General features: G+C 30.6%; 5 protein-coding genes across 5 annotated transcripts; 4 read left to right on the top strand and 1 right to left on the bottom strand.

The window, feature by feature from the left end:
- The first annotated feature begins 640 nt into the window (after positions 1–640).
- On the top strand, positions 641–17,750 carry LOC125075897 (putative fatty acyl-CoA reductase CG5065). Its single transcript, XM_047687744.1, has 8 exons — positions 641–703; positions 14,179–14,378; positions 14,529–14,837; positions 15,515–15,710; positions 15,882–16,080; positions 16,186–16,425; positions 16,829–17,086; positions 17,548–17,750. Exons 2-8 carry the CDS (start codon positions 14,181–14,183, stop codon positions 17,708–17,710), a joined length of 1,563 nt encoding a protein of 520 aa, XP_047543700.1. The 5' UTR covers positions 641–703; positions 14,179–14,180; the 3' UTR covers positions 17,711–17,750.
- A 1,331-nt stretch (positions 17,751–19,081) lies between these two features.
- Positions 19,082–21,342, bottom strand: LOC125075898 (triosephosphate isomerase). The gene is made up of 6 exons (XM_047687745.1): positions 21,186–21,342; positions 20,938–21,062; positions 20,309–20,420; positions 20,120–20,229; positions 19,744–19,950; positions 19,082–19,365 (listed from the first exon to the last, which is right to left on the bottom strand). Exons 2-6 carry the CDS (start codon positions 21,046–21,048, stop codon positions 19,159–19,161), a joined length of 747 nt encoding a protein of 248 aa, XP_047543701.1. The 5' UTR covers positions 21,049–21,062; positions 21,186–21,342; the 3' UTR covers positions 19,082–19,158.
- Positions 21,343–21,962: 620 nt separating this feature from the next.
- LOC125076005 (geminin-like) lies at positions 21,963–25,210 on the top strand. Its single transcript, XM_047687925.1, has 5 exons — positions 21,963–22,023; positions 22,102–22,214; positions 23,374–23,505; positions 23,586–23,712; positions 24,647–25,210. Exons 2-5 carry the CDS (start codon positions 22,102–22,104, stop codon positions 24,713–24,715), a joined length of 441 nt encoding a protein of 146 aa, XP_047543881.1. The 5' UTR covers positions 21,963–22,023; the 3' UTR covers positions 24,716–25,210.
- A 1,396-nt stretch (positions 25,211–26,606) lies between these two features.
- On the top strand, positions 26,607–38,226 carry LOC125075981 (protein disulfide-isomerase A5). The gene is made up of 12 exons (XM_047687889.1): positions 26,607–26,816; positions 26,995–27,236; positions 27,318–27,525; positions 28,635–28,763; positions 29,126–29,226; positions 29,613–29,761; positions 31,594–31,724; positions 32,364–32,525; positions 34,524–34,665; positions 35,294–35,496; positions 35,669–35,843; positions 36,017–38,226. The coding sequence occupies exons 1-12, from the start codon at positions 26,793–26,795 to the stop codon at positions 36,274–36,276; spliced, it is 1,926 nt and encodes a 641-aa protein (XP_047543845.1). The 5' UTR covers positions 26,607–26,792; the 3' UTR covers positions 36,277–38,226.
- A 15,768-nt stretch (positions 38,227–53,994) lies between these two features.
- On the top strand, positions 53,995–56,375 carry LOC125076296 (glycine-rich cell wall structural protein-like). The gene is made up of 3 exons (XM_047688393.1): positions 53,995–54,012; positions 54,541–54,599; positions 55,001–56,375. Exons 1-3 carry the CDS (start codon positions 53,995–53,997, stop codon positions 56,373–56,375), a joined length of 1,452 nt encoding a protein of 483 aa, XP_047544349.1.
- Positions 56,376–60,948: the final 4,573 nt, after the last annotated feature.

Here is a 60,948-nt window from a genome sequence, read left to right as displayed (position 1 = left end):
TTGTTGAAAGACCTTAGGCTACAATATATTCTCCTAAGTTATAAACAGAAATGTTATTTTATGTAGTTATAAATAAATTGCAGAACTGATCATTGAACTTGGCACCCATTTAGATCGCACTCCCTTTCTCGTTGAAGTCAACAACCAAGGCCTATATCTTAATATTGAACTTGGCTGTCATTTCACATTTATGTTTTGATGGGATTCATTATACAGTATTCTTTTTTATTCTGTATTAATAAAATTATTATTAAAGTAATAAAAGTACCTAGTATTCATTTTAATATAAACAGTCGGTTCTCAAAATTTCGTTCTGTCATAGCTGACAGCTATGACACAACAACGAAATCCGAGCCTTTCGCCACGAATTTTAATTTTCTATATCGGGCTCCAATAGTGATAGCTAACTGATTTCGAGTCGAGGGATAGTAAGAGAAGATTTCATTTTACTTTATGTAATTTGATTCTATAATATAACATGATAATATTTTATATATCCGGTTCCTGTACGAATTCATAGAAAAAAATTCAAAACCAAAATTATATTTAATTCAAAAAAATGTATATAAAACGTATAAAACTACGTAACGTAGTCTACACTATTATAAGTTTCATCCGACGTCGCAAGCGCCAGTGCGTTCTCGGTGTGCGTGAGAGGCTCTCGTGGAGGTCGTGATTAGTACGGACAACGTTGTTACTACAAGTGAGTTTTACAATATTTTGAAAAATGTAAAACAATTTATTGATTACAATGGGCTCAAGAAATATATATATTTATAATATTTTTTTATGTTACAATTATTATGCGTTTAGCAAAAAATGTATTCGTTTTAATTTGATGTATGTTAATGAGCTAAATCCAGTTTGTTATTATTCTTGCTTAAGTTATCGGACGTGTAACATTATAAGCAAATCTGTCACATATCTAGTTATAATATTAAAAATTATTTATAATAGTATATTTAAACTAATTCTTGTGATATAATCGATTTAAAAAATAACATACTTAATGTACTGACATTATTAAGAATTATTATCATTATTAATTTTTAGTACTTATTAATTTAAAAATAATAACTTACTATATCTACCTATATAATATTTTTTTTATATATATATATTTATGTGTATAGGATATATATAAACCGTATCGTAATGCTTACAATTTAACGTAAATTTTTTCTGTAGATTATTATCTATTACTACTTTAAAAATATTAAAATTTCATATGTTTTATTAAAAAGTAAATAATAAATAAATACCGTAGAACAACCTTCACAATCGAACTTAAGTTAACCGTTGAAATTATTCGACAGTTTACAATCTCGCGAAATAGATAATTACGGTATTACTGCATGTTTTATTTTAAACAAATAACATTGAAATTACATTTCTGTATTTCGTCAAATAAAGTATCGATTGCCAACACATTCCTTCCCCAGGAATCTAAATTAGTTCAGCGGTTAAAATGTTAGTATAGATTATGCCTTTTAGTGTAAATACACTTATCGTTAATGTATTGATTTTTTCTCGCTATGATTCTTAACAAATAGGAGATAAGTGCTTTTAAAAATTACAATACATTTGGGCTTTGTGCAAAATCGACTGGGTCCGCACCGACCTCATCGCACCCATCAAATATTCTATCACCAAACAGCAAAAGTATTGTTAATAGGAATCGCGGACTTTAAGTATTAGTCCAATTTTAAGATTTGCCTTTTACTGATCTCCATTCAAGTCTTTTTTACGATACTCTTTTCGAAGATATCAAAGTCTCAGTTACCATTCGACTTCGATGAAGAAATCGTCGTTGGTAAGGCCAATGAAAACTTGCAGTCATCTATCATAAATAATAAAATACGTAATAACATTAAAATAACCACAATCCAAATTATAGAAAAGACTCGACATAAATTGACGATTGACTGATGTTCATAGACAAGAACATAATTTTTTTATTTTTTTTTATTTTGTCGTAAATTTTAGAATCAATTGCTCTGGAGCCTTGAAGTATATAATTAAATAAACACTTACCTATTAGTCAACAAGACTTCAGCCGACACAGAAAGCGTATTTAAATTGAATGCAATCATTTATCGTTACTCTTAATGCTAAAGGTCTTATGTAAACATTAATTTCAATTTAAAACTGTATAAGTCGTATGTCACTGACTTATATTTGAATTTAAAGCTTTAATAATTACCTTATACATTATTGGTCATGATAACATTAAAGCATGTTTTTCCCATACGACCTTTTGCATTAGAAGTGGCGCAATGTACTAAAGCTATGCTATGAACGCGTTGTGTCATTTTTAATTCCAACATCAGATTGATCAGTTAGATTAAAAACTATGGGCTCTGTGATTGTAACAATTAAACAACGACGCGACAATTTTTTTAAAAACTAAAATAACGTACCTGGTCGTATCATTTTTTGTTGGTAAAACGGACTGGTAAACCTCATTAGGCGTATTGAATTTCTAATTCGAACTAGGAATTTCATTGTCAAATTGTAAAGAATTAAAAATTAAATTAATTCCATCCTGCATGGTGTTTACAAAAAATACCTATAAAAAGAATACTAATACTTAGATAAACTACGCCAGTAACTTTATCGTCGTTGTTGCGTAAAATCTTTTAAAATTAATGGATATATATTTTTTTACAAAATAGTACACATTGTTTTTTCTCATAAGAATATAAACGGACATAAATAAATACCTTAAATAAATTGTGAGTACTTTAGTCTAAAAACAATTACGGTATAGTCAGTTGAGTGAAGGACTATACTAAGTACCAATACAAACCTGTTTGTTTATTTTTATAATTTTTTCCCCTTTTTTTTCATCTAAACCGCTCTTCCGATTCAGATGAAATTTGATGAGGAGATTGTTTGAGTCCCGAGAAAGGACATAAGCTACTTTTATAATTATTCAAGGAGTTAAAATGGGGGGAAGGATCTGTGTACAATACGTAGGTAAAGTTTATCATCTTACACGTAAATAAACACGCTGATTCAGATAGTATTTGATATTCTTCCTGGCAACATTTTTAACAGTTAATTAATCAACAGGATATATATTTTTAATGAACAATAATGTCTATGCTACACACACACACACAGATTTATATAATTCAATTGTTGGTAAATAACAGATGTTGATTCTATCCGTCGTTATTATTTATGGTGAAACATTTATTTATAAGTATTATTTTTATTTCGTATTTGTATACAGTTGGGGTATTGATGTAAATAATTCTTATGTATACAATTCCGGATTAATGTTTTTAACACTAGAGGACAATTATAAATCAGTTATGTATAATGTAGGTCAAAAATCAAATATTAAAAAAAAATATGCCACAAGAGTATCCGAATTTGCATTCTCGAACTGCCTTAATCGAAACGAAATATAATAATCATAATTAATATAAATAAGTCATTAATCTTGCCTTTTTTAAATTACGAAAACTATGAGTAGGTAAGAAGCGAATGTTCTTTAACTTTTAACATTTCCCATGTAAACCCTAGACCGAAATATTATATAATATTTTTTCACAATCGTGTTGTGGGCAGAAGTTCCGGTTGCACACAGATTTTAATTATTTAACGTTAAAAATTAAACTAATTACAATAATTCAATAGTTTAATTTTTTAACGTACCAATTTTAAAGCTTAGCGAAATATATAATTTAGAGCGATTAAATAATTACGTAAAATATCACAAGCTAATACTCCATTTTTAATGCCATATAATTATTATTTATCTAAGTCATGTTTGTAACTTAATGCCGCCTAGACATATTGACATTTCATCGACGAATTTACGTCGCAAATGGTTTTTTTCTTAGTCAATAGCTCAATTAGAACTTTAACCTATATTAAATGTTGTATATTGTTTGTTATTTGTAATTGATTTTATTGTTTTTGCAATGCGAAGGTTTGTGTGTATATGTTTTTTAATAGACTTTGAAAAACTTTTTTATCGATGACAGTCTTGTGAGATATTAAGTATAACCATATTTTTAGAGTATAATAAATATCATTCTTTTTTTACTTTAAGTTTGTATGTAGGCAAATTCCTGAAGTCAGTTTTCTGTGGTTACATTTAGTTTTTTTCTTAATGGCATCTAATGTTATACAGGATTATTGTTAACTCGACGTATTCCCGTTAGGCGGTAGTAGGGGTTCCTATTAGCGATGATTTTAAATCCCCATTTGCATGATGCAAAAGTGAGCCATTATTGAGTTATCGCGTTTTTTAGCTTTTTTCAAAATAAGTCAAAATTGCAACTTCAAAAATTTATTTAAAAAAAATCGATTTTTAATCAATTTTTTTTCTGATATATAAAAACGATTAAACACTGGTTATTTATCAATATTAAATAACAAACAATATCAATAAAATGCAAGACATTTTTAAATTAGGACGGAGAACTATTTCAATATTTTTTTATTTTTTTCTAAAAAATGTCTTAAGAACAAAAAAAATCGTTATGAAAGCTGTCCTGCAATTATTTTAAAACATTAGCGTTTTGCGTTGCGTTTGTCCCTGGGTTCCGGGATTTTACAATTTTTATGTTTTACGGCACTCCACTTTACCCCCTGCGACCGCGACGCCTAGTAGACGTCGTACACGCATAGTTTAGGTTTTAGAGGCTACCCGACGTCATTTTGACGTTACGTCACCTTTAGTGTTATGTTTTAGTTGTGAGCCTTAGTCGGACAATTTCATTCAAAATGAATCCAAATAATCACGATTATGAGCGGCGAGTGACTGAAGTTTTGGCACAAACTGATAATGATATCAGCGACCAAGAGGATCGCGATTTGGATCAAAATTATGCATTAGAATCCGACCATGACACTTCAAGTGAGATAGCCGTGTCTGAGGATGAAGAACGAGATCCAGAGATTGTTACCGACTCCGACGATGAACCTTTGATCAATATAGGAACAACAATTTTTTTATTACAACAAATCAAAGCGTGATTGTACTGATGAAGAAAACTTCGGGAATATTTTGTTCTCTGAAGATATTTTACAGATAGTTGTTTAACACACTAATAGAAAATTACAAGAAATGAGGCACATTATTGAAGCGCACGTAGCGCTCGTAGGATGCCTTCTTTTGACTGCTATTTTCAAAAGCAATAAAGAAGATACTGCATCTTTGTTTGCCACAAATGGCAAAGGCAGGGAATTATTTCGATGCATTTTTTCGCAAAAACGTTTTGATGATCCTAGTAATACTAGAGAAGAAAAAAAGAGAAATGATCCGGCTACACGTATATCCGAGTTGTATATGATATTTTCATATCGAACTGCCAAAGATACTGTAATCCTGGTTCTTATATATGTATAGAAGAAACCGGGCAAATGTGGCGTGAAGCTCATGTGCATGACCGACGCTTTAACCGCTTTTAATATTGAAATATCTCGATTATACGAATTAAAAAATATTTCTTTTTAATGATCAATAATTGTGAATAGGTTTCGATCGTCTGCCGTAGACACCTGTACGAAATTTTTAACATAGATACTTTCATGAACATCACATGAAATAAGGAAATTGAGGAAATATCTAACTTGACTCAAGTGTACAGCGAGTATAATACTGGAAACGGTTTAACGTGAAGTTACAAGAGTAATCTATTTATGTTTCTTTCTCGAATATCTCTGTTTGCATCTCAGGCGAAAAGATACTGAAATTATAGCAATTTTATCGAAATTTATAATCTCTTATAGAAGTTGAGCATTTTTTTTATTTATGTATGTATGTATGTAATATTGAACACTACATCATACCATATTTATCTTATCTTGTTATTATCATTATAGTATTTAAGCGAAATCATTGCGGGTTGTTAATCAGTGTAGATTAAAAGATATGTTGTAGTCTGCTTGACCTCTTTGCTGTAAACCACAAATTTCCCCAGTTGATATCCCATCATAATTTGGATGATATATTAATGATTCGTTTGACAAATAATCCTCAATATGACAACCGATTTTTTATTTAGCGGCTATTGAAGAGCTTTGTCGTCATCAATAAAAATAAATTTTATTTGTACAAAAATATGATTGAATACAAATTCACATATTTTTTCCTCAAATCTTCAATAATGGCTAAGGACAAAATACGACCCGTTACAGAGAATAGTAAAAAGCAATATATGAACATTTTATTACATCGTTTTCATAGCGAAGGGTGTGTGAGCTAAAACAAATGGAGTTAATCTCTATACAATAATGGCATTGACAAAGTCGTCTACCGAAGATCCGTCACATATTACACAATGGTCAAGCAAAGTCCGACAATTAAAATCGAGTTTATCTTATAACGTAACTTAGAAAAATAAAATAAACCGATTAAAATGCTTAATAAAAATTTAAAATATAACAATTAGATTCCTAATCAGCTCTGTGTAACCGTTAACCATAAGCACTACTTTCATATGAAATATTTAAATAAATTTCAGAACGATTTATTATAAACAGTAATAAAATTTAACAATAATAATAGCGTTTAAAGCTTGCGAGAATGAATATTCATCCAACTGAAATCTAGGATATTGTACAAAATGAGCCTGTTATATACTGAATCATTAACCCTTCAAACTGTAACACGGTAACACTACATATAAATATTCCATGATAATGTATGCATGCGTCAAAATAGAATATATCGAATTTCCCAGCCTCACATTTGCCTTTACAGCGCACAAATCTTTTAAAATCCCTGCAAACATCAAACATAATTTACCACTAGTCATAATTATTAATTATATATCATTATTGTTATACGCTAATGAATATTCATTATTATCTAATTATTTTTCATTTGCTGCACTTTAGCGCAAACACAATAAAATCAAGTTAGCGTTGCAAATAGCTATGTATTTTATTTCAGACGTTATACGTTTATTTATGTTGTTTTTATGATATTTCATTTTTAGTGTTACTACTAACAATCGCTATAACTTTTAAAGATGATATAGAAACATTTTAGCATATTTAATTTTATTTATTCACAACATGAAGTGTTTGCAACATTGTTCGTAGGGATGTATGTACAAACTTTTCCTTCGTAGGTACTTCCATCTTCTATTCTACTTGTCGACTAGGGTTGCCAGATGTTCGATATATCCGGGAATACCCCGATATTTTATAGTCCTAGAGTTCATTACATACCAGTCGATCATGAACTGATAAAATTGGCAAAATATATATATTGGCAATATTGTTTACGAAAACAATATTGTCCACCGATGAAACAATCATGATTATAACTCAGTATAAATATTTAACTCCAATCTTTACAGTATTTATCTAATATTATATAGATGAATTGTTTTACTAACTCCACATAAAAAAAAAACTTGGAAAAATATTTTAAGAAAGACAGATTTTCAGTTGCCAAGTTCATATATGTATCTTCATTCAGTACACTTTATGAAACACTATCATAAATTTATCTTTTAAACTAAATTTACATTTTTTAAGAATAGGTAATTATGATTCATAGAGCGTTTTAGCAGGTTTTTGAAATATTTTCAAGTAAAATGGTGTACGTTATTATTATACAAGTGGACTTTGTTCATTAACTATTTAGTTTATTTTTGTATTATTTATTTTCTTTTATCAAATTTAAAGATTTAATCTAATGAAACAAAATCACCGACGTAATAAAGCTAGGTATTGAATAGATATCTAATTATTATCTTTAGGTATTCCCTGAATTAATATTCGGATTTTGTAAATAAGTTATTTGCTGGACCTCGCTGAGAAATTTATATATTGAATTTAAACGCCTTTTAGCAGCGCAAACTTTGCAAGTCATCACGTAGTCAAGTGCTTACGAAACATTTCAAGGTGCATTAAACTCAATCCATCGTGAGTGGTTCGGGGCAAAACAAAACTACATAGGTACTAACTGCTGCAACTTTTCGTATTCTAAAAAGACAAAATTACGTGGTTGACCGCAGTCTCTATTTAAAACTCAGAATCTGCTAGTACACTGCTGAACTTATATTAACCGCTTAACTTCTATTTCCCCAGCTGATATTTTGGTAGACTGGACATATATAAAATCAATATAGACACAAATAAATCCGTATCTTAATACTGAATACCAAAGCCATATGTGACAAATAAATTAAATAAATAAAACAAAATTGTTACTGAGTCTAATACAGACGGACACTGACACACACATTTATTGTCAATGGGTACATTAAATGTAATTAGAATAAAAATAAGTAAATTTTACGTTAAGGCGTTGATATATGTTAAATAGCAAAAGTTCAATGACGTTAATTCTTTAGTCTCGGTAATTATTATGAGAAAAAAAAAAATTAAAAATATACATATGTTAAGCCAAACGTGACATGTTATGTAGGTTAACGTATATTTTTTATGTCATTTTAATAATTACAAAAAAATTAAAAACACTAGAAGTAATAGAAATAAATATGTATGCAAATTACCTCTGTAGTTTCCTTATTTTTATATTTTTTTTTTCCTAAACTGTCTATCATAGGTTTTTACTAAGGAGGTGGTTTACTACCTTCGGTTTTTTTTGCAAACTATATTTTGTAATATTTTTCGCGATTCTCATTGTAGCCTAATAAAGCAGTGCGGGACGAGACGTTGACCCATGACTTTCCATACTTTATTCCAACCATAACAGGAAAAAGCCATCATTTGAAAGCAAATTGACGCGATCTCATTGGTTGAGAGCTTGATTTATCTATGATATTCACTATGCATATGCGAAAAAATGGCGTTTTGAACCTCGACGAAACTGTTATCGGAATTTTGGAAGTAAAATTAAAGTGAATATAAGTAGTTAATTGTAATAGTGTTGTATTATAAATACAGATTACTGATTATTTAGTAAATCGAATGGAATACGTAAATCTAAGGTTTGTTTTTCTTTTTCCCTACTTCCATTAGAATAGGATATGGATAGGTATTTTATATGAATTAGTTACGTAACATTTTACACTACAAATCAATTATAGCAATTACCCTTACAATTATGGCCACAATCAATATAATTATTATTAAAGTGTTTATGACGAGAACGTATTTTTTTTCTGTATTAAGCAATTATTCATCTAATATTTTTAATTATTATAAATAAAATAACTATGATAATACAAAGTCAATTGTTGTATTGTATTGTATTTGTTTTAATGACTCTTTTATAGCATTACCAATGTGGCGATTTTACTCTCGAATTATATGAAAAGCTAGTGTTAGACAACAACGACCCATCACCCGACTCTTTGATCGGGAAGACTACGACTGTGAAAGTCGTAGTCGTAAACGCTAGGCAATCCGAATACCATTAAGCGGGTATTATATATTTGAAATTCGATCTGTTGTATAAGAAGTCATGGTAAATTTGATCATAGATTTGTGTGTATTTTTTTTTAATAAAGATGATTTATCGATGACGTCTTATTAACTAATCCTGGAGGGACGCTGTCAATTTTTTAAAACTCAATTAGAATTTATTATTATTATCTGTATATTACAGCTGAATATATAACTCTTTGTCTATTAAACATTAGAGAAAAGAATAATTATATTATATTTTTATTTTGGTAACACAAACATTGACAGATACTCGTCATGGCGGGAAAATTTATTCTCGGATATGTATTTCTAACTGCATATCGAGTAAAACATGATTTAAAATTCTTATTAAATTATATCAGAAAACCGAATAAACAATAAAGAGTATAATTAACTCTCTATTGTCTTGGTGCCATAAGCGATGAGACGGAAATTCGACATGACCGAAGTGTAATAATATAAATTCAAAATCATTCTTTAACCGGAAATTTGAATAACAATTTATAATATAGGTATGGTAAAGAATATTATATTTTTTCATTTTCTATCTAATAAAAAAAACCGAATAATATTTTTTTTTTGGAATGACTATTAATCATAATTACGAGTTTACAATACTTTTCTTAAAAAGTATGTCATTCACGAAACTTAGACAGAATCTCAGGTCTTCCAAAAAAAGACGAAAACTAGCTATGTTGTTCGGCAGCATTACGCAAAACGTCAGCGTACGTTGTATTTTGTGATACACTAGCGTGAATACATTCTAAAAATAATTAATTTTAAAATGTAGAATAAAATCAAGTAGAGTTGCTTAGATTAAATATAAAATAATATACAAAAAAGTAATAATAATTAAATGCATTATTTCTTAGAAGAAAGAAACATTTCCATCGAAGGTGATACATTTTTTGTCTTCGTTTAAATAACGAGTTATTTTAAGGTAACACATGTTTTATTCTGCGCTTTGCGGACTTATGAGCTTATAACATTTATTATACCTACGTTACCGGATCTACCGTATGGTTTTTTGGGCTTCAGCCTAGGGCCCCGTGGATTCAAGGGGCCCCCAGCTAAGTCAAGTCAAGTCAAAGTCAAAAATAGACGATAATGCGAATGAATCCATCATTCTATTAAATTAAACAGAACTGCGAATCCTTCAATTAATCAAACCCATTCAATTAATTTAATTCAAGTCTACGTTCAGGTGTGTCTTAAGTGGGGCCCTTAAGTAGTTTTAGCTCCCAGGCCCCCCTGAACACACGGTCCGGCCCTGCCGATCCAACATCGACTATTCCTCACTAAAAATAAACAGCTTAATCGTAACATAGGGCCAAATCTACTTATTTATATATGTTACGATACGATTCCGATTTTATTTCGATCCAACTTCGATCGAACGACAACTGGATCGTCGTGTTAGTTGAATAGGAAAAAGGCTGAACGGCAACGATAACATTTCGATTCTATTGCGAGTAGGCGACAATTTGTTAAAAGAATTGGCGCCCTGATTTAAGAGCACAAACAAGCGCATGGCCGCGTTTCCGATGAAACTACTTCATAGTGAAAGGTAACCAAAATATCGCCAAATCGTTCGACGGTCTTATTATTATTATTTTTAGAAGTGCTATTAGTGTGCCCTTCATTTATTATGAAATAAACTTGTAACGGCTATGTTATATTTGTTATACACATATGATATTTAATTTACACGTGAAAACATACTCATTAAAAAAATGCTTCTAAACCAACATACAAACAAGATTGATAAAGAGTACCTTTATTTATATAACACAGACCAGTATATATATATATTGTTCTTTTTATTTACACGTATGTAATATTCAAAGAACTTTTTAAGCCGCATTTTTAACGTTTATGTAATCGGCATTTATATATAAAATATATGCAAACATGAGGCAATTTAAATTATAATAAATAAATTAACTATAATGTCTATAAAACAATTTTGTCTATAGTATTATCAAGTATTAATTCTGTGATTGTGTTTGTTGTTTTCTAAATGAAAGTTGATTGAAATTTCATTATTTCATGCGCAAGAATAAAGATTGATTTGGTAAAGAATAAAAACGAAACCAATAGAAAACATAAATCATTTCAGTCACCTCGAACTATTTTAAAACATGTGACGTGGGGTCCGTAAAAGCGAGTGTCACATGTATTACCATAGAACGAGTGTAAACCAGTTAAAACTGGTGTGCATCTAGAAATGTATTACACCGTAATTGAGTTTTTGTACCATTTTTAGCATGAACTCGCGTCCACTCACTTTTAATGTAAATTTGATGCCACTTCACTAAAGTTTAAAACGTGTGTTATGAGCAGCCAAACGAAATAATAAAATTTTACTTCCATAAATTTAAAGTACTGATATTTTTCGTCTCAATATTTAAAAAAAAAATGTGCATATTATTGTAATGTAAGACTATTAATTAAAACACACAAATATTTTTTTTTTAATTTAATCGTTTCTATGTATCATAAAACATGACTAATATGTATTTTAAACGAATGCCTAATCTGTATTTCTATAATAATATTACACATACGAAAGTAACTATGTCCGTCTGTCTGTCTGTTGCTCTATCACGGCCAAACTTTTCTTTCACTAAACCGTATGTGAAGTAAATTTGAACTGTTATGTTAAATGCTTGACGACCATCCCCAAAAACGTAATCTAAGCCGCGGGCGACCACTAGTTTAGTATAAACACTCAGAGACTAATTTCTAGAAGAAAATTTTGAGCTAGATGGAAGGAGGTGGTGTAGTTGTACTACTAGTACTTAACACGTAGAAGAGAAAGCCGTGTGATTGCCACAATAAACACAAAGGCGTATTAATTAGTAAAATATATTTTTTTACCTATATTTTATATCATCTAATTTCATTAAGGACGAGAATGTTCGCCATGATCGGAGACGGTCAGAAGGACATCGATAAATGCTTAGAATTTTTAGTAGTCGATATAGAAGTGGACCGAAGTACGCTGTTTTACCACTTTTAAATGAGAACTTTCTTTTAAACAAGCCACTTGATATGTACAAAAATGGTTGTTCTACGATGATAAATTTAATAAATAGTTTAGGTACTCTTTTTGCAATGTACTTATACGATCTTACTTTATAAGTTAAAGCTTTTGTTAAATATTGTATTTTTTGCTCGCGATATTTCTGTTTTTTGAAGATGTTTGTATAATGCTATTTATAACGACTTAGGCACTATAGTATTGAAGTTTTAGTTTTTTTAAATGGGGTCAAAACAAATCATTCAATTTCAAAATCCAAAAGAACAAAACATGTTTAACGTTCTTAATATCTATAAATAACAGTATTGCTTATTTAGTATTTTAGGGACACCATTTAATTTCAAAACTTCAAGTCCTTATTTATCCAATTAAGAAAAATCCATGCGTAGTAAATAAAATTTAAACAAAAAAAACCGACATAGATAGCACTATGGGATCTTTTTTATCAGTTCCACAAAAAAAAAGTATTTTGGTTTGTTTCAAAGTATTGTAATATATCTTACGGTAGATTGCTTTGGGATAGTAATTAGTACCTACATAACAAAACTTATTATACCCAAAGAATGAAAATCTACAGTCTTGGTTGAAGAAGGAATATTAACAGTTTTCTTAAACTATATTTACAAAAATATTACGTACATATTCACGATATTGAAGTTAAAGTAATAGTTAGTTAGTATCTCACTGCTTCGCTAAGGCCTCCTCTCCCTCTTGAGGAGTAGCAGATAGTAGGTATGGAACTTGTTAAATCATGCTTCTCGAATACGGTTTGGTGGATACACATGTAGATATTCCATTAAAATTAGACACATGTAGGTTTCCTCGCGATGTTTTCATTCACCATGAAATAGATTATAACTAAACAAGAATTAAGCAACTGAACATTTAACAAACACCGGTAAAATTGAATGCAATCTAACCACTGGGCCATCTCGGCTCAATTATATAACTTAATTGTATCCGACATCATTACCATCATTGCTTAAACGTGAGAAGTAAAGATAAACTTAAATATCAATATAAATATCGTTCATATAATCTCTCACATACTTTATACTTACAAAATAGGTAACTAAAGCTTATGTTTTATATATACATAATATATACATACAAGTTATATTATACAGTGGAGTTAGTAGATAATAGTTAACTTTAATCCATATTTATTAATTTAATTGTATATTGTGTTGATGATGTAATTTTACTTTCGAAAAAGTATAATATAAGTAGTAAGTAATTCTTGTCGTTTCTTCTCTACAATAGAATATAAATCCAGAGATCTTTCTAGATTTAATTATGTGCTATAAAAATTTTTCCTGTAAATATTGTTTTGACATTTACAGCACAAAATTTCTTGTATTTATTTAATAATGAATGCGTTGCTTGCGTTGTTAGCAAATTTTCCCTGTAATGATACGGAGTGAGTTTGAAATTGCATTACTTTAATCTATCCTTAATAGCCCTAATCTGTGCAAGATTTTTGTAATACTTCATACGCAATCTGCTGAATGTACAAGCTTAGAGACTAATTTTTAACATTAAAGTATTCAATTAATTAAATTATATACATCTCACCACGTGTCATAGCAATATTATATTATATTTGTATTTTTCGCTCGAATATCACAGAATAAAACTTGGACCCAAATTTGATCACCGAAATTATACTTTCATCGTATCCAAAATGATTTTCGTAAATTAGTTATTAAATTTAAATTATCATTCTCATTCATCTAAATGAAATTAAATATTACGAATTGTTTCAGAAATGGCAAGCAATTTATCGATAAAGGATTTCTACAGAGGGAAAAATATTCTAGTAACAGGCGGAACTGGTTTTATGGGTAAAGTTCTTTTAGAAAAACTTCTATACAGTATACCGGATATTGGAAATATTTACGTACTAATGAGACCTAAAAAGGGAAAGTCCATCCAACAAAGATACGAAGACATGCAACGCTTGCCGGTAAGAAATTAAACGTAATAATCTAATTTCAAAGGTTGGATTAAAGTTAAAAACCTACTTCAGTTCTAAAAGACAATCATACTTTCTTCCAATCCTTCATACGAATTCTAAAACAGAATATTTAAAATACTTTTATATATAACGTTACAGTTATTCGATCGTCTGAGAAACGAGAAACCATCAGCTTTAAAAAAAATAAAGCCTCTTCAAGGAGATGTCTTGTTTGATAATTTCGGATTATCGGAAAGAGAATTAGAAAATTTATCAGATGAGATATCTGTAGTCTTTCATTTTGCTGCTACCTTAAGGCTGGAAGCGCCGCTCAAAGATAACGTGGATATGAATACATGTGGGACACAGAGAGCGCTTAATGTGGCAAAGTATTTCAAAAATTTGTTAGTTTTTGTTCATTTATCAACAGCGTTTTGCTATCCCGACTATGCCGTTTTGGAAGAAAAGGTATGTTTTTGCTTAAATTTTATCCGTAACAAATAATAGATACGACCGTTTTATATATATAGTCAACAAAAGTTGAAACATGGCAATTTTGTATTTAACATTTTTTTAACAAGAGACATCAACATTTAAGTTCCCATTGGCAACGAAACATTAACCATATGAGCATAGAGTATAGTGGTGACACTTACTATTAAGTAGTCCTATTCGCACGTTTTATATTGAAATATGTACTTAAATAACTATCTACATACCTTTTTGTTAACTGAATTTTGTTCAGAAACCAAAAAAACAATGCAAAAGAAGTAAGTAGATATAATATATAGTATTTTGACGACCTCCGTGGTCGAGTAGTGTGTACACCGGTTTTCATGGATACGCCACTCTGAGGTCCCGGGTTCGATTCCCGGCCGAGTCGATGTAGAAAAAGTTCATTAGTTTTCTATGTTGTCTTGGGTCTGGGTGTTTGTGGTACCGTTGTTACTTCTGATTTCCATAACACAAGTGCTTTAGCTACTTACATTGGGATCAGAGTAATGTATGTGATTTTGTCGAATATTAAAAAAAATAAAAAAAACATATGCTCAATACATTACGTCCCCGAGATACGATTGTTCCAAATTTAATAAAATTAAGTTTTGAAACCGGTTATTATTAAAAATAAGTTAAAAATATTTTAGATGCACGCCCCCCCAGTGAACCCATCGGAAATCATGCATTTAATCGAATGGTTGGACGATAAGCAAGTTAATCTTCTCACTCCTTCTCTACTCGGTCCTCATCCCAACTGCTACACTTATTCAAAAAGATTAGCTGAAAGTATAGTAGAAAACGCATATAATAATCTTCCTACTGTTATAGTTCGGCCTAGTATAGGTAAGTTTATAAAAAAAAAAGTTATAGTCATAGTCATAAATAAAAGTAAAAAAAAATATTATAATAAATAAAAATACGAATTTATAATGGAAAAATTTACAAATATCTTAAACGGTAGTTTACAAATATTTGATCCTATATTTAGTACATTTTACATATATTTTTTTCCAGTTTGTCCCTCGTTAATTGAACCTGTACCAGGTTGGGTTGACAGTCTAAACGGTCCAGTGGGACTCATGCTTGGAGCGGGTAAAGGTGTCATTCGAAGCATGTTATGCGATGGAAATCTGATAGCACAAGTAGTTCCTGTAGACACGGCTATCAACGCAATCATTGCCATAGGGATGATTGAAGGATCGAAGACAAAAAAGTGAATAATTCTATAATATAATAATAAGCAACTTCTCTTGTCTGTATACTATATCATCACTTTATGTCTATACAAAGTTATATATTTTAAACCAACATGTTTCAGGACCGAAATGATTCCAATATACAACGTAAATATTGGCCACCAGAAACCGACGACTTGGGGTGAAGTTCTCCAAGTAGCGAAAGATTACGGTCGTAAATACCCACTTGCTTTGCCACTTTGGTACCCCAACGGTGACATAACGACCAATCATATACTACATGAATACAGAAGGATTTTCTACCACATGATACCTGCGTATTTCATCGATTTTATTTTCTTTTTGCTGGGACAAAAGCGTTTGTAAGAACAATTTATATAATTATTATGTAAACATCTCTACCAGGCAAAGTCCCCTCCTCTTGAGGGTTTTTTTTATGCTTAATCTACAGAACTTTTAATTTTCTATCACTAGTAAGTATGAGATGAATAATTATGAGCACCAACGTATCTAATTGATTACGTCATATAATATCAAAAAGATTCGGACTGACGATATTGACAAAAGAAAAGAAGAAAACTTTACAAATCTTATATATATTTGCATTACTAAAAATCGGTTCAAAAGTGATCCAATGCTATTAGTATATACATCCATTAGGGACATAACATCTAACTTCATAGTCTACAAGTTTATCAATTTTAAATAACTATTTTATTTTTATTATTAAATAATTGTTATTTTATAATCACGTTACATTTTCAGTATGATACGAGTTCAGAACCGAATTAATCAAGGTCTCGACGTATTACAATATTTTACAATGAGACCTTGGAACTTCCCATGTCCAAACTACGATAGTATTCAAACAAAACTCAACGACGAAGATAAGGTTACGTTCAATACAGATCTAACTAACTCTGATCGTGATAAATACATGAGATTATGTGTGGAGGGAGGTAGAATTTACTGTCTGAAAGAAGATCCTAGTAAAATTCACATAAACAGAAGATACCATAACTTGTAAGTATAAATATATTTTTTTAGAAATTATTTAAAATATATAACGTGACGAAAGCTATTCGCAAGCACGTCATTAACACCCTCTATCCAAGAATGCTCGAAGCATTGACGCTTTGGGAGAAGGGCTCTAACGCGACATAGCTCGACCCCCTTCACGGATAAAAATACGTGCACAAATTTTGGGTGTGAGAGGACACGTCGTGGTCCGCGAAATATAACGAGAACTCTCTCTGCGAGCAAATATGTTAAGCGATGGTCAACAGGCAAAATATTAAATTATTCAAAGTTTACGTAATTAAAGATGTCAGTATAGATAATTGAGTGAACTAACCAATAATTTTCTAAATTGTAATTTGATAATTATCAACAAATATCATTCAAATTCTGCCAATTCAACAATTTTCTTATTGTCCGGAGTGTTTTTTTTTTTACTTTTTAACTTTTGTATTTCCCTTTAACAGTTTATACGTCTTGGATTGGATTGTGAAGATTTTCTTTTGGTTGATGATTTTATCCTTCCTGGCATGTTGGTTCAATCCAATAAAAACTGCCTTTAGCTACGGAGGCTCCTTTGTGAAATTCCTGCCGATACTAGGACGAGTTGTGTTCGATGAAGACATTTGAATATTTTATTTTCATGTAATGCCTATCAGTCAAAGGTGTCAGGAAATAATTTTAAATAATCTAAATATAATGTATAAGAATATTAACTTGGATTATATACAAAGTTTGTAAGGCATAAGGATTTTGTCTTGTAACAGAACGGTGACTGAGAACTTTTTATAAAAAATCGATATAGTAATGGTTCTGGACAGTAATATTGATATAAAGACGAAACTCCGCAAGTTTTAAAAATGGAAACTGAATTTAGAACATTTAGAAATTCGAAGTTGATATTGATTTGAATTGAATCTTGAATCGTTATGTTGTTTTTTTAAAACATATATTATCTTAGCAAACTCGGATAACCAAGGGATAACCAAAAATATGCATTTTAATTCTAAAACAAGTCCAACATACACATTCAATAAAATCAAATATTACGGGTGCAATGGTGCTTAAATTATTATTAAATATATTTACGTATATAAAACTATATTTTTAAATAATAAATATGTTTGAGAAACGAAATGACCAAAAATTTTATAAATGTTATTTATAATTATTAATTTTACAATGTATGTATTGTATGGAAACCAAAAGATACATCAAAAACATCTTTCAAATAACATCATTTTTCGAAAGAAAGTAAAGACTACACGCTTACAGCCAAATATGTAGTGGTTATGTAATCTGTGCAAAAATATTTATTATTCTGCCTACTTTAATATTATATTGTAATTAATTTTCACTTTACTTTCTTCCAAAAAAATGTTTTCTCATTGCGTTGCACAGCAAAATAATTTAGAACAAAACTTTTTTTTTTATAAAAATCTACCTCAAAACAGGCAGACATTCGCAAATTTGCATACAATGTTAGTTTTACCAAATAATACATGTCTACTTGTTTTTTTAATTATCTGATATTTTTTTATATTTTTAAGTTTGTAATCTTATGACTTTTTTAGTTATGAGGATGGGTGCATGTTGTTAAATTTATAAATAATTTAAACATTTATTTAGACTTTTATTTTGTTAAATACAACATAAACGTTTTTTTAAAACAAAAATCTGTCTATCGACAGACAATGAATAAATATAGAAAAAATCCATTTGCAATATAAATGATTGCAAATGGAAATACAATAAAAAAAAAACATTTCATATACTCTTCTTACAGTTTCACAAGCATCATGTAATCGCACAATTCAATAAATATAAAATCTCTACAATTAGAATGCAATTGTCTCGCTAGCTTTTTACATATACAAGGCTTTTAAAATTTGTAAACATGATAATATATTTTGATTTCGCATAAAATAGTTGATCTGGTAATGTAATAGCAAAATTCTATACACTTTAAAATCTGTTTTGATAAAAATAATAACTATGGTATCATCTATAACAGAATAATATTTGATTAATATATTTTCACTAATATTTGCATGAGAGTTGATGAATGTATTTATATTTTACTGAGTAGCATTCACAATATCAACAAATTCAGGTTTAAGACTGGCTCCGCCAACAAGGAAGCCATCAATGTCTGGGCAAGCGCCTAACTCTTTAGCATTGGCTGCAGTTACTGAGCCACCATATTGTATGCGAACAGTTTCAGCAATGTCAGGAGATGCGTTAGAAGACAGCCAGTTACGAAGAGACGCATGAACATCTTGGGCCTAAAACAAATATTATATTATCCCACATGACTTTTTTAAATTCTAATAATAATAACACACATAAATAATTCTTATTAATGCATATTTAGCACAGCATTATTCTATTAAGTACATAACTATATTTATTTATCTTGGTATGCTAAAATGATTAACCTCCAATGGGTTGATTAGAATTCAAAAATTTTGCCTAATCCTTAGTCTTAACATTACAAAATAAAGTTCTCCTATAAATTTATGTTTTTTATTAAATCAAAATAGTAAAGTCATATCTAAGACTGCACCACTACATAATCCATTTTCACAGAGGCTGTGAAGGAGAATCATCAACTTTTAATTCATTGTACAATATAAGTAAGATAAAAGTAATCTTATAGTTACCTGTTGTGGTGTAGCAGTTTTGCCAGTTCCGATAGCCCATACGGGTTCATAAGCCAAAACAACATTTGCCCAATTATTACCAATGGCTGGCAGCAGAGCTTTAGTCTGTCTGAAAACTACTTCTTCAGTTTTACCGGCCTCCCTTTCTTCAAGGGTTTCACCGATGCATGCAATTACTTTCAATCCTGATTCAAGAGCATGAGCCACCTGAAATAATATATTGTAACTTTATAAATATTCTGCTTCATTTACACACAAATATAAAACGACAAATAATGGATAAACTTTTCCATGCATCCTTTATATTATAAAACAAAATTGTATTACAGTAGATATATAAATGTTTATAATTCTAATATCTTGAAAAAAGTCTTACTTTCTCTGCTACCAAATCATCTTTCTCCCCAAAGATAGTTCTCCTTTCTGAGTGACCGAGGATTACCCAATCAGCACCAACATCTTTAATCATAGCTGGAGAGATTTCGCCTAAAAAATTTACAATAGTTACATTATTCCATAATATTTTTATCTAATCTATAAGACTAATAAAATAAATGAATATTACCTGTGAAAGCACCTTTGGGTGCTTTCCAACAGTTTTGAGCTGCAACTCCAATAGTGTTAGGAACAATGCTTTTAACATAAGCCAGATAAATTGCAGGCACACCAATAACAACCTGAAAAATGTAACAATAATGTAAATGTACTATAATGTAACATTAGTAAAAAAAAATATTATGACAATTTGAGGGTAGTTTTAATATCCATTTCATTTGGTTACAATTTACTGTTGGTCATTTCATTACAATTTAAAATAATAAAATTTGAGTGTATAGAGATTCTAGACTACCCACTCTATGTTAAAATTCACAGATTACTCATCAATTTATCACAACCTGTGGAATAATCGGTGGAATGATTTACATATCATGCAATTTGCTCTTAGCTTTAGAAACACCATTTATTGTAACATCATTGTACACTCTCCGTACCTTTTAAAATATTTAAATAGTTTATTATAATTAAGTCTTTAATTTGAAGGTAATATTTAAGTATTATTATTTTATATTTCAGACATATGTAAAGACATTATTATTAATTATATAGATCATTTAAGAGTTGTCTAATTATTATTATTCTTTATTACACAATATCCATATGTACTTAAACTTAGTGACATTAAGATACACCTACCTCAGCATTGGGGTCAAGAGGACCTTTCTTCAAATTGTTAACTATTTCGTTAATTTGATTTTTATCTCCATTCATCTTCCAGTTACCACCAACAACGAATTTACGGCCCATGGTGATTTCACAAACTGTAGGAATAGGGTCTTGTTATATTGATTGATTTATACAATATAAGTACATAATAACGTAAGATATTAGCTAATAAATTATAGAAAGCATATTTAAGTACAATTACATGAAAAAATACTCACAGTTCTATTTAAAAAATGAAATATAAAGCTGCTAGGTGTAACCGGCTCGACTACCAGAAACAGATGACCTGATAGGGTGAACTATATTTCGGACAAAGATTGTTTTCGTTGCTAATTAAAATGACAGTGCCGGTAAAGATGACAAACCATTGGTTATTTAGTTAAACCTAAGCCAACAGTTTCATTTCAACCAATCAACTGTGAGTTTACTTTGAAGAAACTTTAATGCGAACGAATAAAACAAACTTATATCGAATGACCTTTCTGACATTGAGAAAGGAAATGTAATAAGGTTGCCAAATCAAAAAATATTAAATCCTCGATGACACACCTCAATAAGTCAATATAAAAATATTAAATACTTATACCTGTAAAAGTTCTATAATATATTATATTAATAGAAAAAATAACTTTTATTGAACAAATCAACAACAACAAATAATAATCTTTACATCATATGATTTGTGTTAATGCGTTTAGATATATAAAAACCTACAATTGAAAAAAACTAAATATTTCTTTTTTTAAAAAACAATAAACATTACTTTATGTATTTTTAATATTATACGCTTTTAGATTTAAGTTAAAATGAAATATCAAAAATGGAACTTTATCTGTTACTCTCAAAGACATTCTGGTTGTGTAAACATGTATTTATGTAATCTGTAATTGATAACGATTTTTTGGCGTTTGTTGAAAAGTTATAAAGTATAAACATAATAACGATTAACGAATTTTGAATGGATGTTTTTTTTTTAAATTCACTCTTTTTATAATTTAGTTCATTAACTGGTAAGGTAAAAACTTTTGAAAAAAACAAAATAATAAATCTTTAACAGTAAGTATTTTCTTTGTTAATTTTTCATAATTATGATGTAAACAATTATATATTCAAATGAATAAATTATTCTTTCAGATGTCGATTGATGATTCTCTATTGAACCTCAATACAACAGAACAAAACAAAAATATAGATAAATCAGCCGTCGGAAATCGTAAAAAAAATCTCACTGACTATTTCGTAACAAGGTAAACCGATGTGAATTTCGGAAATTTTCATCTTATATAAAAGTTCCATAAATTTTCTAAATTTAGCTTCAGGACTTTGTCATCTATTTAGAAATTTATTGATATCATAAGTTAATGAAGTGGTTAAACCACTTAAGTAAAAAATCAACTATTTATTATAAGAATTGATAATTTTTTCATAATATATATTTATTAACACATTCTATTAAATTACTAGCTGCACCCCATTGTTTTAATTGTGTCAAATTTTATAGAGATAGAACTTATACTTAATAACAGGCACATTATATATCTCATGGAGCCGATCAAAGTTTTTAATAATTTTTATTATGAAATTTAGTTAGTACTTATTTTTATTATGAAATTTTATATAGTGCGGTAACAATGTTAATTTGTTATGTAATTATTTGTATCATATAACCATTGATCGAATAATCGGATGCATATTTACCTAAAGTTGAGGTGTTGGCTGCTATGGAATGCACTTTTGTATCGAAATAATCCGGGGATTCCGGAATCGACGAATACAGTGTTTTGGTTATAGAATTAAGTCGAGTGAATACAGATACTTGCGTTCAGGTGTTTGCTAATATGGAATGCACTTTTGTATCGATCGTAAAAAATCAAGCTATTTCAGAATTATCGTTTAGTGCTTTCCGACTATAGATCGGGTGCTGGCTTATGTTATAAAGTTAATTGCCAAACTGTCATTGCAAACGTCAAGTTAAGTAATTTTCTTTCTTCACTCTACATAGCGACAAACAACTCTTTTTGCATTCCCGAAATTTTGAAATCCTGGGATTTAAATTTAAAAAACATGTTTTAAGGAGCCGCTTTCATAATTTCTTACCGAAAAAATAACTTTAGGTAAATATGCATCCGATTAGTCGATCACTGCATATAACCATAATTTTATTCATACATAATTACTTATATCAAATAAACATAAATATAAACTATAAATTTTGCACCTACTGCAGAAGTATTACAAATTATATATAGCAGTCTTATAATAAATATATAAGTCTTATTAATAATACAAATAATTGGTATAAAATTAAATAATTAATATATTAAATTATAGTGCTGGTCTTTTTTTACACTAATTTGAAACGTCTATATTATTTTCATGTTTATTAAAATTTCTAAAATATTTCAGAACTAATGATCCAAAAAAGAAAATGGTTTCCAAGTTAATCCAAGTAAGCTTAGGTGTATGTATGTCAGATGATGATTTCAGTGTGGATTTACCATCAGAAAAGTACTGGAATTTAGTTGCTGAAAAGAAACGGTATAATAATTTTTTTTTTCTTCCAAATTCCTTATAAGATTATAGACTTTATTATAAAAATAAATTAATTTCCTTTATAGGATAGATTTAAAAGATGCTCTAGATGAAAATGAGAGATTACATAAAATTAAACAGTCCTTATTGGAAAAAAACCTCCATTACAAACAAATGCTGGAAGAAGCTAACAGTTTTATTGATGTGTTTAAAGTAAGTATTTTGTAGTACACACACTTTTTATTGTTGTTGTTGTCACCAGTTAAATAACAGGCACATAACATTATATATCTGATGGTGCTAATCAAAGTTTCATAGTACTCACTTTTACTATGAAATTTTATATAGTGTGGTAACAAGTTAATTTGTTATAATTATTTGTAACATTTTGCCATAATTTTATTCATACATAATTACTTATATCAAATAAACATTTAAAAGTAAAAATTTTGCACCTACTGCAGAAGTATTACAAATTATATATAGCAGTCTTATACATGTCCTATTAAAAAAAAGCATTGATTTTGATTTCATTAACAACATTTTAAACAATTATTATGTTCCGAGTTTTTAATCTGAACGATTATTCTCTTAACATTTTTGCCTGCATATGCTTTCAAAATAAGTACCTTTTTTCTTAATTTAACTTAAGAACAAAGGTAAAATTATAACTTATAGTATTATACATAAGCATTATATATTATTATGCAAGTATAGCCAAGATGGCCCAGTGGTTAGAACATGTGCATCTTAACCGATGATTTTGGGTTCAAACCCAGGCAGGCACCATTGAATTTTCTTGTGCTTAATTTGTGTTTATAATTCATCTCGTGCTCGGCGGTGAAGGAAAACATCGTGAGGAAACCTGCATGTGTCTGATTTCAACGAAATTCTGCCACATGTGTATTCCGCCAACCCGCATTGGAGCAGCGTGGTGGAATATGCTCCAAACCTTCTCCTCAAAGGGAGAGGAGGCCTTTAGCCCAGCCGTGGGAAAACGTACAGGCTGCTAATGCTAAAAAAAAAAAATAGTATTATACATATTTATTCCATATTCTATATATTCTTTAAAATTTGACACAATTAAAACAATGGGGTGCAGCTAGTAATTTAATAGAATGCGTTAATAATTTATTTATTTTTTCAGGAAGTTGTGCGGGACACAGCTGATGACACCGGTATAGATGTAGCTGATTTTAATGAATCAATTGAATAAGGAAGACTGATAATGTAAAAGTTTTTGTAACAAGTCATGCTTACCATCCTGGTGGCCCACTTGTTCTGTGTCTGTTTCCCAAAGATGAATGGTTTAGTTTTGACATAGCTAAACAAATCTATTATTTGTAATTTCTAATTGATACTTAATAACATTCAGAGTTATAAAACTAGCAAAAAAGTTGCCTGTGTGAAGGAATATTGTTTGTTCTGGCTAAGTAGTTAGGAACTGTGAAAATATTCTATTAAATATAGTGCCATTGTTGATGAGAATCAAATTTATCATGTAATCATATCAATATGTTTGACTAGGTAACATATAAACTAAACAGTTCACAATTAATTTCAGGAAAGATTTTGAAAATTGATATGTTTTTTTAATCAACTCTATATTTAAGAAATAACAATAATATTTTATGTGTTAATATAATTTGTAATTTTATAATATCACAATTTTTTCTTAGGATACAATTCCTTTATTATATTACTTCAATGATTTCTTGTATATCGAATTTATCCGATTATGCTTTTCATTTGTTATCTGTTTTTAAATTGTAATAAATGGAATAATAATTATATTTGAAATAAATACATAACATTGATAAAAACAAGTGCGTTTTATATAACATACCATATACATTTTCAGTCAAAAAATAAGTATTAATATGATTCATATTTTATATATTAACTTTATAAATTACATGCATTTCAAGTCTTATGACTTTATGACCTATCTGTCACACGTTCATTCGCAATATTCTGCTTCGTTTTTTCGCCACCTATGTGACTGTGCCAGCAATTAAATTATCTGTACCTTAAGATTTATTTATTAAACAGAAAAATTATTAGTATCGACTTACTTACAAAATAATTAACTTAACGTTCGCATATTCTAAGTGACTTCATACTTTCGATTGGTTTTTAATTTGGCTATTTAACAAACAAGTACAATGTTAATTTATCCTGGACAAGAAACAATCAGACAACCTTATCGCGATATATAACTTTTACTTACCTTAACATTTAAATTTGATATAAAATACTTTTTATCCATTAATCAGGATGATAATACTGGAATCTTGTACTATAATTATGTACCTGACACCTGTGCTGTTAAAAAAAGCTCTAAATATGTTAGTATTATAATTTATTCCCATTATATTTTCCCTATAATTTAAATGAAAATTGTTTTATTTTTGGTTTTTACAATTTATCATACTTGTTGGGCCCAAATAGTATTTATTGTAATAGTATACAATTTGCTATCTGGCGATATTTTTATTATATATTTAGCCAAGGTAGCCCAGTGGTTAGAACATGTGCATCTTAACCGATGATTTCGGGTTCAAACCCAGGCAGGCACCATTGAATTTTCATGTGCTTAATTTGTGTTTATAATTCATCTCGTGCTCGGCGGTGAAGGAAAACATAGTGAGGAAACCTGCATGTGTCTGATTTCAACGAAATTCTGCCACATGAGTATTCCGCCAACCCGCATTGGAGCAGCGTGGTGGAATATGCTCCAAACCTTCTCCTCAAAGGGAGAGGAGGCCTTTAGCCCAGCCGTGGGAAAATTTACAGGCAGCTAATGATATTTTTATCAATCTTATCTTAAAAGTTTTAAGTTAAAGCTAATATTTACCGGCTTCTATAACTTTAAAAAGATATGTGTTCAGTACTTTTACAGAAGTTAAAATTTTACTATTTTTTTATTGTAATTAAAACAAACAACATAGTTATCTTAAACTAAAAACTGGTATTTTTTAGATTAGTATGTGCGATCAATCTCATGATAAAGTTTCGTATACAAGGTTTTGTAAATTTGTATAGCGTCAATGACACTTGACAGAACGTAGTCGACGCCGACTGGCTGACACATCATCTAACGTCAATCCAATAATTACAAAAATTTTGCGGTTTCGGCTGTAAGATTTATCATAATAAGTCTTCCACAAATATATTATATATTATAGTTTTAGATGTTATTTAAATGTAGAATTAGGTGTAACAGATATATTATTTACATTCTATGTGCTTAACAAAAGTTAATAAACTCAAGAATTAAGTAAACTTAAAACATGTGGCGCCAACAGTTTTGGAAGGTGTGTATATTCTTTTTATAATAATTGTGAAAGATTATAAAAAAGACATTAGTTGGGATATTTTTTAACTTTTAATGTTTACTCAAGATTGGCTATAAAATATTAAAGTCCTCGAGAAGTCAAGCATGTACCGGCTCTTTGTTTTCTTACAGAAATTAATAGTGTTCTCTTGTTCTAGGTATTAATCCTATGTTTTCTGTGTGTGCATTTATCATCACAAGTTAAAAAACAGAAAACATCAGTTATATCAGATATTGATGACATAAAAGAATTTAAAAAGTTGCTAAGAACCAAAACAAATGTGTTGGTTCTGTTTATAAACAATAATAAAGCATCTCAGCCAGTTTTAGAAGTATTTAGAGAAGCTGCTGACAATATGAAAGGTCAAGCTACGTTGGTAATGATGGACTGTAGTGGAAGGTATTTTAATTGTTGTGTATGGGCTTAAAAATATTTTTACTATCAAACTGTAATTATAATCTAAGATTTATTTCATTCTAGTGAAGGTAAAAAGTTGTGTAAAAAGTTGAAGGTGTCTACTGAAAAGCCATACAGACTCAAGCATTATAAAGATGGTGATTATCACAAGGACTATGACCGAGGCATGAGTGTTAGTGCCATGGTTAATTTCCTTAGGGATCCAACAGGAGATTTACCTTGGGAGGAAGATCCAGAGGCAGCAGATATAGTTCATTTAGCTGATGGAGAGGTAAAAAATTCTCGGGGACTTATGATGAAACTTTCACATTTATTATATACTAGTACATAAAGAACAATATTAATTGAAATTTGAGTAGATTATTCAAAATAAAATATTTGTTACCTACTATATAGTATATATATTGGTTACAGAGTACTAGTATTTGCATATGTACAAACATAAGTGCGCTTACAGTTTCTTTATGGACAAAACCCAAAAACTTGTCATTTACCTGATTCGAGTTTGAACCCAGTGTCTTGGGATCTGAACCTTTATAAGCATGCCTAGCAATACAAATTATAATCATTTAGAATATCCCCAAGAATGTAGAGTATTATAGAACATATAAAGGCTATTTTAAAAATTCCAATTCCAATTAACATAAATTACAGTGTTTTGAACATTTTTTAATTAAAAAAAAATAATAGGCGAGTCAAATTTTATTGTTCATGGTATATTATCTTCGATCTTGATTATAATTTTTAAATCATATGTCATTTACTGTGTTATCATACAATGTGTTGAAAATTGATTTGTTTTAGATTAAAAATAGTATTTCCAATTTTCTACTCTATTTTATTGCAATAACATTCATAATATTAGATTCGATACATTTATTTAATGAACACTGTGAATGAACATCGAAGTTCATTATCACTTATCACTTATTTTGTTCAAGACACATGATTAAATGAAGAAATAAAATATTTTTATTATGTTTATGTAGATTACTTTAATAATAATTGTTAAAGACAACTGTATTAAAATCCAACAATGTCATAATTAGTTGTAAAAATAAGTGTAAATATATGACCCACACATTTTTATACTTATTTTTACTACCTGTGTATGAATTTGCTTCGCCAATAGACACTGACTGTATGCCATAAATTCCACATCTTCGATGTAGGAATGTCAATGGGAATGAAAATGAATGTAATTGCAACAACATTCAACTGAAATACAACAATACAAAATATTGATGTATATTGGAATAATAAGTATTGTTTGTTTTACCTATCATGATTTGTTAACAAACGACATATCCTTTTTGCAGACACAAATTAGAGTATGTAATTATGGTATTGTTAAACTCATTATAATTTGAACTCTTACAGGCATTGATCAAATTTTTGAAGAAAGGAATTGCAACATATAAAAAATCCATGATAATGTTCTACGCACCCTGGTGCGGCTATTGTAAGTCCATGAAACCAGATTATGTAGCTGCTGCAGGTGATTTGAAGGTAAAGAGATAAAAATTTATGAATTTTTGAGACTTAAAAAAGAAGTATCAGATGCAAATGAGCTATTGGCTATAGACACGGCATGTTTAAGATATATGTTTATATAACAACAGTGTAATGTGTTTGATATGACATTGCAATTGAAAGACTTCATCATTTCTACTACTTCTCTCAATAGAATATGGCTAATCTCATTTGAATAATGTGCGTTTGAGCCCATCAAGCACCACTGAGCTTTTCATTAAGTGCTTAATGCTGAAAATCTTTTTATGTGATGAATTATCCGTATTTGTTTCTTATTTTAAATAAATCTTTTTTGAACATATTAGCTTGTATGAAATACACATTTGATGTAATTTTAGGGTGAAGCGTATTTAGCAGCTATTGATGTTTCAAAGCCGGGGAATTCAAAAATTAGACAGCTGTATAACATAACTGGTTTCCCAACTCTTTTGTACTTTGAGTAAGTATCATTATAATACTTCATTTTTTAAATTAGTATGTGTATTTTTAGATAAGGTGATGGACCATCTGATAATTTAAAGAACAGACAACTTCATATATTGTCAATGTCAATATGAATTCATTCACTATTCCTGCATAATTAAAGTTATATTTAATGTCAAGTGAAACGCACGGACCAGCTTGTTATCTCTACATTATATCAAAAAATTGTACACAAAATTATATTTTTAGAAGTTAGACCAGTAATTTAATTTACATTTTTATCACAATGTTCACCTGTGGAATATTGGCACTATCCATGTATTATCCTATAAACACTAACAATACAGTGTAATTTGTGATAAAATAACAAACAATATTTGATTAAGAATTTTTTTCATACAGAAAAGGACAGCTCCGGTTCCCCTACCAAGGGGACAACAAACATCAAGCTATAGTGGACTTCATGAGAGATCCCACAGCACAGCAACAGAAGAAGAAAGAAGTTGCCGATGAAAGCTGGTCAAAGGATACTGATGTGGAACATTTAACTGGTGAGTTATGATATAAACATCATTTTATTTTAGTTAAAACATTAAAATTTAAAAATTTACACTGTAAACTGCAAACTAATAAGGGCTGGTACAAACAATAGAAATGCAAGTAAGCCTTTTTTATATTTACATTTCTTTGTAAAGAATAATAAGTTAAATTTTAACAAAAGTATTGTTTACCGAATCAAACAATAATCGTTTGGTAAGGAGAGCAAAGTTACTTTAAAAGTAATTGGAAAATTTCGTAAACAATTTATATGTCATTAAAGGGCTTCTGCCCTTCAAGTACAATTCACTTGAACAAAGCAATACTTTACCCAATTACACATGGTTAGTAACTCTTTTGTGGGGCAATGTATCCGTTTTTACAACAGGATCTCAGAAAACGTTCAAAAATATTAAATTTTAAGATTAAAAATAATCGTTAAGGAGCGTTTGTATGCTAAAGGATATAACAAAATTAATGACTTCTTAGTTGATTGCACACCTTGGGAATGAGACGATCGGCTCGAGGCTGTTTCAAATAAAGAAAAGGAAAGTTGTAAAAAAAATTACAATTACATTTAAAACAAAAATCCCGCTGAGTTTCTTTCGCCGGTTCTTCTCAGGTTTATTAATTTCCGAACCGGTGGTGGATTTTTGACTATCAATGAACAAATGTAACGCTTCTGTACTGATAAAGATTTTTGACCTTTTTTGAAATAGACGTGAAATGCTTTATATAATACATAGTAACACTTATGTTGTTTTAGCAAAAATATGTTTTTTTAAATAGTATGGCGCATTTATTCATTTTAATCAAAATTATACATTGATAAACTGAACAAACCCATTAATGTAAACGAATATGGAAGTTATTCAATCGGTAATACATATATAACACCAAATAAAAACACTTTATTTAAATATTATTATAGATTATTTTTTCTTTTCAATCGTTATTTTACTAGGAAATTTAAATGTAAATTAATTACGATTCAAGTGGGAGTAACCGATAAGAAATTCAAGCAGTTCCTCCTTTTTTTTTTCCAATGTAATGAAAACGTAAAATAATTTTAATTAATTAATTTTATTTTAATGATTTTATTTGCTTTTGAAATGAAACTTTTTTGTTTGATAGTGTTGATTTAAGAGTATTTATGCATTAAAATCTTATGTCATTTGAGACAGCTAAATTATTGTTCTCAATTCTTTTAGAGTTTACTTTTTTATTACAATTTGTTGAGTGATTTCCATGTAATGTTTGGATAATCATGCTATTTTCTCGTGTACGGAAAATATTAAATGGTTAATATGAAATTCTTATTAAATAAAATACTTTTACATTACGCATCAAAATAAAATTAATAATATTATGATTTAGGTCAGTCATCTGTTAATATTTAAAATTGCCCCTAAAAGTGAATCATTTATTATACTAAGAATACAATTTTTAAACAGACTTGTTAAGTTTAATTACGTTTATTTTTTTATTTTATTTTATTTTCGGGAAACAATCAGTAAAATACAACTGTAGTGTTCAAAAACAATTAAATAACAAATAAATAAACCAATCAAGTTTCCAAGATTATATATTTTTTTTAAGAAATAAACGAATTTCTAATATTCCTTTTTACCCCTCCTTTTAAGCTTATCCTAACCTAAATTGTGTCAGGAGTGTGAACGACCAAAGCCCAAGGGGTCAGGATCAATCCTGCGACTTTTTCCAGCGCTAGGCGGCCCGTAAACCATTGCGCTATTGACGCTTAATCTAATATAATATTACTAATATAATTATTATTAAATCGAATATAAATAAGAAGCAGAGAGTAATCCTTTTTTTTTTCTTTTAGCTCAAACGTTCGATAGTGTGCTATCTAAAGCCGAGCACGCTTTGGTAGTATTCTACGCTCCATGGTGCGGGCACTGCAAACGAATTAAACCTGAGTTTGAAAATGCTGCAACTAGAATCAAAAATGAGAATGTAAGTAAGCTATGATTAAGGTGAGATTCAGGTGACGCAGTTCCTCGCAAAGCAGGGCTGAGTAGAAGCTTTATCGTTTGAATAAGTAAAAATATGACACAACCTGTTCTGCAGCTCAATGTTGGTCACCTTTGGATCATATGCTGTATTAGCATATGACCCCCTATTTGTATAATGTCCAAATAAATTAAATGCTTTGTTTAATTTATTTGAATTGAACGATTATGATAATGATATGAAAAGTATTGAATTATATACAAACCTATATTATAAATAGTTATCCTACTTAGATAATATTAAAATATATGTAGGAAATATTCTTTTCGTAATTTAAATATGACAGTTAGTCGTCGCGTAAGAAAAAAAAAGATTTGTTCTAAATATACTTTTTATTTCTAATCACACACACACACACATCAGCCCGTATTCGTCCACTGCTGGACATAGGCCTCTCCAAATGCACGCCACTGTGGTCTATCTTCGGCAACTCGCATCCAGCTCCTGCCAGCCGTCTTGCGCAAATCGTCACTCCACCGTACCTGAGGACGTCCTACACTACGTTTGCCGAGACGGGGTCTCCACTCTAGAACACGTTTTTTCTAATCAATATCACCAAAAAGCCTATTTTCTCAATTTCAGATAAACGGGCTGCTTGCCGCAGTAGATGCGACGAAACAACCCGAATTAGCTTCCAGATTTGGTGTTAAGGGCTACCCAACATTGAAATATTTTAACCGAGGTGAATTCAAATATGATGCTGGTCATGCAAGACAAGAACAACAGATTATTGACTTTATAAAGGTAAGCTTTAAATGCCATATGTTTATAACTGTAACTAAATGTATTTAATCAGATAAAGGAGGAACACTACGATTTTGTCTCGGAACCGATGAAATGTACTTCTATTTTGATTTTGATATATTTTTTTAATGCCCATCAATAAGAGTATTGATTTTATCTGTTACGATTTAAAAACTATCGTCTGAATGACAATTGAGATATTATTTTTATTATTGTTTAAATAACATTTCTTTATATGAGTGGTTTTTTAGAAAAGGCATGATGTCTCGTTTTTACTAAGAAGTAAAACGCATGCAAGAAAATTTAATCACAGATAGTCAGTATCGTTCTTTATAGAATAGACACACAACAGACGGCTATTCACATCGATATATGGCATATTTTCAGTTTACATTCCTTTGCCTTTCCTGTTTAGATAGTTAATTTACCATTTTATGAGTTATTCAGTAGTAAATATAAGTAATCGTGCCCGCTTTATTTGTAATGATGATAAATAAACAGAAGTCAGCAATAGAGATAATAGAAATGGTAAATTTTTTCATCCGATTTTGTGCGTGCTCACGTGGCAGACATACATAAATCAATATTAAAATGTCATTGAGAGACAGAACCATATACCATCCTCCAAATATAATACATTATACAACTTTATCTTTCGTCGATCGACGACTGAAAATAACCGAGTAAAAGATAAAGAATTAAGAAAATTATTATAATAAAATATTACTTGTTGGTAGGGCTTTGTGCAAGCCCGCCTGGGTAGGTACCACCCACTCATCAGATATTCTACCGCCAAATAACAGTACTCTGTATTGTTGTGTTCCGGTTAGAAGGGTGAGTGAGCCAGTGTAATTACAGGCACAAGGGACATAAAATCTTAATCTTAGTTCCCAAGGTTGGGGGCGCATAGGTGATGTAAGGAATGGTTAATATTTCTTACAGCGCTTTTGTCTATTGGCGGTGGTGACCACTTACCATCAGGTGGCCCATATGCTCGTCCGCCAACTAATTGCCATAAAAAAAAATTGTAGTAGTCTTTGTTGTCCTATGTAAAGTGCCAGGAAGACAATGTCGAGCTGTAAAAGGATCTCCAGTTAACTACGCTGTAAATTTAAAATTACATCTTTTAAAGAAGATGAAGTCGTACAAGAGAAATGAAATGAAAAAAAAAAAAGTTAGATTTATTTCTATATATTAAAAATTTAACTCTGTACATGCAAATCATCCTGCATCCGTAATATAGAAATGATAATAAATGGTTGTTGTGGATTAATTTTGCATCCTCACTGACAGTGACTGGTTTAATACTTTTCATATTGATAGAAAAAGTAAAGGCGTTGGGCGGATACAACCATCTGAATCTAGTGATTGCCCCATTTATAATCGTGTTGTGCTATGATTAAGGGATATACCTTTGGTTTTACAAACTGTCGAGTGTTGGCTGCACCAGGTTCTAGGTAACTAACTAAGGTTCAATGTTTGCAATTACTTTTAATATTCTAAGGGACCCTTAAACTTTTAAGTAAGGTTTGGAAGGTGTAAAGAAATTGATTATCAATAAAGACATACAGTCATTTATGTGATAACGTAAATTAAAGTAGGAACGTGCAATTCGTCGTCGTTGCTATTCTATTTTCAATTATTATAAGCAAAAACAAAACAAAAACAAATAATAATATGCTCAATTTTGTCCCAATGTTTGTTAAATATTATATAATTAGGCGCCCGTTTTCGAACTGAATCATTAAATTTCGCCTCCTTTGACGCTTTAGCGCTCCGAAAGCACTTCGGACGGCTCTGGCGACGTGGCGTGACCGTTTCCCTGAGGAACGGTACGAGCAAACGTATGAGCGGATCCATCTTCATGACCTTGGATACGACATAAGCCAATAATGATCAGTCACAGTTGTTAAAAATAATTATCTTCTTGAATTAATTGGTATACAATTATTCGTCAGGATCTTCTTATCTTTACGAATATATCATTTTAATCAACAGTCACCGCAAGAGCCACCACCACCGCCACCTCCAGAGACTCCTTGGTCGGAAGAGGAATCTTCCGTTCGTCATCTCGACTCGGCGAGCTTCCGCAACGTTCTTCGGAAGATCAAACATGCCATCGTCATGTTTTATGCGCCTTGTAAGTGCATTCATACATAAGTATTAACGCTGTAGTTACATAAATATAGCCGCGAATTAGCCAATATATGTTTTTGACGCAATTCTTTGAGATTAAAAAACTACTAAAACTCACTCACCTCCAACAGAGACTAATCTGGATCAAAGAATTTCTGTAAAAACAGAATAACATAAATTCAACTTTCTTACTCCTAACGCTAGTATTCCACTAGAGAGAATTATTTGAGAGAAATTCTTTTTTTTTTTCTCACACACAAGTATCTCGTACACAATATGTTAAAACTTATATAGAAGATGCTGCCAGCGTGTGAGTTTGGGTACACCATAAAATCTAGTCCAATAGTAGAAAGATATCAGGCCTGGAAACGAGATATGCCCAAAACTATTTGCCGCTATTTTGGTGGCTGACCATCAGATGGCCAATATGTTCGTCCGCTAACCTATACCATAAAATATGTCTCACTGCTGGGCTCTTGAGCCCCTCATCTTTTAAGCTTCAATGCGAAGTCATGGATATATATATTTTTAACGGACCATGCAAATATTGGTCATTTATTGTTTCGAACGAAGTTAAATTGGAAGACAATAGTATGGTTTTGTTTCAAATATAATATAAATTATATTTTCAGGGTGCGGTCACTGCAAGAGCACGAAACCGGAGTTCGTTAAAGCTGCGGAAAAGTTCGCAGATGAACTAATTGTGGCGTTCGCTGCTGTTGACTGCACTCAGCATAAGGATATATGCTCCAACTATGACGTCAAAGGATACCCAACTATTAAATACTTTAGCCATTTTGATAAATTGGTCCAGGATTATAGTGGCGGCAGGAAGGTGAGATATCCCTGATTGTTACTTACCATCACTGGTCTAGTGGCTTGCTTAAAGTCTTATTGGTTCCGTTAAAAAGCTATTAAGTTTTTTCGTCGAAGTGTTCTTAGTAACATCTCAACATATTATACATACACTTTTATCATAAACTAAACTAGAGATACATATTTTCCAGGAAGCAGATTTCGTATCGTTCATCCACAGCCAAATGGACAAACATCAGACATCGCAGAAAGTAAAGAGTAATCAGGATGCCGGTTTTGGAGTCAACGTGGTCCTGGCTGATGACGGCAATTTCCACGATGTTATATCCTCGTCTAAACCCACCTTCGTCATGTTTTATGCTACATGTAAGTTACCATTACCGTTTAAAATAAATATGGTTTCGTCTGAACTCTGTCTGAAGCTTTTGTTTTTTTATCGTTATTTCGAATAAAAATTCTGCCATCGTCTCTACAGACGAAACAATTATATTGAATTGATAATGTTATGTGTAATATATATTCTCGGTTCACCTTCCCAGGGTGTGGACATTGTTCAACGGTGAAACCAGCGTACAGTCGTCTAGCAACGACATTGCAGAAGGAAAATAATCCGGTCAAAGTAATAGCAGTTGATGCAGCGGAAAATCCCAAAGCAGCAGATTTCGCGGGCGTACAAACTTTACCAACGTTCAAAATATACGCATCGGGAAAACACTTAGCCGATTACGAGGGAGATAGGTCTACTGAGGACATGCTTAAATTTTGCAAATCACACGCTAAGGTAAAAGATGAATTGTGATAGATGTGTCCGGGAGCGTATCGACGTATTAGAAGCGACGTTATGTCGATGACGAGGTCGCAAACTATATTGTCATTCAGCATTTAATAATATATAATTTATGTTCTTAGTATATTTTTTTTCGTGCAAGATTATTTTTTAATATTTATACACTGCGTCTTTGTACGTGAAAATTTACGTAACCATCACTTTTTATAAGGCTTTTACTGCCTGCGCGCGAAGACGTTGCAGACATGGCATGTATAACCTGATAAGTTCGTTTAACGCTTTTATTGATTAGCTAATATATATTCTGTAGTATAAATGAAATATACCCGAAGTGAATACTTGTTAGGTTACCTAAAGAGTTCATAGGTGACATATTCCATAGTTAAATTTCCGTTTTACGTAAATATCTTGTTTGTTTGTATATTGTGTTATAAACATTTATAATTTATATGTTTAATAATGTTAGTTTGAAATTCACAATTAGTCAATTTAATTAAAATATTTTAGTTAAATTAAATAAATAATTTACAATAGATGGTTCTGTTATGCTAAAATAATATTTATATATGGCAATACGAAATAGAGCGTGTACTGTTTTCTTATGTTTTTTTCTTTTATTGAAGAAAATGATAATTTATGAATACAACGCTATATTTTGGTATTAAATATTAGTGGTAGTTTATGCAAAATATAGATAAACATATCCGATGTATTTCTAGGTAAAATACTTCAAGTAATTTAATTTTCATTTTATATATGGTTTTAAAAAATGATATATAATTGCAGAATTTCTATTATCAATTATAAGACATGCTCAGCCTAGCGTGTTCGCGTAGCGATACTAATTAAATATTTTGTTTTCGTATCATCACAAAAGCTAATTCACTCAATAATAAAATATTTGTATTGCATGTCCTTTGATTAGCACCTAAAACTGATTCACATATATGCTACTTGTGTTATTTACCAAATTTGCAAAATAGTAATTAATTATGTTTTGTACGATCAAAGCAAATACAAGAAATCGCGGCGCCTATCGTAAACCTTATATGGGCAGCTTTTCGTCAATTACCTGCAAATTCTTGACACTAAACTAAGTCTTAATAAAATATAAGAGAGATTTTATTTCTAAAAATTTATAAAATATTAGAAACAAAATCTGTATATACATTGGTGCTCATTATGTTTTTTTGCAATCTTATTGTCTCGTTGGATCTGTATCGACCTTGATTTCGGATCACGTGATACCAGTTTCGAATTCTGGATCATTCCAAAATAGATTGGACGGGCTTATGCCAAGAAATTTGTAGAGAGAATTTTGTACGTGTTTGTTTCTTTGAATAAATATATCTGCTTTATTATGAATCTAGTGGAGTTGGCTAGTCCTTGTTCAGAATGGCTCTTATAGCCGAAATCATCATCATCACCATCATCTCAATCAGTTAAACTAATTACAGATAGCAATTAGTGATATCTTAAATACAGGTATAATTAATTTTCTTACTATCCATGAAGTAATCATTAAAGTTGAGTCTTTTCATTCTATTGGATAAGGGATATAACGTAGATAATTGTCCGTATTTAAATTCAATAGTATTAGGTCCTTGCATATGAAATTGGCGTTTTGTACGGGAGGAATATAAAGTCTTTTTTTTTGTAAAATGTATTTAATTAATCAAAATATGCACCACAAAATAAACCACGAGGGCGAGATTCAATAAAATCTTTGAAGGTGATTTGGACTGCCGATTATCGTACAGTATCCACTCTTCATCACAAGTCATGCTTCGATTTAAAATCCCTTCATGATTGTGTCGGTTTAGCAAAATAACACAGCGGTCGGTCGTAACTCATCGTTCGGTCGATGAGTCGGTTTCATGAGGTAACTCGTTCAAATTTTTCCGAAGCTTGCAGCTATCTTTGAAGTGCTTTGTGATGGATTCGGTTCCAAAATAGCCTAAAATTTTTTGCCTAAAATTGCCGTCCATGGGGTTGGCTCAGAAGGTTGAAATTACTAACACGAAAACGTTGAAACCAAAAACGTACCGTGTTTTCTTTTGCAACACCAGCGCCGTACACATGATTACTCCTTCGAGTTTCTGCAGCACTGGTGCCACGGTAGAACGTTTTCCATTGTGCGGACGCCAAAAAAAATAATAATGAGGAAAAACCAAATGAATGACTGTTTTTAAAACTTTAAATTTATCAGCTAAATAAATTTATAAATTTGAATATGGAATTCTTAACCGAAGAGGAGATATTTCAGATAAAAGTGCTCAGTCCGCAAAAACGCTAATTTTATATGTAAGGACCTAACATAATGTACTGGTAACGCTTTTTAAGACTAATAAATGCGCTTTATTAACATATAATATTGGTATCGTAGAAACAATGTATGTAATGATAATAAATCTACTTAGAACGTGTAATGTAATGTTTGTAATAGTAGCATTCAACTCTAGCTGCTCGTGACGTAATAATGGAGTGGCGTATGACTTATAAAAGCCATAGTGACGTAGCGAGCGATAGTAGAGGCTTTACGCTCGTATCAGATCCATTGAATGAACTAAATAAAAATAAATAACAATCACGTTTATTTTTTAATTACTAATTATTTTAATAAATAATTATATCTTATTACATACAAACATATGTTTAATCTGATAAGATAAGCAACTCGAAACAAATCAAACAGCGGTGCGCACGCGCTCATCCTTAGTGCACCGACGTCCGACCGTACTACCTCGCGGGTAGCATGTGTTCAATACTATTATAGTATATACAGACTTGCATGTGATTGTGCTTTTAAAAATAATTTAAAATGTATTTTTCTATTTAATAACTATTTTAAATTAAGGACCCTGTTTACTGACAATCGTAATGTATTCATATATATTATATAATATGTAAATTAAATTCATATTAAGTTTAGTTGAAATTAGTAAATACAAATTCCTATTAATGTCAAGTATTCAACATATTGTATGTCTGACAGGTCCATCGACTTGAAATACAACTAAGGAAGTATTTTTGGGCCATTTAAATTAAAAGGATGAAATAGTATTTGGAGCATTGTATAAATGTGCTAACATTTAACGAATGAAGTCGGAACGGTCAGCTAGTTATTTATATATTTGATTCAATTCAACTCAATACTATATTTATTTATATACATATTTATGTAAAAGTTTACATACAATTGATTTCAAGTTAATTTTTGCTTTCAAAGGAATTTTTAGGTTTTTTTATTTTAGATATAAAATATCCAGTGTCTGTTACTATACATTGGTTATTCTGCCATAATTAAATAAGACTCGCCCAGTGTCACCAATAAACAACAATAAAACGTGTAAAAACCGTATTTTAGCCTAGTATCCAAAACTAGTATTTGTCAGCTGACTGTAGCTTTAGATTTTGATAATTCATACACATATTGGAATTCCTTATATCAATTAGGTTGCATTTTATTTTTAAATTGATATAAAATATAACTTTTCGACATATGACTGTTTGTAGATTTAGACTTTGATATTTATTATACAAAATCTATTCGTATGTAAAATTAATTAGATTAACAAACACGTATTTACGCCGAGTACTTATTGTAAACAATATTATATAAATATATATAATAAGTAATTGTTGCTGATGTTTTTAAAGAAATGTTCGTGTTATATTATTATACTCTGTGTATTTATTATTATATACAATTCGATTAATAGAATGAGGGTGTTATAAATGGTGCCCCTAATAGCGTCAAATGATAACAGTTATACCGTAACACACTAACAAATGAATATTCGTTTCGAGGTTACTATTATGGGATACAAAAGAACCACCAGCAGTGGGTACCACCTACTTATCACATATTCAACTGCCAAACATAAATACTATATGTTGAGCAAGAGTAACCATGCAATGAACGACTTAGTTGCCATGGTTGGTGGCGCATTGACTGCGTACTTACAGCGCCAATGTTTGGGCGATTGTGGCCATTTACCATCAGGTGGTCCATTTGTTCGGCCGCGTACCTATATTATAAAAAATAACTAAATGTTTCGATTATTAAGGAATTTAAATGATTAAATGGTTTTTATAATGCTTCTCTAGTCTGTTTTTCTGCGACGCTGTGTATTTTAATTTCTTGTTGTTCAGTTAGTAAGTATATGTGTCGTACACTTTGGAAAGTTTGTTTTTTCAGTTGTAAGTTATAATTACTATTTAAATGTCGTTTATATGAGGCAAAATGTACTTACATATTAAAATAGTAAATTACAGTCGTAGGTGTTGCAATAATATGAGCATATACGTTTATCCGCATCGTAGTCAATTCCACCATCCGTAAGCGAAACGAATCGTTTCTTGAATATAGTAAGCGATTTTTGATAAATTATGTGTTCGATTCAAAAGAACAGTGCAGTGCGTCACTAAATTCAAAATGGCGTACTAAAGTAAGTTTTATTTTTGATTATAATTAAAGAAAAACAACCCTTTTTCCCATTTGATCGCTATTGAAGTGTTAGTGGTTAAGCATTTGGGGCCCCTAGTAGAGCTCGATGTTTTCCAAACTGAGGTTCCCGGAGGGAGATTAGGTCGAACCGGTCGCACCCTTCCCCCAATAAAACGCGCTGAATTCAGCTAATATTCATAATATTTGTTTTTTACCTACATATTCAATAATTATGATATTTATAAAGTAAAATGTAAAATGTTTAATCAATCAAATAACATTTATTATTGTTATATTATAAAAAAATAAAGTTATTTATACCTATTATATTATACGGGCTTCCAACGAGTACTATGCAACTGTTAATGTACAATGTATTGTACTTCATTAATCGCTTTATTCGAACTTAGTACGTGTTTAGAGTTAGCAACAAATATTACGTAATGTTATGGTGCGATTCAATTGGTGGTGTTGCCAACATTTATGTGTTTGCAACTATAGTCCTCAAAGTAACTTAAATAAATTGCAGTCCCTTGTAACCGACGTGTGTTGACGCAGACGCAGCATTTACGCATTCTATGGATTTTGAATCCAAAACTAACCGATAAAAATGTCGAGTATGAGTTTTTGGCAACGGTACTTGAGGATTTGCTCGTTTTGTTTGTATTTCCGAATGAACAACTAAAAAATATATATTAATGACTACATTTGGTGTCATTTTCCCAAAACTATTCGATAAATAATTTATCATAAATGAGTTTTAATATTAAGTTGCTATACTTATTAAGTTACGAATGTGATTTCAGAATAATTTCAATATTTTTTTTTCGATCCATACCTTTAAGAATTTTTCTAACTGGTAAACTTGAATAAGCAAAAATAATCATTCTAAAATAAAAAAAAAAAACGTAAAATACATAATTAAATACATGGTTTTATATATTTTTAATATTAAACATGTCCTATTTTAGTAATTATATATTTGCTTTTTGAAATGTATGATCTTATGCGAATGTACTAAATGTAGCATCTAATTTAAATCAATTAGTTTCTGTTTTTAAGCTAACAATAAACTTTATTTTAATAATCGTTGTTTCTTTTTATTCATTTACTCATTAAGAAAACCTATATGAATGTTACGAGATACATCAACATGTGTATTTTTACCTTAAAAAGTTCTACGAAAAAGTCGCGATGGTACATGGTGTTTATCTCTAGGGATAACCCACAATAACCATTTTTTATCCTTTACTATTTACAATAAATAATGGTTTATTTAATACAGCATTAATCCTCATTTGTTATATATGTATGCGATAATGTATGTAATATCTATTATTGTACATATCATTAGTCCCAATAAAGATATAAAATCTGACTGAAGGAAGTCCACTGAGATTGATTTAGCGTCTATTCATCCAGTCAGTTCTGACAATTTCTGATTTTAAATTAAAAAGTATCCTTGCTTTGTCGGATAGTTCATTTTAAAAATTATAAAGAAATTAAACTGTTATTTAGCTATAATTTTTAATATTTAACCAATTGTCCTTACTTATTATTAAAATTAAATGCGATTGTTAGACGACTTGCAATATAGTTTGTAACAAATATAAGATATGACGAATCCAAGCACTCCGCCCGCTATAACATCCTGCCAATGGTGATGATTGTCAATACAGCGACTTGTGCCGATAAGAGTTGCTAAAATTAACGGGAGCAAACAAACTGCATGCATTCCTCGATTTTCTTTAGTCATTTCCCTCAACCAAAGACTTAAAAAGCCGAGGGAACAAAATGCGAAGCTCGTGTGACCGCTCGGAAACGATTTTCTGCCATCAATTATATCACTTAAATGTCCTATACTAAATTCGGCAGCCTCCAGTCCGTTTGGAAAGCAGCGGTAGAAGAAATCCGGTCTCGGTCGAGGCACTGTGAGTTTTAAAAACTCAGTGAGAATTGCATTAATTAACAACGATAAGGTCCAACCTAATATTGCTTGAGTTGTTTCTATGTAATTTTTCGTTACAATCAGCGGCACGCAGAATATCAGAGGTGGGATGCATATTGTTACCACTATCATTGCGCACGGAGATATATAGGAGTCTTTCCGACACTTTTTATATTCATTTAGCATTTCCTCTTCAGTGATGTAACGTGCTTGCGGCTGACATTTCAAATGCATCAAAATTAATACAATCAATAATAACACACGCACTAATATTTCTGATAGTAAATTCGGTAAGACTGACCGAGTGTTTCGTATAAGGAACTGGTAAAATGAAATAGTAGAATCCATAGAATCCAATTAAGTACAAACAACACTCTACTTGGTGCAAATTTTATAATATAAGAATCGTTATCATAACATTTATTGACGTCTAACGTGACGTTTATACATAATGTTATACATTTATATATAATGTATCCTGCATAGTGTCGAATTTATTAAAAAAAAATTATATCACTATAGTCTCGATTTTGGATGTATGAAAAGGGACGGAAATGTGTAACAGGAAGCGCGCGCTATTTGATTAGACCAATGAGCGCGCTCAGATGTTAGTAATCCATTTTCCAAGAGGATATATATTATACATTTTCTTTTATTATTATTTAATAACATCCACGGGCTCGTGCCCGTGTCTTTTTTACATTACATTTTAATACATTTTGGTGTTTTATATTTCATATTATTATTGAACATCAGCAGATCTTATCTGGACTTCGAGCTAGTCGTTTTCTTGGAAGACGTGGCCCACACTGACTTATATATATATATATATATATTTTCATACATATATATATAATTACAATAAATAGGGATATGGGTAACTTTGCTTATTACTACTGTAGGGCACATTTTTTTTATTTATCTTTAGTTATACATCTTTAGTTATACGAACCCCCTGTGCCTTTTATTTGCGGAGAAATGTATCACGGGTCCTTTTAACACAAGGTCTCGCACTAGGCGATTTATTAGGCGACAGAGAGGTTATACTGTGATTTGTGTTAATCGAAAAAAATACTAAAAAGTTAATCTGCAAAAATAGCTTGAAGGCTTCCTTACTATTATGTTACTCAATATTCCAATACCTATATAAGAGATAATTTAGGAAAAGCTAATAATAACAAGTTCCGACTTTGTTATTACTTACTTTACTTTACTTTACTTTGCCAATTTATTTCTATTACTAGTCATTTTTTTTAATTTTTGTTTGTTTGTTTGTTGTTTTTTTAATTGCAGAAAATAAAGAAATTATGTATATGATGTAAGTAACATATAATTTTTTTATAGTTTTTTAGGTAACTGTTATCGAACTTAACCCAACCCAACAATGGAACCGGGTGTTATAGTTTAACAGTCTGTTTTGTTTGTATGGCATGTACAATACACAATACAATATATAATATTAGACTAGATAGGATATAAGTAAAGTAAAATCAATAACGCTAATTTCTATAAGAATGTTTTCAAATTGTAGGTGTGACAAAGATACGTTATGTTTAATACTGAATGTTATTACTTATGAAAATATTACTGAACTTACGGTAAAATAAATAATTTTACTATAGATCTATATTTCTCCGTCACAAGAGGCTTAGTCCACAGTTGCGTAACTGTATAATCTAATATAACTCTATTGAGGAAATTGGAAATCTAGTTCTAAGGAAAATGGTAGCGCTGTTTGATCATTGTTATTAACAGCAATATAATTATCTTGAACCACATTGCATGTAAACTTTTTTGTAAATGCTACTCACTACACGTTGGACGCAACTCTTTGATTACTAAATTGTATTAAAAAAAAAAAAAAACAAATTTTAGTGAAATAGAAATCTTTTCTTCAATCATGTCTATACAAAGATAAAAAATAATTATTGTTGCATATTTATAGTAAGGTATTAATAATTTTAACTGCCAGATATCACGTCTAGAACGAAATCTAATGTTAAGCAAATTTAAATTAATTGTTAGCAATTATTGTTTTCACACTTGGTATAGCCAAACGATTGGCGAGTATGCATTTCTTACAAACAGGAAAAATATTTCGCAAATGGGAGTTGCCAACAGATTTTTTCGTAATAATTACCAAACTTAATCTTTTAGTGAGTAGGTTACATTATTATATAATGTATTATCTGTAAGCATATAATATGGAATACATCTTCAATAATTATAATTTAATCTAGAAAGAATCGAAATAATCTATTTATATATTAGATTTATAAAACTCCGTCCATCTCAATTTCGTACTGTTAAAATCATTCAAGGGTTCACCCTAAATTAAAATATCTATACTATTATCATTTCTTTATTTGACAGTTCTAATTTGATAGTTGTAGTGTTGTGACCAAATACGTAATGATATCGATCGCATATATTTATTATATTTTGAACAATGACAAATAAGTACAACAAAAACATACAAATATATATTTTAATCGATTACCTGTCGTTATAATTATTTCGTTTCACTGTCGAATACCTACCTATACCTACTTATTTTAAAACAGCTACGAAAATTTTAAAGAAGTTGGTATTGTGAATCAAGATTTAATACGTGTTACATCTTGTAATAAAATATAATATTAGTTAGTAAATTTATACAAATGTATCCGGCAGTAGTTTAGTTTCTTACATTTTGTAAAAAAATATCGGGTCTGTTATCGTATTACGTTTGTCGATATAGCTCCATCCCTATCAGGTTCTCCGACTCTGGTATAACCTTATACGTGTGAACGTCATATTTTTTTATACAATAATGCATACATAATGTAAAAGGATGCTCGTTAAAGTTTCCACAAAATAAAAAAATAGATATAGTATAGGTATATATTTATAGTTCAATTTTATGCCTTCGATATAGCTATATAGTTATTTACATTTTTATTATCTGAACTTGTTGTTTATAGAAATTTAAACAATGACCAAACTCACTAGGGCTCTGGATATTAAATGAAAATGTTTTAAAATAAATTAAAAGTAAAAAAAACGCGACTGTAATGTATGTAGCTATACAAGTTAGCCGCTTAGTTAAGCTTGCTTTATTATTATTATAATCCATGGGTTCAAATCCCAGGTCAAGCCAATGAAGTCTTATTGTCTATGGGTATCAATAAACTTGCGTCCGTGCCATTGTTTAAGTTAAGATATTTAATTTTGATTATGGATTTAAGAAAAAAATAGCATTTTGAATATCGGCGATGTTGTTGTCGAAACATTGTAAATAATATTAAAGTTGATAGAATATTTTTAGTGGAATAGTGTTGTAATATAAATTAAGATAAGTATATTAAACCAGAATTTATTATAATGCATAATAATAAATCGCAAAGAATAGGTATGTGAATCTAAGGAATTTTTATCTCTAATCCATCATATCATCATGGGCTAAATGTAAATATTTTTTAATCATTTTGTCATAAGTTCTTATGTAAAATTTCTAACTCGATTAAGATCTAAAGGTGTAAAATGTACGTACAGAGTATTCCGAGATTAAAACAGGTAGTCAAAGTTGCCTTCAATAATATAGATACTTACAAAGTAGAAAGCAGCGTTCCAAGTCCATGTAGGAAGTGTACAAGTTTCTGACCAGTCGCTAATTTAAGTAAAATAGAGTTATTCATTCTACGGTCCCTTTCAATACAGTTTACACGACAAATAAAAACCACAAAGATAAAAATCATATTTCGAATACATTTAACATAATATAATCTTAAGACACAGACATACACAATCAAACGTTTAAAGGAAAAAATATATTTAATTTAATAAAAATAAGTATATAGAATATAATATAAAGATTTAAAAAGAGGTGCTATATCGTACATTAGGCTAACAATTCGAAATAAAAGAGTTATACGCCTAAAGAAAGTTTTTATATTAAAATAAGAAAGGTAACTTTTCCAGAACTGGAATATGCGAAAATAATTGCTATTTTTAAATTTCGAACATAATATATACAACAAAAATATCGAAGATATTTATTTAATTGGTTAATATAAACGTATAGTTATTTTAATATATTAATATTTTTTTTATCTATTATTAGTTAATTCGGACCTTATTTCACACAATCCAATTAAAAAGTATTGATATAATAATTACCAGTTCATTCATAATACCGTATGCGCAGGGCAAGCTTACGTAACATATTTCCTCTCTAAAAAAAAAAGTGAACGTACACACGTAATAATCTTCGAATTATTATTTGTTTTAAAAACACAACGAGAAATAATCTCTGGCGATTCACTGAGATGTATGTCAATGTTTTATGTCATTTTTTTAATAAAGATCAAAATCGCGCGATCTTTTTAGTCTTGAAGCTTGAACTATGACCAAATGTTAATATGAATACTGTATGGTTGTATTATTTAAATTATACATGCATTTTATATACCTATACATAAGAGATCTTGTTATATTATATTCTTTACTTTTGTATAAGAAATATAGATGACCGCTATGAGTTCTTATATTATATATATTTTATATCGATTTTTTTATCGAGATGTTTTGTATGAGCTTATTTTGCGATGTTTTCACGCGTTAGTGAATACGGGATTGGTCAACTAGTGAATACTCATGTAGCAGATTTTCATCCGAATCACGCATTGCTTTCCTTCATCGTGGAATACAAGATGAATGATAAACACAAATCAAATATATGAAAATTCAACGGTGTGCCTGCGTGTACACCCACAATCAGTTTTAAGATGTAAAATATATCTCAGTTATATGTACTACGATTAAATGATAATGTATTAATGATTTAATGTATAAAACTATAAATATAATTACAATTAATTTTAATATATTGTGGATATATTATTATTATTAATTATTATAAGACTTTCTGTGTTTAAATGTATACTTAGAACGAGAGCCAGATTTAAGGTAAGGTTTCCTGGGATACCTGAAACGGGGTCTCCACAGGAGAAAGCCTCCTCAAAAGAGATTTCTTAAACTAAAAATTTTCCAATTCCGACGTGCCCTGACCTTTAATGTTTATACAAACTTGTATACAAGTATCATTCATGTATTGTACTATAAATAGTTTTTTTTTAATAACCAATTATACAATATTTATAAGGGATTAAAATAATTTATATTTTATTTTGGAATTTAAAGGTATTTTATATACTTATTTGAAAAATAAATAGGGGCCTCCACTAGCTACCTGCTCAAGGAGCTCCACACCGGCCCTGCTTAGCATTGAACAGTGGAGTCAGTCCTGGTTAAAATCCAGATATCAAATAATCATTAGTTATATTAACTGAATGTATGATAATTAATGTAATTATATCTACGAGTTGAGAGAAGACCCTGAAAGTTTATTTGAAGTAAAGCTAATGAGAGAAATATTGGTATAAAGTCAGTGCTAGAAAGCCGGAAATACATTAGTCTGGAGAGATGTACTTGACCTGGCGTGGCGTAGGCCTCTTGTCTGTGAGGCCACAGCAAAGATGTGACGTTACCATTTAAAACTTAAGTATAAATATCAAGCTGTTGAATTATTTGTTTTTACATATACTATCGTGTTTGAGCAATGTTATATAATATTTTTTGATAGTTTACCAATTGTTAGTTCGCGTGATATAGCTTTATCGACCATATTATATTGCGTTTATAAATAAAATGTCGGTTGAAAAAAATATGCGAGACTTAAATGATTTGTAATGGTTAAAAGAATGAAATTTTATTAGCCTTGCTTAATTTTTATTTCACCTTTTTGACATCTGTAATAAATAAAGCATATAATAGAATACAAGTATATCTATAACAAATGTAGATGATAAATATATTTGTATGTTTTGACGTTTAGAAAAATAAATACATTTAATTTACTTTCTTATGTCTTCAGATTGGTGGTGAAGAGTAGCTACTAAGATTTTTGTCGGATCTTTACGACAGAATCTACATTCCAAAATACTCGAACCAGTAATAAGTAATTGCTTAACATTTAATAAAATCTAGTAAATTGATTCATAGCTTGTAAGAATCTACTTGAATAAGGTAGTTAAAATTGATTTTTATAAATGATTTCAAAACGATATAATTTAATACAGACCTATTAATCCATAGATACTGCTGTCGGCTTTAAAATAAATTTCTGATTTTATTTGCGTTTATTATGTCTGTATTATGTATTATGCCTACTTTGAAATATGTTCCGAAATGTGTTTTTTGTTCCCTAGGTTACCTACTCTGCGTAATGGAGCATCCGGTCCTGGCATTGATGGACGTACAAAAAATTTTCTATTAACCGTACATATCTATACATAATATATAGTTATTTATCGTCTAGAAGTGAATGTTCTTGAACCCGACATTAAATATTCAATCGTATATGACTGTATATTTTTGAAATTGATTAAGTAGTCTTTAAGTACGTATAAATTATGCAACATATTATAAATAATACAATATTTCATAATATAGGTATTATGTAATTTACGTAACAATTAATAATGTACCTATTTTTCAATGTAAGTAGCCTTCATAACACTACAAAGCTAGTATATTATAAGCTATAAAATCATTCCAACTTGAAACAGTCAAAACTTAAGTAATATTAGACACGATTCTGAAGATATAATCCGTCCGTCAAATTGTCATTCTATGACTTAGCAGTTTTATTGTTCTTATTAAATATTTAAACCAATAATCAACGCATTAATTTATCAACAATTTATCTCAACCAATTATACTTTTGCCAATGTCAAAATCGAACTTATTATATGAAAATGTTTTATTATTAGGGGAATATCAGTTTTGTTACTATTTTACATCGTCTTATGATGATGATTGATGTTGATTTTTATTAGAGATTTACGTATAAGTATCGAAAGCTACAAGCGACACATGTACATCAGTCACATTTCCTGCACCGAAGAGTCATTACAGAGTACAGACTTACATAAGTCACGACGAATCGGAGACAGCAGTGAGATTCTAAAGTATTCACTCCATATCTCACTCCTCAGTTGACAACCGATTTGTGGTGATACGCCATTTTGATACGTGTTTCTAGCTCAGTTACTACTGTTCTCACTACTGGTCCAATACCTAAGATTATTTCAGTAGTCAACGTATATAACTTTTTAAAAATATACTAGCTGTGTCCCATGGTCTTACTCGGGCCTGTTATACATTAGGATTATTTTGTTTTTATACTACGCGAATAGCTCGATTCATCTTCTAAATGTATAGTTAATATACTAATGTTATCTAATATTTTGCGTTTTATCGTGCTTTCTAAATAAAACACACTTTATAATAGGCAATTTATATCAAAACTTTATTTAATTAACAAAACTAAGATATTATCCTATGTAGACTTACTGAGTTTGATTAGTACGCGGTTGTCTTAGCCGATGATTTTGAATTCAAACCCAGTTAAGCTTCACTGAATTACCACGTGTTTAATTTGTGTTCTTAATTCATCTCGTGTATAGCGGTGAACATCACGAGAAAACCAGCATGTCTAATTTCAATAATATTCTGGCACATGTGTAACCAACCGGCATTGGAGCAGCGTGGTAGACTTAGTTCCAAAACCGTTTTCTTCAAAGGAGGCCCTGAAGGTTGTTGGACCGAGAAGGTTGCCTGTATTTTTCCCAGCCGGGGGATATATACAGGCTGTTACTTTCACCTTAATTTTATTATATCTAACATATACAAATTAGACAAAGAATTTTCATAAAGCGTGTTACACACAGCTTGTCGTAAAGGATGACATTTACGGTCATTATTCCGTTCCTTATGGTCAAAGCGTGAAGTTATATAACCTAACCTTCGTTAATAGATAGACTATCCAACGCAAATAATGGTTCAAATCTGTAAAGGTACTCTGTGAGAAGAAACTCGAAAGTCGACCTCAAGTTTAAATAACACCGCGATATTATTAGTGTCGAATGTCTAAATGTGATAAAATAAATGACTGAATATAATAATTATAAAATTTATAGGATACAAGTATCAAAATGGCGTATCACTAAAAGTCGTTTGTCAACATTTCACGAGTGAATTCTTACAGAATGCATATTGGTAGTTCCTAAGATTAATGCGCTTAACAAACTCCGGTTTATTATGCAGATACAGCTGTTTTTAATTTTTAAAGTAGGATATTTATATAATTTGTTAACGTTAGTGATTTAAGCAATATTTTAGTTAAATCCTATCATTTGTATGTTGTGTTTCGGTTTGAATATCGAGTGAGCCAGTGAAGTTATAGTCATTGTAGTGCATTGAGTAAGTCGGACGGTGGTACCACTTACCAGATGGCCGGCCCATTTACCAGACTGTCTAGCTATTTGTGAAAGAAAAAAAAAAGAAAAAATTGTTAAGCCTCATTAACAAATTTAACAATTGCTTTAAAAAGTTATTCTTCTTCTTATAATTCTCGTGGAAAATTTATAATCGGACCAAATGGAACGTAAAAACTGTATTGTACTGTAAATATTATGTTAAAATACAGAATATGCTGATTACATAAAATATATAATTTACATATTGTAATTGGAAAAAGCATTATAATGATTAAAATTTGTATGTTAACGCATTTCATTAATTATAGTTACTAATGTAAAATTAATTTTAGTGTACATTACTTCCGCAAGTGATTAAATATGTAGACCACCAGACGAATAAAAATAAGCGGAAAGAAGCGAATAGTTCATCATTATATTATCTATATTTAGAATTATTGTTGACTGACACAAATTTAAATTTTATTACGGCTTAACTTCTTCATTTAAAAATAAAAACGTATTATGCTCATAGTTTGGACAGAATAAAAAAAAAAAAAAAAAATTTGCTTTAAAATTACGTTGTTTTTAAAATCGAGGGACGATTCGTTTTGCTTACGGATATTAATATTTAATAACAAGGCGTAGTTTAAGTGTGTCCCTGAATAAAAAACTTTGTAAGTTATGATGAGCAAATTTTCATTACATGAAAACCCTCAAGTTTTGAACTCAAAAACGCTCTTTTAATTATTTGGTACGATAACGATTCGGTAAATATAGGAATGCTCCATTCGTAAAGAGATCTCAACAAAGCTATATATATACATAAATCGAGTGAAAGTATATATAGGAATTAAAAAATACATTCATAGTTATGAAGAAAATTCCGACTCTTAACTAAAGACAAACAATTATAAAGACAACTCGTGAATACCATTCAATTGTATTGTTTACCAAACAGAGTTCACATGTCTTTCAAACGATCAGGTAATAGTGAAAATGATTTTACAAGATATGACCTATTTTAGTTTTATATTTAATTTTTAATACTTCATATATATAATGTTGAATCGGACAAACGAAACATACATTCGCCTCTAGTTCACAAATTAATTATTTTTGTCATTTCCAGTTAACACATTTGGACCTTGGAGTAGCAGTGAAATAACTTTTCTTTGAAATAGAATATAATTGCCTCTAAATGCGCAGTCACAAAACACAACTGGAATGGTGGAAACAAGAAGCATTTCCCTGTTCAATCGCAATTCCAATACTTCAGGCGAAAAATTTACCAGTAGAGATTATAAAACAGGATGTTTATATTTATAAGAAAGTATATATTTTTATAAAAACGTTATTTAAGATTTAACTCATATTACTTAAAATATATATACATCTGTACGAGTCAGTCGCTTCAATAACATTATTCAAATATAAAATCTCACAATTATTTAGGCTATTTTAAGTGGAATTTAAGTGGAGTTAAATTGATGTATAATTAAGAGTTAAATATTGTTTTCCAAATACAAATTATAATAAGATAAATAAAAATATTTCAGTAATAAGTCGCATCGCAGAAGTCTCGTTAGTTTTTATGTTTTATTCCTTAAATATTGTCTTTAAAACTACTGATCTAATTAGCTTTTTCCTGTCAATTTAAACATTTTATTTTAGTTTTAATAAGGACTAGTATTGTATGAAAAATAGATTCAACTAAAGCTTGACGTATTAATTAGGTAGATGTTTTTTGCATTTATCAGGAAAAACACTTTTATATATAAATAAAAACTGTAAAAATTTAATCGTTAAGGCGTTTCTGAGACCCATGAAATATTTTATTATAATTATATATACAAGAATTTATAAACATGAATTATGAGATACTAATAAAAGTTACCGTGATTTATCTATTAAATAAAGATTTCATGAACATTTCTGTAAACATTTTGGAGATCAATAAAAAAAATTATAGACAATTTTTTCGCGGCCGTATTATAGTTTTGGCAGTGTTCGCATCGGAAGCGCCCGGACCGATAATTTTCTATCCGACTACGTAGACATAATAAGGTATAATTATATCTCAAAAATAAAAATTACACAATATATATGCTTGTTACTATGTCTGCCCCGAAACTATAGTCCATCATTAAGTGAAAGTTTCATATTAATCGTATTAGTAGTTTTAGCTTGAATCCGGAAAAAACAAGCTAGGACGTAAAAGATACCCCGTTTAATCGGATACTTGTAACACTATTGCAGCCCTGTTATAGCTTCTTCTGCTTCTTCTTACAAAGAGATACCTCCAACCTAAAATCAGATGAAGACTTTTGTTAATATCGTTCTCGTTTTTGCACATCAGATAAGATGTTGCCCTTTTTTGGACATTGTATTGTTTTAAAAAGTCACATATATAGTAAACGCTACTTTTAATTTTTTTTTATTATTTATAGTATTAAAATAGTTCTAATTATTATAAGCATATTTAATGCACTTATTTAACCTAATTTTTGTTTTGGTAAAAAAATTAAAGATATATAATATAAACCTTTCATAGATAATAATATTTTATTACGTTAATTTGGTATATCATATTATTGTACGAAATGTTTTAAATTGTGTAAACTATCTGCTTCTTACCTAACATTGATTAATTAAGGTTCTGAATTAATTATTTTAAAGTAAAAGTAAAAGCTGTTGAAAGAAGAATATTTTTTAAAATGTTTTTATATTAATACCTATTAAAAATTTCTATGACGTATATTATTAATTGAAAATAAAACATTAAGATATACTAAAAATTTCGAAAATTATTATGGTTTTCAACGACCGGCTTTGAAATTCGAATATATCTCTCAAGTAATATATACTTTATGTATACTATGTAGTGTAATGTACACCAAGTCGTTTTACATTTTCGTTATATTTTGCGTTCGAAGTAGGGGTGCACATTCACTGTCATATAAAAGGCTAGTGTCGTTGTTGGTGCTACAAAAGTTAAATCAGCGGTACAGTGGAAGGAGCTTCCATACATTATGGCTTACCGATTTGCCGTGAGTAATATTATTAACTTAACGACAACGCTTTTGTCATTGTAATGTATACAAGATTAGTAATTAATGTACATACATTTTTTTTTTAAATATCGTTAATAGTAAATTTACTTGTAACTAATTGTGTAATTAAGCGACGTTTACAATTTATTTATATTGGAATTGAAGTAAAATAATTCGTTTTATTATTTCATCATTAAGGATCTTCGTTTGAATTATAATTCAATTACTATTTTATTTTTTTTTAAATATCGATCTATTCGTGTCATGTCACAAGCTGTAAAATATTAATAGAAAAAGATCGTGAGGGTCAATGAACTTATCAATTACGTATCCTTCAAAGTATTGAACCAAATCGTGCGCTCATCCACATATATCCTCAGATTGCGTCATGCGGAACACGTATGAACTAGACATTCATCTAGCGCAAGTCGTACCGACCGCTTTCGATTTCATCTAACTACCGAGCTTACGAGCTTAAGGACGTAGTTGTGTAATGAATAACACTTAGTTTATATTGCATTTCAGCTGAGCTGTGTACTACTGGCTAGCGTTGGCATCTGCACCGCGACTTTTGGACATGAACAGTTAGTATTTTCATGTTCCTATGCAATATATATTATATTCGCAGTTGCACCTTGTTGTCTTCCTCTCATTTATACACTGCGGTCTTTGAACCGTTTATTTATCAATTAGATACGCTATTTGACAAGATGAAACCGCAAGTACACCTGTGAATGTAATAATTTGGTTGAGATTTCTATAAATAGTTTCTCACGAGTCACTTATTGTGGTTAATTGTGAAAAGCCATTGTATCTTCACCCTTACAGTTTTCACTGGCGTCTGACCTTGCTTTGCGACCTATTGTGATTGCGGTTTCTCATACTTTTATATAGATTTATTCGACTATTATAAGATTTTTACGATGACAATGAAGAAAAGATGTGAGAACATTTCCGCGTTATTGAATTGATGTTTTTTTTTTAGTGTTCACATTCGAGTCCATATACCTGAGGAGCATCATTCTTCAAAGGAAGTGGTAGTTCACGAGCATCATGATGACCACGGACACGGCGGCGGTGGCGGCGGCGGCGGTGGAGGTGGAGGATATGGCGGCCACGGAGGAAGTTTTGCGGATCACCTACATGGAGGCTTCGCTGACCATCTAAAAGGTGGCCATGGAGGTGGTGGCGGCGGCGGCGGCGGCGGCGGTGGATATGGAGGTGGACATGGTGGAGGATACGGCGGTGGGGGCCACGATTTTGGAGGTGACCATGATATAGGCGGTGGCCATGGAGGATACTCTGATGCTGGATTCGGCGGCGGCCACGACTTAGGTGGCGGTCATGGAGGGTACTCTGGAGGAGGATTTGGAGGAGGCCATGACATAGGCGGCGGCCATGCTGGAGGTGGCGGTCATGGTATAGACATAGGAGGAGGTGGTCATGGAGGTCACGACCTAGATAGTGGTCATGGAGGTGATATCGGCGGAGGTTATGACTTAGGTGGTTCTCATGGAGGTGGTTATGACCTGGGCGGTGGTGATGCTGGATTTGGAGATGGCGGTGGTTATGGAGGTGGATTTGGTGGTGGCCATGGAGGTGGATTTGGCGGTGGTCATGGAGGTGGATTCGGCGGTGGTCATGGGGGTGGATTTGGCGGTGGTCATGGGGGTGGATTTGGCGGTGGACATGGAGGTGAAATAGGAGACGGATTCGGAGGCGGCCATGGTGGTGGTCATGGAGGTGGTTATGGAGGTGGCCAAGGAGGAGGCTTTGGAGGTGGACACGGAGGTGGTCATGGGGGAGGTCACGGCGGTGGTCACGGAGGGGACCACGGCGGTAGCTTTGGAGGAGGCCACGGCTCTGGCGGTGGATTTGACATAGGTTTTGGTGGATATGGAGGTGGACATGACGATCACGGCAGCAGTGGATCTGGTGGACATGATAGCTATAGTTCTGGATTTACTGGTCTGATTAGCCACGGAGGTGGAGGTGGTTTTGGAGGAAGTGGAGGACATGGTGGAAGCCATGGAGGAGGTCATGGAGGTGGACATGATAGTTACTCCGTCGTAAGCCTTGACTCATATGGCAGCGGTGGACATGGCGGAGACAGTTACAGCGGAGGAGGCGGCCATGGTCACGGATCTGGAGGCTTTGGTGGAGGACACGGAGACAGCTATAGTGGTGGGTTCGGAGGCTCTGGGGGTCACGGCGGTCACGGAAGCTTTAGTTTATCAGACTTAGGTGGTCATGGAGGCCACGGCGGCCATGGCGGGGGTGGTCACGGTGGTTTCGGAGATAGTTACTCCAACGCGATAGGCTCAGGTCACGGAGGAGGTCCTTATCACAAAAGAAAGTAATATTTAAAAAAAGAATATTGTTATAATGCCAACTAAGTCATAGTATTCGCTGGCGCGGTGAGACCCAGTATTAAAGTACAAGTTTTGTAAATAAGTTTTCTAGTTTTAAGTTATTGTTATGAAATTATGATTTATAAAATATAACGTTTTTTTTTTAAATTATATCACGTGTTTTAATGACCCTCAACACATAATAGAAGATAAAAATATGATTAACATTTTATTTATGAATCAGTGGAATATTCTCGAAACAATGACATTATCATAGAAATAATTTATATTTTCTACAGAACATTTTATAACAATATAGTAAAAATATTCGAGTTTATAGTGTACTTGAATATATATATTTTTTTAATGACTCGATGGATCCTATGACATGTTTAATACCTTGGTATTTGAGTATTTCGTTATTATTTGCATGATATTATTAAACCATTTAAACGTGTTAAACGAAAACTCATGAAATCATATTAAAAATAAAAATATATGAAAGGAATATGTCGTTTCATTACAATTAGCTAGACTGAAGTACTTAGTTTTGATTTTACACAAGTAAATACGACACAAGCTTATAAATTCCGGAACCTGAAAAGTGGATATTTTCATGAACGCTCTTACTCGTAAGTAATGAACATATTCAGTAACCTGCAACAAACACATCACGAACCGACATGATTCATTTCAAGTTAACATATCACACTTTGCTTTCACTATCTCAATACCGAGATTTATAAAAAAGAAAGTGTTAATGTTTGTACAAATAACTGCAGGTTTAAAAGATAGTAGAACACATTTATATATATCATACTAGTTCGCAATCGCGTATTCGCTCGCATTTTAGGGTTCGGTCGCCAGGCATTAGATATAAAAAGTAGAATGTCTTTCCATGGAATTCAGTGGTTTGGCCGTGAAAGAGCAACCGACAGACAGACAGACAAAGTTACTTTCGTATTTAATGTTATATTTAATTATAATACTATTATGGAATACTCAGCTTTGTTTCTCTCAGCACTACTAAGTTAATTTGCATTTCACGAGGTACAATTTACACACTTATTAGATCCTCGTAACTAGGAAAACATAGTAACGGATTTAAATGCAGTATAGAGAAATAAGATCTAAGCCTTTAGACCAGTAAGACACATTTGCCCAGCATTGGGATAATTACGGGCTGTTATTTAACCAGAGGTGTTCAATTTATGACTCCCAAATCAATATCAGTTGATTTGAGAGTCATAAATGTAAGTTTTATGAGCACTAACAGTCGGGCTCGCTAAAAAGAATTATGAATCTTACGAAAATTTACGCGCCAATCGTAACTATATCATGTTCGTATGATGAATTAGCTTGGTTTGTATTATTAGGACAGTTGAAGAGATAAGGGTATATATATATTGGCGCTTGTATTATTAGGACAGTCGAAGAGATAAGGGTATGTATATATTGGCGCTTGTATTATTAGGACAGTCGAGGAGTTGAGGGTATAGGGGTATATATATTAGCATAAAGTTTTGAGGTCTCTGTTAACGAAATTGATAATATATCGTTATTTTATAATTGTTCTAGAGTTAATATTTGTCTATCGAATGGCTTAATTTGCTTTTTAAGGTACGGGAATGTATATAGGCAACGTTCTGAGAACTTAAGAATTCACAGAGAGAAAAACTTAATACCTTTATATTCTCACGACTGTATTGAATATTAATTTGTATGTGACTATTATGGTCTTAAATTAATTAAAATGAACTTGTCCTTGACCCTTGTCTGAATAGTCGGACGCCCTTGTATACAAGAAGTTAAGATAAATATAGAAACCAAAATTTCATTGTTAATAAATAATAAAGTATAGTAAAAAATAACTAATTACCAATTACCAAAAGATTAAATTATGCACACGAATTAAAATGTCTTATATAAACTAACATTCTTAAACTTAGATATAAGAATATAAAGATTATGAATTCGCAGTGAAATGTACATAATGAGCCTTATGTAATGGTTACATCGTGAAGTTAATAACGGAAACGAAACGGCTCGGTCATCATAATTCCGCTCGGAACAGCAATTAACATGTTTCTGTTACAGAGACAATTGTGTTCATGGAGTGAAAAATTACCGTACACTCGTACAGATGTCATTAATTATAATAATACTAAATAATAAATATTGGACAACATCACATACATTACTCTGATCCCAGTATAAGTAGCTAAAGCACTTGTGTTATGGAAAATCAGAAGTAACGACGGTACCATAAACACCCAGACCCAAGACAACATAGAAAACTAATGAACTTTTTCTACATCACTCGGCCGGGACCTTGGTGTGGCGTACCCATGAAAACCGGTGTACACACTACTCGACCACGGAGGTCGTCATATTATTCAACGAATTTTTAAGATTATTTATCGTGATAGTTTGGTCGATTGAAAACGTCGATCTTAAACGAATATCGCGGGTTCCAAGACAGATTTCATTTAAATCCGGGATTGGTGGTGAAACGATCCAGAGATGGAGTTACGTGTTGAAAAAACTCCATACATATAATCAAATAAGAGGAGAAGGCAGCTTTAGCCTTAACAATTATTAAATTTTAATATTCTGTTTTGACATTTTTTTCCTTTAAATGGGAAATATCTTTATACCGTACATCTTTTAACGGAGTAATGACAGTAGAGTCAAAATCGGCTTTGAATTAAATATAACGGTAGACGATACATTGAGTAAAGATTATTAACAATGCTTGAAAATAAACTATTATCAATTATTATTTTTGAAGTGAAACAGTAAAAGTTACTTTATTTGTTTTTTCCATTTTTTTTTTTGAAAAATACTTTTGACCTATTTATTGAAAAACAAATACCTACTGTAAGAATTGATTTAAACGTTCGAAACCATTCGAACCAAGACTACTAATTAGAATAATATTTATTAATACACTTATAACATTTTATTTAACTTGAAAATATGAAAGTAAAAACGTATTATAGATCTTAACTTACGATGTAAACTGTTTGACATATGACCTTTGCGAACTGTGGGAGAGTGCGTTGATGCAGTATTCTCTAGTACTTGACGATTTTATCACCAAAATGATAAAGCGTGTGAGAATAACTTTATAATAATTAAAATAATTATTACTTTTTCAAAGTATTAAGCAGATATCACACACATCATATATTCCTTGGGGTGGTCTTTGGGTAAATAGTAATAGCTAGCCCGTAATACCACATAGCCCGAGGTTAGAGGCAAAAGTCCTAAGTGAGCCCAAACAAAATGCTCCTTATCCTAACTTCCGATTGACTTGTACAAAGTCAGGATGGTCTTCTGTATATTATAATCATAAGCTGGTACATAATGAGAACCGTAAATCCTTATACACTTACATAACCAATATTGGAAGATTCATCATAAATGTGAAGGATAATTTTTATTTATTTTTTGTTACTTATCATGTCTTAACCACTCAAATGCCCATCATAAATTTTCTTACATCTGTTTTCAGGGATACTGATAAAGACAAAGGATACTTAACACCTGCCCGGCTGCCTTGCTCGCACTCGGTCGCGGGCGGTCACAATTTATAAATATAAGTATCAAACCAGATATATTACATAAGGAATTGAACTTACGCAGTCTGTGCTTAAGTTCGCCGGTTACACAATCACCCTTCACTTCCGAACGTTCCGATTCCCATGAATCATGATAGAAAGCTCGTACAAGGAAGGTTTCCTTCCCGTCTAATTTCTTCGAAGCCATTTATAAATACTTCATGGATACTCTACTAGTCTAGGCATTGTTCGTGAATAAGCGAAGAATGCATTCATAGCTGTGAATAAATGCATATTATAATTTAACCTGGGGAATAGTTGTTGCGGTATATTTAATTAAGTACATCCATTAGGTACGGACACCAATAATTAAAAAAAATATAACCTTTTCTTTTTATATTTCATGGCTATTCCAGAGTTGTATTAGTTCATATTTAGTATAGTTTCATTATACAAGTATATCATATTTATTTATATAACTTAATGTTATTATTTATTTTGCTAAATTAAATAATGTTTACAATTAACCATGTTCATATACAACTGAATTTTATTTATTTATATATATAAACTTGTTACAATACAGAGAAATGTTGTTGAACTTGGAGAACACTCTGTATTTATAAACTTTACATTTGTTTGTATTTTAATGTTTCGAATAGATTATAATTAGTAATTAACGAGTAACCTCTTATTGTTTTATTGCATAATAAAGTCGCGCCGAGCAAATTCTACTTCAACAAGAAGGTCATTGCTCTATGTCAATAAAAATTTTGGAATTTAAAAACAGTGATGATCTAAAAATTCTAAATTATAAACAATATTTTTGGTAACTTCTATATTTTTCGTAATGTCTTGTGTAATATATGTAAAACTAATTAATTATGTTTTTTTTTATCATATATATGAAGTGTAAAAAATATAATATAACGTAATTAAATAACGAAGAATAATTAAACGTGGTAAATTAGGCTTGCAGACGATTGCATTCATAACTAAATAAATAATCAAGTTCAATT

The sequence above is a fragment of the Vanessa atalanta genome, chromosome Z (genome assembly GCF_905147765.1).
Source record: "Vanessa atalanta chromosome Z, ilVanAtal1.2, whole genome shotgun sequence".
NCBI classification, from domain to species: Eukaryota; Metazoa; Arthropoda; class Insecta; order Lepidoptera; family Nymphalidae; genus Vanessa; species Vanessa atalanta.
Note: the sequence above shows the minus strand (reverse complement) of the source record. Positions and strands in the feature narration are given on the sequence as shown.

Coding starts and splice junctions, on each gene's coding strand:
- LOC125076005 (XM_047687925.1), top strand. CDS start 22,102: ATGTCGATTGATGATTCTCTATTGAACCTCAATACAACAGAACAAAAC. Junction 23,506..23,585: donor TTAGTTGCTGAAAAGAAACG/GTATAATAATTT, acceptor TTTCCTTTATAG/GATAGATTTAAAAGATGCTC. Junction 23,713..24,646: donor GTTTTATTGATGTGTTTAAA/GTAAGTATTTTG, acceptor TTATTTTTTCAG/GAAGTTGTGCGGGACACAGC.
- LOC125076296 (XM_047688393.1), top strand. Junction 54,600..55,000: donor GCGACTTTTGGACATGAACA/GTTAGTATTTTC, acceptor TTTTTTTTTTAG/TGTTCACATTCGAGTCCATA.
- LOC125075898 (XM_047687745.1), bottom strand. CDS start 21,048: ATGGGCCGTAAATTCGTTGTTGGTGGTAACTGGAAGATGAATGGAGAT. Junction 20,421..20,937: donor CTCTTGACCCCAATGCTGAG/GTAGGTGTATCT, acceptor TACATTTTTCAG/GTTGTTATTGGTGTGCCTGC. Junction 19,366..19,743: donor AAACTGCTACACCACAACAG/GTAACTATAAGA, acceptor TATTTGTTTTAG/GCCCAAGATGTTCATGCGTC.
- LOC125075897 (XM_047687744.1), top strand. CDS start 14,181: ATGGCAAGCAATTTATCGATAAAGGATTTCTACAGAGGGAAAAATATT. Junction 14,379..14,528: donor AAGACATGCAACGCTTGCCG/GTAAGAAATTAA, acceptor ATAACGTTACAG/TTATTCGATCGTCTGAGAAA. Junction 15,711..15,881: donor TATAGTTCGGCCTAGTATAG/GTAAGTTTATAA, acceptor ATTTTTTTCCAG/TTTGTCCCTCGTTAATTGAA.
- LOC125075981 (XM_047687889.1), top strand. CDS start 26,793: ATGTGGCGCCAACAGTTTTGGAAG. Junction 26,817..26,994: donor GGCGCCAACAGTTTTGGAAG/GTGTGTATATTC, acceptor CTCTTGTTCTAG/GTATTAATCCTATGTTTTCT. Junction 27,237..27,317: donor ATGATGGACTGTAGTGGAAG/GTATTTTAATTG, acceptor ATTTCATTCTAG/TGAAGGTAAAAAGTTGTGTA.